This window comes from Lactuca saligna, chromosome 2, assembly GCF_052625555.1.
Source record: "Lactuca saligna cultivar CGN05327 chromosome 2, ASM5262555v1, whole genome shotgun sequence".
Taxonomy (NCBI): Eukaryota; Viridiplantae; Streptophyta; class Magnoliopsida; order Asterales; family Asteraceae; genus Lactuca; species Lactuca saligna.
In genome coordinates, this window is record NC_136418.1 from 1,228,474 (window position 1) to 1,300,562 (window position 72,089).

Consider the following 72,089-nt stretch of genomic DNA (forward strand, 5'->3'; position numbering starts at 1 on the left):
CTAACAAAGAGTGCACACTTCCTTGCCATTAGCGAAAGTTCATCAGCAGAGAAGTTGGCAGAGTTATACGTGAGAGAGATAGTATCTCGGCATGGAGTGCCGACCTCGATTGTTTCGGACCGCGATGTACGTTTCACTTCCAGGTTCTGGAAGAAATTCCATGAGGAGTTGGGTACTAAACTGCATTTTAGTACCGCATACCATCCCCAGACCGACGGTCAGAGCGAGCGGACGATTCAGACATTGGAAGACATGCTTAGAGCGTGTGTGTTAGACTTCGGGGGTAGCTGGGATGCGCATCTGCCGTTGGCTGAGTTTTCCTACAACAACAGCCATCATTCGAGCATTGGTATGCCACCTTTTGAGTTGTTGTATGGTAGGAGGTGTCGGACTCCCATTTGCTGGGGAGAAGTGGGACAGAGAGTGATGGGCAGTACAGAGATCGTACTTCAGACGACCGAACAGATTCAGCGAGTGAGGCAGAGGTTATTGACCGCCCAGAGCCGACAGAAGAGTTATGCGGACAGACGCCGGTCCGAGCTCGAATTCCAGGTCGGCGACTTCGTTCTCCTAAAGGTTTCTCCTTGGAAAGGGGTAATTCGGTTCAGGAAGAGGGGCAAATTGGGGCCCCGGTTCATAGGTCCATTTCGGGTAATTGCAAGGGTAGGTCGGGTAGCTTATCGGTTGGAGTTGCCAGTGGAGCTGAGTCAGATTCACAATACCTTCCACGTATCACAGTTGAGGAAGTGTATAGCTGATGAGGCAGCAGTGGTTCCGTTAGAAGATATTCAGGTGGATGCGAGCTTGAATTACGCCGAGAGACCAGTAGCTATCAGGGATCGGAAGATCAAGGTTCTACGGAACAAGGAGATACCTCTGGTGTTGGTTCAGTGGCAACATCGGAAGGGATCAGAGATGACTTGGGAGCCGGAAAGAGAAATGCGGGAGCAACATCCGGAGTTATTCGCAGAATAAGACTTCGAGGGCGAAGTCTAGTTCTAGTGGGGGAGAGTTGTAACAGCCCGGAATTTCAGGTATTTCTTTAAAATTATTTTTGGGGCACATTTAAGAGGGGACTCGGCGAGTTGGTGCATGACTCGCCGAGTAGGGCCATGGTCTTGGTCGCAGATACGCGACTGGACTCGACGAGTCCAAATAGGGACTCGGCGAGTCGACGCTGATTCAGCTGAACCCTAGCCGTTTCAATTCCGAATCGTATATAATGATCTTATGGCCGTCATGTCGCGTCTTTTGGCCGATTGAAGACACCTTGGGAGTTTGTGGGCATCTGGGGAAAGAGTGAGGGCTAGAGGAAGCTTGAAGAGATTGTTAGACAAGGAGGGGCAAGGTGGTGATCAAAGGAAGTCCAAGGAGTCGAGTACTGGAGGTTGGGGACACAGGGAACACGTTTCCAGGTAATCTTCGGATCATAATCTGTAGCTTTTACGTTGTATTTGAATTTAGGGTTTAGGAAACCCATTTAAGGAATTGTTAGATTATAGTGTTGTTATAAGTGTTTAAAAACCCCTGTAATAGTATATGTGAAAGTCCAGGAAGCCCCATATCTATATACTTCGAAATCATGCGAAATACAGGAGGCAGCGGATTGACTGCATGGCGAGGACTCGCCGAGTCCAATGATCAGACTCGGCGAGTAGCTTGAAGATTCACTAGGACTCGCCGAGTTGTTCTTCAGACTCGGCGAGTAGCTTGAAGATTCACTAGGACTCGCCGAGTTGTTCTTCAGACTCGGCGAGTAGCTTGAAGATTCACTAGGACTCGCCGAGTTGTTCTTCAGACTCGGCGAGTAGCTTGAAGATCTACTAGAACTCGTCGAGTCGTTCTTTAGACTCGGCGAGTGGAGTCAGGTGTCTATACTTGCCGAGTTGCCCTTTGCACTCGACGAGTTGTCTTGTTTGATAAGATCATTAATAAAGGTATGTGGTATTATAGGGAACCTGCGGATTAGCGGATCGAGTGCGAGTAGCTCGAAGGGTTTATAGCTTGCACACTACGAGGTGAGTCTTCTCACTATACTTCACCCGGAAGGGTTTGACTGCGAGACCGGAAGGTCGTATGTGTTATCCTTATGTTATGTCTAGAGAGGTAGATGCTTTATATGTGATGAACGCTTATATGTGATGTATGCTTATACGGGCCGGAAGGCGAGACTTTATGTGATAGAAAGAACGGTATGATGTATGACTTATGTGTTATGTGTGTTGTGTTACATGTGTTATGTTTTATACTACTATGGGCCGGAAGGCAATTTAATACGGGCCGGAAGGCAATATGTTATGGGCCGGAAGGCGATTATGTTACGGGCCGGAAGGCAATGTTATGTGGACCGAAAGGTCCGGGCCGGAAGGCGTATGTGGGTAAGTCGTATTTTGGGGAACTCACTAAGAATTTATGCTTACTAGTTGTGTTTATGTTTTTCAGGTACTAGTGATGACCGTGGGAAGGCGCCGGCGTGACACGTACACACTGCCATTGTTGAAGATCTTGGAGATTTATTATTTATACTTTAACAATAAACTTGGAATAAACTCTTTTGTCGAATAATGATGTTTTGTTTTAAATGAAAAATTTATTTGAAAATTTGAGCTGTTACAACTATATAAGGAAAACTTAGCCATTTTGAATTCATTTGTGACATTTCCAACTAGAGAAAACCCGATTTCTCTCTCAAGGATCTTCACCCGATCACCCCGAATTGTGAGTACTTCAACCTAGAGTGTATATAAGTGTGTTATATGCCTTAATAACATGAAAATCATATCAAAACAACAAGATTTGGGAGTTTACCGCCCAAGAACATCTTGGAGAGTAAACTCCTTTATAAGGGCCAAAGTGTGCCCAATGTCCCTCCAAGCCTTGGGAGTAAACCTAGAGACTAACATTACTTATTTTACATCCCCAAAACATTAAGAAACAAGGCTAGAAGTGAGTTCACGACCAAGGAAGTTCTTGGGCCGTGAACTCCATTTTATGGTGCGAAAGTGCCCTAAATGCCTTCCTTAAGCCAAGAGACAAGCATAGCACTTTACCATGACGTGTTTAGGACTCAAAGCAATCAAAATACCATCACCCATAGGTGACTACGGCCACAAACACAAGCCAAAATGGTCCAAGGGCCGAAAACTCAAGTTAGGGGTGTTTTGATGCCACAAACACTTCCTAAGGCTTAGGCTTGAATTTAGAATGCTTCCTTATGACCTTTAGGACCCTCATAAGCATAAATGGCCATGAGTTTACGGTAGTAAACTCCATTGGGCCGTGAACTCATGGTAGTAAACTCATGTGGGTGCCTTTATACCTTCCTATGTTGAATCACATGTGATTCTAACACTTGGTCAAGGTGTTTCCTAGTCCCGGAAGGTGTTTCCTAGTCTCGGAAGGTGTTTCCTTTCATATAGTTGTTATAAACACTATATTCATGTCAATATGTGTCCTTATATTTCATTTAGTACTTATTGTGTCTAGGGACTTCATTCGTGGAACTTCTCATCCTTACATGCATACCCGTTTGAATCACCCACATCAGGTGAGTTCATACCTCGTAATAAATCTTTTAACTATTTTAACTGTTTTAAGGGCGGAATACAGGTTGAACACAATGATAATTGTGTAAATGTTTGTTATTAAACATCTTTCAAAATGTTACTTATGTTAATTAAGTTGTAAAAACATTTCAAAACTCGTTTAAAGTTATGTTACTTGATAGTTATACAAAACTCCGTTTTTAAAGTAAAAGCAAAACTTAGTATAGAAATGAGTCTTTTCAGTAACAGTCCAAATAGAGCATTAGTAAACAATTATAGGTATAGTTTAGGAGAATGTTATCCATTACTTCTAGTACAATGAAGCACACAAAGAAACAACACCAGAACAGAATGAACAGTGAAGAGAATCAAACATTACCAAAACAAAACATAACAAATTAAGTTGCTATAGCATGAGAACAAACAGACAGGATCTAATTACACCAATGAATCACTAACGCATTAGTGATAGCTATATTGGGTATACATGATCATATAAATTTAATGTGAATTACACGGCTTAGATGGATTTGCTTGGGTCACGTTGGGTTCCCTTAATCTCCTTTAATGAGAGCGGTTAGTAGGGGTTCTAGCTTTCACATTATGACCGTAATAAGACGAATATGTTTTTAGGTTATTAGTACATCCGCATGTCATTATAAACGACATTTCTGTACTTACTTTTCCCATTACTTTCATAAAGTTACAATACCACATGAAAGTTAAATAATTTTTAAGTAAAGATAGTTATAAACTAGGGAGAATATACTTTACAATTGACAAAGGAACAGTCGGGTTTAACACATAATAGAAGACGCCTTGGTAGAAGGCTACGATTAAAGGTTAGGATCATGATGCTAACTTTGCGATTTCTTAATGTATACACTATAGGATACATATATACTAAGTAGATCCCGACAGCTAATAGGATGTGTGCTCCTTGCTTTATGTCCTGTTCCCGTTGGATGTGGGCTTGCACCGAGGTCACCCAGTCTATTATCTACCGAAATATATATATATATATATATATATATATATATATATATATATATATATATATATATATATATATATATATATATATATATACACTTAGTATACATTAAGTCAGCATAACGGTACCAGGTATGGATCAGGTCATAGGACACAGAGTCAACGCACAGTTATTCTAGTACAAACCATACTTTTCAAAGTCAGTACTTTTGGTATACAAAACTAGTGATTTCCCAGTTAAGGGCTTAATCCATTTTATTAAGCCAGCACAGTTTTAAAGACTTTAAGTGAGTTAACTCTATAACACCTTGGTTTATACACCATTTTTATATATAAGACTAATATCCAATAGATAGTTAAATGTGTGTCTTCCCCCGACGTCCTGTTCCCATTGGATGTGGGCTTTGGGAAAATTCCCCCAATTAACTAACTACCTGATAACAAATTATATATAGCAGTATAAATAAAGCTATTATAAAAGTAATCACCATAGTCAATGTTTTACTATAAGAAATATAGGTTTTCTTAAAGGAACTTTCCATTAGATATAAAGGAATAATTACAAGTAACTCCTTGAGTAACAAGTGAATACACCAAGGTTATATATGACAATGATATAACAACCAATGGAATGTGTGCTATCCGCTTTACTTGTTGTTCCCCGTTGGGTTGTGAGTTTAGGACAGATGCGCACAATCGATTGTTTATTTACCCTATGTATATATAACTTGTACCCACTTAGTACGCATAGAAAGGCTTGTGGTGTTATTTTACTTAACTTCCATTAAAGTAGGAAATATAGGATTTTCTAGAGGAACAGGCGAACTTATCAAAACAGAACTTAGAACTTACATCACTTTTACATATACATTTTCCACATTTTACAGCTTACTCACATCACTAAAATCTTATGAACTCACCAGCTTAATTGTTGATCAACTCTTTCAAATAACTTGTATTCTCAGGAGACTATTAGACAGGTGCTCGTGTTGGGATTCAGAAGATGGAGCATTTCATCTTCAAGTCTTGATTTGTTATTTGTTTATGACTTCTATGTTTTGTGAACACACACATTGTAAACACTTTCTTTCTAAATGAAATGGTTGTTCTTTACTTGCTTACCATATACATATCTCGTGATACTTGACATGACGTCCTCCACCCCCGACGTTTCCGCCATTCCGGTTTTGGGGTGTAACAAATTGGCAGGCTACTATCGGAGATTTATCAGGGATTTCTCCAAGATCGTTGTGCCACTCACCAAGTTGACTCAGAAGGGCGTTGCCTTCTCATGGGGCCCAGATCAGCAGGCCTCCTTTGAAACACTTCGTCAGAAGTTATGCGAAGCCCCGGTGCTAGCCCTTTCGGAGGGTATGGAGGACTTCGTGGTATATTGTGATGCGTCGATATCAGGTTTGGGAGCGGTGCTTATGCAGAGGGGGCACGTGATAGCATATGCATCTAGGCAGCTGAAGCCTCATGAGGCAAGGTATCTCACCCACGATTTAGAGTTAGGGGCAGTGGTGTTCGCCTTCAAGATCTGGCGTCACTACCTGTATGGGGTCTGGTGTACCATATACATGGATCATAAGAGCCTGAAGTACTTGATGGATTAGCCCTGCCTGAACATGCGGCAGAGGAGATGGTTGGATGTGGTAAAATATTATGATTGTGAGCTCATGTACCACCCGGGTAAGGCTAACATCGTAGTCGATGCCCTAAGCCGTAGGACGGAGAGCGTCCCAATGCGAGACATTTGTATGAGATTGATAGTGATGACTCCGGTGTTGGACACCATTATAGGGGCCCAGGTCGAGGCTGTGAAACCAGAAAACCAAAAGAGGGATCAAGTTTTCGGGAAGGTATCGGAGATCGTTACTAATAGTCGGGGACTTATGACATTTCAGGGTCGGATTTGGGTACCGTTTGTGGGTGGGATGCGTACCATTTTGATGGAAGAGGCACATCGATCGAAGTTCTCAATCCACCCCGGGGCCACTAAGATGTATCTGGACCTAAAGAAGGAGTATTGGTAGCCCTGTATGAAGAGGGATGTTGCATGGTTCGTTGAGAGGTGCCTAACCTGTCGTCGGGTCAAGGCCGAGCACCAGAGACCACATGGTAAGTTGCAGCCGTTAGAGGTTCCCGAGTGGAAGTGGGAACAGATTGCTATGGACTTTATCACCAAATTACCAAGGACTGTGAGGGGTGTTGATACAATTTGGGTGATTATAAACCGGTTGACAAAGAGCGCTCACTTCCTTGCCATTAGCGAGAGCTCTTCTACGGAGAAGCTGGCAGAATTGTATGTGAAGGAGGTGGTCTCACTGCATGATGTTCCGATCTCGATTGTCTCGAATCGAGATGTGCGTTTCACTTCCAGGTTCTGGAAGAAATTTCATGAGGAGTTGGGTACGCGGTTGCATTTTAGTACCGCATATCAGCCACAGACTGACGGACAGAGCAAGCGAACAATTCAGACACTCGAGGATATGCTCTGAGCATGTGTTTTGGATTTTGGCGGGAGTTGGGACACATATTTTCCCTTGGCAGAGTTTTCGTACAACAACAACCATCATTCGAGCATTGGTATGCCACCCTTTGAGTTGTTGTATGGGAGGAGGTGTCGGACCCCCATTTGCTGGGGAGAGGTGGGGCAACGTGTAATGGGTAGTACATAGATCGTACTTCAGATGACTGAGCAGATACAGCAGGTCAGGCAGAGGTTGTTGAACTTTCAGAGTCGTCAGAAGAGTTATGCGGACAGGCGTCAGTCCGAGCTCGAGTTTCAGGTCGATGACTTCGTACTCTTAAAGGTCTCTCCTTGGAAAGGAGTGATCCGATTCAGGAAGAGGGGCAAGTTGGGGCCTCAATATATTGTACCTTTCAGGGTAATCGCGAGGGTAGGCAGGGTAGCCTACCGGTTGGAGCTGCCTGCAGAGTTGGGTCAGATTCACGACACTTTTCACGTGTCGCAGTTGAGAAAGTGTATAGCCGATGAGTTGGCAGTGGTTCCATTAGAGTATATTCAGGTGGATGTAGGCCTGAACTATGTTAAGAGACCGGTGGCAATTAGGGATCGGAAGGTCAAGGTTCTGAGGAACAAGGAAGTGCCTCTGGTGCAGGTGCAGTGGCAGCATAGGAAGGGGTCAGAGCTGACTTCGGAGCCGGAATGCGAGATGCGTGAGTAGCATCCAGAGTTGTTTGCAGAATGAGACTTCGAGGGCGAAGTCTGATTCTAGTGGGGAAGAATTGTAACATCTGGAATCCCAGGTATGTTATTCTAATATTTTTATTTTTAGAAATTGTGAAGGAACTCAGCGAGTTGATGCTTATACTCGCCGAGTAGGGTCGCGGTTGAACATCCGGGTTCGCGTTGGATTCGGCAAGTACGTGAGTGGACTCGGAGAGTCCATGCTGTTTAATGAAACCCTAATCCTCTGGGTTTGGAGCCTACTTAAGGGCACTCTTAGCCTTCCATTGCGGCTACCAGTCCCTTGAGAGCACCCTAATTGAGATAGATTGTTTGGGAAGAAGGAGAAGCCATAATTGAGAGTTCAGAGACTTCAACTTGAGGTATTTATTCGGACCTTCTTCAGTTTTGGTATTGATACCTAAAGTTAGGGTTTTCTAACCTCCTTTGAGGATGTTTATGTGGAGCAATTGGTCCCTTATCGAGTTTATGCTTTGGATCTAGACTCAAAGAGGTCCAGAGACCTTAACCCTTGGAGCTTTATGAGTTATCTTGGGAGTTATGAGCTTAGGATGCCATTTTTGGGCTAAAATCTCCAAATGATACCATCTAGATGATATATGAGTGTCAAGGTCTGGACTTTACGTGATTATTATGCTTAGGAAGGACATATATACGGATTTGAGGAACAGATCTGACCTCAGGAGGTCAATAGAGTTTGTGCATGGCATGTACTCACCGAGTTTTTCTTGAGACTCGATGAGTTGACTCGGGGTAGCCCCGAGATTCTTACCTAGGGACTCGTCGAGTAAGGGGAGTGACTCGACGTGTTAAATGGGACTAAAGAGTTAAGTGGACACAGGTGGGCTCGCCGAGTTGCCTAAGTGCACTCGCCGAGTCGGGTCAAAGTTTGACTATTGACTTTTGTTGACTTTTAGGGTTTAGTCAACAACGGGGGCCTTTGAGCCAAAGGTAGGGTAAAATGGTCTTTCACCCTTCTAAGGGAGCTTAGAGAAAGAAGAGTCTAGTTCTGAGAGTTATATTTATGAGAATATTACTTTATGTGTTTAGGCGGAGGCTAGATCGTATTTCTACCGAGTCAGTGAATTACCGGGACATCTGAGGTGAGTGTTCTCACTATACAGTACCTGGTAGGGTACCTATGTGTGACCGGAAGGTCTGGTATGCTATAGGATATATGCATTGTATGTGATTAGTTACCTGTTTTGTATGTGTTATGTATGTTATGTTTGATATGGACCGGAAGGCATTATGATGTTGATAGGAAGGTCAGGGATTTATGGACCGGAAGGTCGACACGGGTAGGACCGGAAGGTTTACCGAGTTGGGACGGAAGTCCCCTGAGACACATGGACCGGAAGGTCATGGCCTGGAAGGGCATATGTGTGTAAGTGGTATATTGGGGAACTCACTAAGCTTTTATGCTTACAGTTGTTGTGTTATGTGTTTCAGGTACTAGCGAGGACCGTGGGAAGGCACCAGCGTGATTCGTACACACTAGAGAAATGATTTGATTTTTTTGTGATCTTGGGATACGATATGTTTTGATAATTATTGTTGGATGTTTCTGGAAATATTTTATGTGAAAATGGTTGTGACAAAAATAAAATTTTTGTTTTGAAAATTTCGTTGTTACATTAATACGCTTCGTAAAGCGTGGAAGGCTAAATCCAAGATAATTAGGACCTCCAAGATTCTTACCAGAATCGGTCCCGTATCTCACAAACTAGACCCACTCCATGAACTCAGTAACATACATTTTACCCTTTGCGTCTTGATCTTGAAACCGTACCATTCTGTTAGGCCTCTCGTAAGTCCACTCTACTAGATCGAGATTAACGAGATCCTAGCCTTCGTATAAGGACCGTAGTGACCCCCGACCGAGAGGTCAAATGGACGAAGCAACGCCCTCGCCCGTTAGTGAAGGTTTGTTGGGATACCAACCGAGGACCCGAATTCAGTTTGGAGCGCGAGAATCAATCGATTAGGAAGTTTCCACCTCATGACTTGATAATTCATACCTACTTCCTTACCTAAATTCTAATTTCGGGACGAAATTCCCTTTAACAAGGGGATGATGTGACAACTCGAAATTTTCATTCGGTCAAACCCTAAAAGACAATCACTTCGATTTATAAGTCAATTACATTACTACTTATTTCTCGCAAATTTAAGGTACGTTTGATTTTTTTAATATTATTCTTTAAACGAACGGGTGAAAGGAAGTGTCGTCTCGAGTATTGAAATTTCAAGGCCGCAAACACCTCGTGTCTTAGAATTTCACGGCCAAACTTTTATGTTTGGGCCGAAAAATCTTCCCAAAAACGTAAACTCATGCTTAAACATGAGTTTACTCCCCAAATTACCACACTTCTCATTTCCACCCTAAAAGAGTAAACTCCAAACTCTCTCAAGTATCATCCAAGTATTTGTTCAATATCTTTAATCTAGTAAGTGTTTCTAGCCCTTTCAAGTTAGTATATCACTTAATCTAGTGAATGAACATCCTTTAATCCATCCATTTATGTGTTTTGACTAGTTTTCCAAAACACCAAGAACGCACACTAGTGTTCTTGGACTTCAAGTTCATATCAAGCTTCCACAAAGTAAGTGCTTTTATCCTAGAGTCATTTAAAGCTTGCTATACATGTTAATATCAAAGAAAAGTTCCAAGAACACCAAGAACAAGGTGTTCACGGTTTTGGGAAGCTCCCAAAACCGTAAACACCAAGAATAGGGCCAAAGTGGTGTCTTAGGGTGCCTAGATGCTTCACAATGCCTTAGGGACTTGTCTAGATTCATCCTTGATGAGTTTATCACACAAAAAGCACCAAAACCTTAACTTTTTATGGTTTTACGTTTTGGGGACCTCCCAAAACCGTAAACACCCCAAAAGGTGTATAAAAGTCACATGGTTATTCCTTATGTCTAAATCTAACCTAGACTATTGCCATGATTGAGCTAACAACTTGAAAACCCCCAAACACCATAAACTTGAGCTTAAGGTAGTAAACTCATGAGTTTAAGGTAGTAAACTCATGAGTCTAAGGTAGTAAACTCAAAGGAAAATGATAAAGGGACCGTAAACTCCATTTTGGAGTGAAATGGTTCCCTAGATCCTTCCAAGGGCCTAACCACCAAGTAGAAATGCTTCAAAGGACTTGTAAAACCTCAAAACAACATATGGTCATAAAATGTAGAGTTTACGACCGCAAACCCTTGCGTTTTCTATCATAAACTCCTTGGGTAATGGTCATAAAAATCGTAAACTCCAAAGAAGTTTACCCTTGAACCCCAAACACACTAGCCTTTCCCTACAACTCTTAGATGCAACCCTTGAGACTTATAACACTTGTACAAGGTGTTTAGCATGTCCTAGGGGGACTTAACTTTGTTTATTAGTTGTTTAAAGACTAATTGTATACATATATGTGATATTATATGTTAACTAGGATCATAGAGTGTGTTCAAGACCTCACTTGACACCTAGCCATCCTACCTCTTTAGTTCATCCGTACCACTCACAACAGGTAAGTTCATACCATTAAATTAACCTTTTAAATGTTTTCAAATGTTTATAAATAATTTAATGGGGGGATACAAGTAAAGATACAATAGTTATTATCTCAATCACATGTGATTAATAACTATCGACAAGTGAATCTCTTACTTTCAAACTGTTTTACCAAACTGTTTTACTTCAAATTGTCTAAAAAACTCTTTTACATATCAAATTGTTTTATGAAACTTCTTTTACACTTTTATATTATCAATTTCATGTCTATGTATGTATAGTTATATAAGAAATGTTTAAAAGGCTTAGGAAGGCCTATCCGCCCTATTTCCTTTTCGCGCTTGAGATGTGGTCTGGTGGGATATCGGGTACCCGTCCGAAGGTCGTTTAAATATTAGTTATATATCATGTGTACATATATAGTTATAAAGGTTCTTCCAGTTCATTCAGTACCTTGGGTAGCAAGGGTATACATCCATGTTCATACGTACAAGTTACATTACTAGTAAGCTACCATTTGGGTAGTTTACGAAGATACTAGAACTATTATTAGAACATGATATCATACAATGAGTCAGTTCATTCATGAGTCAATACTTGCTAGATAGAGAGAAAACACACGTTACAGCTAGCACACACAGAACATTACAGTACATTACTATACATTTAAATGAGTACATTTATCTGATTACATTTACATGAGTGCATTTACATGATTACATTCACATGAGTACATTTACATGGTTACATTTACATGAGTACGTTTACATAGATAATATATGACGAGTTATCATTACATTTTATATGTATAGATTATGTTATATAATCCTCATTCTTATCTTTACCTTGTGATACAATCACATAATTGACGAGATAGATTGGATTTAATATCCTAGTACCAAAGGATACTTTGTGGGACTAACCATTCCTATAACCACTGTTAGCTACAGAGAATAATGAACATCTACGGATGCCTACAGTTGATACCACTATAGGTATACTTTAAGGGATTAACTATTCCTACACCCAGCTATTAGCAACAGAGGTAAATGTACATCTATGGATGTCTTAAGTTAACATTGTTAGTTACCCTAGTACCAAAGGGTAATACTTAGGTTATTTATATTATTACCTTTATCTTGTGACTCATTCGCATAACCGATGAGGTGAATTATATTTGGGTATCCTAGTACCAAAGGATACAATTTCTTATAATAATAATAATAGTAGCACAGTCGGGTCTTGGTAAGAGGCTACATTTAGAGCAGTTAGGTCTTGGTAGAAGGCTACATTCAGAGCAGTTAGGTCTTGGTAGAAGACTCCCTTTTATAATAGTAGGAATCATAGGGATTTCTAGCGTTTTTCAAACGTTTACAGTTGTTCTTCAAACATTTTCATACTTATACGAGTTTCATTTCAAAACAATTTCAAGTCTTTCATTACAAGTTTTACAAATTAAGACACACTAATACTTATGATCTCACTAGCTTTAAAGCTGATACTCCCTTTCAAAAATAACTTGTATCCTCAGGTCAACGATAGACACGTACCGATGCAAGGTTTAGAGAAGATGAAGCTCGATCAAGACTCATCTTTCATTTTGATTATACTTTAGTGTCTACTATAATTTGACAGAACACACTTGTTTGACAGAACACACTTGTATTAAAATTATATTATTAATGCAATGGATGATGTTGTTGCTTGTTTACTACTTTTCATTGTTTTGATACTGTACATGACGTCCACCACCACAGAACGTTTCCGCCATTCATGGTTTTGGGGTGTGACAACAGTAAAGTCCAAGAAAATGGCCCAAGGAAGCCCACTGTTGTAACGAACGCATGGGTGTTTCCTTGTGGAACACTGATTGTTCCTCACTAGTCCAGTTCCAACCCCCCCCCCCCATTAAGCACTTAATGCTTAAGCCATGCTACCTAAAACGTAGATCCAAGCCATTTAGGACCTTTAGAACTATAAAGTCACGAATTTGGTGACTTTGCATGCCCCCAAAAGCTCCAAACTCCAAAAATGGCATTCTACTTCCATGAAAATGGCCTTATATCATGCATGAACACATCAAGATCTTAATGATGGCAACTTTTTGTCTTAGAGACTCAAATAGCACCAAGGGTGGCAACCTTAAGCCTAGGAAACGGATTTGAACGATAAAGCTTAATCCTTAGGACTATAAAGTTCCATAAAACCCAACACAAGAGATCTATGCAAATAAACACCAAGTTCAAAGCTTTATACCGTATATGAGTGCCAAATGTTGATAAGGTTCTGAATCTATCAGCCTTTGCTCTTTTGATGATGTTTCAACAATGGCCACCTTCCTTCAAAACACCAAGATGCACTCCAAAATGGTCTTCTAGGCTCAAAACACACAAACGAGGGATTAGGGTTTCGTGGGATCTGCTTAAGGGTGAGAAGGTGGCTGGACTTTAGGGCATAATGATCTATATATATGGGTTAAGCCTAAATTTTAGGGTTTACAATTTACACGTGAATGCAGTGCGTACCCCAAGGGAACGCCCCGCGTTCGGGCTCCATTTCCAAAAATCCAAAATTGGCAGAAATGGTCCCTCCTTCCCTCAAGCTTGCAAACATAAGGTCCAAAAGTAATAATTCAACATATAAGGGACCAAAATATAAATAATACATGGACTGAGCGTTACATAAATCAATTGACACACCCTAAGTTTCTATGAACATGTTATACGAGGCATTTTATCGAATAGATGGAGGCCATGGCAGAAGAAAACTGAGTAGAAGTAATTAACATTTGAGGTATATGTGATTTTTTCTTACCTGGATGAATCAGATCAAGCATGCGTTGGGGATGGAGATGTATGAATGCACTTTGTTTATCTGATGACACCACACCGCCTCCCTCAATCTTTAACTTAAAGTTCCTCTATTTTACCCCAAATATGATTTGAACCCAATCAACTTGGATCCCTCTAAATAGTCCAACAACAAAAAAATATATATAATTTTATAGAGAAAATTGTTAAAACCAAAGAAGTAATACGAACCTCCAATTTACATAATAAGAACCCTACATGAAGAACATAATTGGTTCGATGAAGGACAAATGGCAGAAAAAGGGGAGCATTTTCAATGAAATTAATAGGTAGTCAGACAAGCAACAGACAACGACACCAAAAAAAGTACTACTTGGGGAAGCTATCTGTAACATCCCGAAATAGCAAGAATAGTGTTGAAGGGCTAAAAGTTTAAATCTTGAAGGGCGACTCGGCGAGTCCATGGATGGACTCGGCGAGTAGAGTCGCGACTTTGGTCGCGTGTCAAGTGACCTACTCGGCGAGTCCAAAGATGGACTCGACGAGTAGGTGCTGGGTGAAGAAAACCCTAAATCCGGGGAATGATCCCTATATAAAGATCATTATGTTTCCTCCACAGCCTCCTTGATCCCCCTTGAGTCCCAAAAACCCTAATTTCATGGAGGAACCCCATTGTTGAGCAAATTGGAGCTTAGAGAGGTGTTGTTGAAGAAATCTTGAAGGAGAAGAGGCTTGGATCAAAGGGCTTTGCTTGGATTCGAGTTTCATTGCTGTTGGGGCATTCTTTGGAGGTAATATTTCGTTCTTGGGTTGTGTTCTCTTAGATTCTCATTTTGGGTTGTGTGGGAAGCTTAGTTGTGTGGCATCTTGAGTTTGAAGGATGGATCTGAGGTTGCTACCTCAGATCTGGAGTGGAGAAGATCTTAAGAGCATTAAAGCCCCTGTTCTTGTGTTGTTAATGGAGCTATCATGTCCCAAACCTTAGTTCTAAGGTGAATAAGGCCTAGATCTCTTTGGATTCACGTAAAGTTTGCCACTTTACGTGATGGATGGATTGTAGGAGGTGGGATCTATGTTTTAGATCAATTGCATGGCCTGGAGTGCTTCTGAATTGATTCAGACCGGTGATACTCAGCGAGTCACATGGGTGGACTCGACGAGTTGCTTGAAGATGGCCTGGAACTCGGCGAGTTGGAAGAACAACTCGGCGAGTAGGTTGAAGATAGCCTTAGACTCGGCGAGTCTGTTCTTGACTCGGCGAGTCTTGTCGAAGAGTCCCAATATTTCCTGGTTGAGTCGAGAATCGGTGAGTCAAGGGATGACTCGGTGAGTTGGGTGCGAGTGGACTCAGAGTTGTTGGACTCGGCGAGTCTTGGGGTGACTCGGCGAGTTGGGTCGCTGATGGAGGGAAGTTCTGAGCATAGGGACTCGACGAGTCATCGGGTTGACTTGGCGAGTAGGGTCAGTCAGGGGTTGACTTTGACTTTGTCCAAGGTTGACCAGTTGTCTTCTAGGGGTATTTTGGTAATTAAGGGTATTTATTGAATTGAATGTTTTGGTGTTCAGTGGAGGAGTTCGTGTCAGGGTTGGAGCAGCGGGATCTTATCCTTTCAGCCGGCAGTTTCGAGGTGAGTTATCCTCACTATATCAACAGGGTCTAAGGCACCAAGGCCGGCCCTTATCGGATTGAGATCCGGGTAGTTGTTATTATTTTGTTGTTGTAATATGCTTGCATCCTGAGAGTTAGGATGGTATATGTTAGAGACCTGATTGAGATCGGTATCCTGAGAGATAGGGAGATGTTATGCTAATGACCGGTTAGGTCGGTATCCTGCCTAGAGTATGTTATGCTATGTGATCTGCTAGATCGGCTTGTTTGAATGTGAACTGTTATATGATTATATGTTTATGTGTACATGGTTGTTTGGACTGGAGATGGGTTGAGGCGGTCCTGCTTTGTGTTGTAGGCCAAGATACTCAGGGCGGACTGGTTGTTCCGAAGGCCCAGTGAGCGGTCCGGATATGCTGTAAGCCCCACGCGGGCGGACCAAACGTGCCGAGGCTCGGAGAGTGGACCAGGCCGACTGAAGGCCCGATGCAGGCGGACCAGTCATACTATAGACTCAGAGAGTGGACCAGGTGAGTTGAAGGCCCAGTGCGGGCGGACCAACCACACCGTAGACTCGAAGGACATGACTAGACTCGAAGGATGGATCCGGTGGACTGAAGGCCCGATACGGCGGACCAGTCACACAGTAGACCCGATATGCATGGTTGTTCTATGTTCTGTTATGTATGTTTTATATGTTATGGGCCGGAAGGCAATATGTTTTGGACCGGAAGGTCGTAGCCTAGAAGGGCGTATATGTGGTTGGTATTTTGGGGGTATCTCACTAAGCTTTCGGGCTTACAGTTGTGGTTTAATGTTTTTCAGGTTCTTCAGGAGACTGTGGCGAGGCGAAGGCGTGATCGTACCGCTCCTCATGATTTTGTAGCAATGTGATTCTGGGAACACTCTAAATGATTGTATTGAAAACCTTTTGTAAACAATTTAATGAAATCGGGTTGTTTTTGAAAAATTTAAATTGGTTGTATTTTTCGGTCGTTACACTGTCCGTGGATGAAGCAAGATGAAAAACTAAAAATTACAACTGAATTTGTAAATTTAAATAAAAAAACTATTTCATTACCAGGATACGTGAAAGCCAAAATAAATAACGAGTGAAGAGTGGGAGCAAAGAAATTAGAAGCTCTAAGTTATTATATAAGTTTTATGAACCCTAATCGTATCATGGAAATTGTGAAGATGATGGAAAATGTCGTATGATTATTAATGGCATATGTTTCATAGAACAAATTAATAAATATTTTCCTAATATAAATGGATAAGATCAAATTAATTAAATAAAAAAATATTAATCAAAACATAAGATTACATAATTATCCTTTTGAAATGAATTGCTAATAAAGATTCCTACATCCACATAATAATTAATTAATTAAACATAATTTATAGTTATAAGATATGAACCTAACTTGCTAATAAAGATTCCTACAGTAAAGCCCCGATATTTTCATCCAATTGACACGAAAGTCCCAAACTAATTTTTTTGACACAAAAGCCCGAATTACCGGCATTTATTGACCCGATTGACCTTTTCTGCCGGTGCATCCGGTTTACTTGGTGAAGTGGCACCAAATGCTTACATGGATAACTGATTTATTAAATGAGAGGCTTATGTGGAGTTGTCGACCTTACTTAAGCACCATACCGTCAATCCCCATGAACCCTAGCTTCGTATTTTTCAAAGGAAAAGACGAGAATGTCGTCTTCTTCATCTATTGGAAGCAAGGTTATGCGAAGGTTCAATCCCCCTCAAAGGACACATTGCGATTGCGGTGACTTAGTTGGAAGGTGGACTTCATGGAAGACAAGAAATCCTGGAAGAAGATTCATTGGATGCCCAAATTATAGGGTTAGTTGTTAATGTTGAAATTCTTCATCTTTTAGTTTTTTTTTTCTTTCTTTAATCTTGGATTATCCAGGATTCGAGTAAAGATTGCAAATTCTTTGATTGGGTGGATCCTCCACTCCCTAATCAGTGGTACAAGGACTTGCTCTTACAATTGCACAATGGGTGGAATGGAGATGTTGTACAACAAATGGAAGAAGCAGTAGTAGAAGTTGTTCCAGCTCAAGTGCAAGGTGCAGGTGGTGTTGTTCCAAGGTGGTCAATGTTCTGGTTTATTTTGGGTTTATGTTTTGGTTTGTATTTTAAGATAATGTATTGGGATATGTAGTCACTATGTACGATGTTGTTTCTTTTGCAATGTAATGAACATTTTACTTATGTTGTATTGAATTATGGTGAAATCAAAGTACCACAACTATGAACCACATATGAATAATAAAACTGTCAATAACCAAGGCTAACCTGCACAACCAAACTTGAAATAAAATATGACATTGATCAATTGTGACCATTGGTTAATGCCCTTGCTTAATTACCAGTAATTGTTTACAAAATATGAACCAATATAAGTGGATATGTACCACCATTTGCAAAATATGAACCACAAAGTGGTATGCAAAATATGAACCAAAAGATGGTATGCATCAGTTTACATAGTACCACCTTTTACAAAATATGAACCAAAAGATGATAACCCCTATCACTAATCTATAACTAATGTCTTATCTTCACACATTCCTATACCAAGAGGGTCAACCACCTTCTTTTTCAGCTTCTGAAGAATGATCCTCTCTGAGGGTCTCCTTGTTCTTTGTTTCATATTATTCCCAAAATGCCCTTGTTGTACTGGATCATTCACTGGAACACCTTCTTCATCTTCTTCTTGTCCATCTCCTTCATCTCCTTCTCAATCTTCTTTTTCTCCATCTCCTTCTCCTTCTTGTCCATCTCCACCTCCTTCCACTCCATCTCCTTGTCCATGTCCTCCTTCTTCTTTATTACCCTGTCCATCTCCTTCTTGTCCACCTTCAACATTGGCAGCCTAAAACAGAAAAAAAAAATAGTAAAAAACACTTAATCATATACATAAACACTAAATGAAACCTTACCACATATCCAAATTCTTCTAAATGAGCTTTTGTAATTCCAAGGCATCTCATAATGTCTACATCAGTGTAACCTGATTTCCTCAACTCTGTAATTTGTTGTGTAATGTAGTCCATATCTGCCATATCCAGCCCATCTCCATCACTCATCACATCTACATCCACCATCTCTTCAGAATTATATTCTTCATTGACCCTTTTTTGGGGTGGTACTGTATTTGAGGTTTCACCTCTTTCAAACCAGCTATGAAAGCCACCCCCACCTCTAGGTACCCTACCACCTCCTCTATTTCCCCTTGTCCCCCCTCTACCACGTCTTATCCATTGGGTTAGACTAGGGTCCAATCTTGGCCTGCCTATTTTCTTATTGGGTTTAGGATCTGGTTCAACATGTGGATTTTTACAGGTTTTCTTGTTGTGCCCCTTTTGTTGACAGTTTTGACATTGGACAGTTCTGCCCTTTGAGGATACTTGAGAGAACTTGTCATCCCTCTCTGATACATGCCTTTTCCTTTTCACAGTAGGCCTGCCTGGCATCCTCCTCTCTAAGGGGGGTAAGGGCTTAATATAAGGAGCTTCTGTCCATAAATTGTTGCCATTAACAAGTAGAATGTTATAACTATAACTTGAAATGTACATTGCCTTACCAAACCACTTGCTGATAAATGTCTTTGGATCCTGATGAGTTAACATGATAGATGCTTGGGCATGGACACATGGTATCCCTGATACATCCCAAAGTCTACATGCACAACTCCTTTTCTCTATGTTGACTCCATATGATTCAAGACCATTTCTAACTTCAAATTCATTTTGTCCACTAGGGTGTACCCTCCAAAACCTGCAAATAAAAGTTGTTACTAAATTAGCATAAAAGTTATTAATAACTTAGCATAAATGTATACAAAACAAGGAGAACTTACTTGAAGTCCTCACCAAATTCTTCCATTTTCTTAATTGCAGATGGACACACATCTCCTTCCCATTTTTCAGCTAACTCCCTGAGGTTGTAAAACCTATCCATCATATATAGCCTTATCTCTTCAAGCATGGTCAGTAGTGGCTTCTTCCTAGCATCAAGTATAACTGCATTGAAGCATTCTGCCATACCATTTTCTACAGCCTCACAGGCCAATCCAGTGGAAAAGAAAGCCATGCACCATGTATTTGGCTCCCTTGCCATTAGATGTTCATAAGCACCTGGGCTAATCTGTCTTATCTCATCTATGTGATTCTTGAATTCACCCTCTACAGTTGATTTGGCAGCCTTCCAGAATAGGTTCCTTAACTGAATTCCACTATATACTTTTCTGAAGTTGGCATAGATATGTCGTGCACACTGTCTATGCTCAACATATGGTAACACCTCCTTTGTTGCCTCAAGAAGACCCTTATGTTGGTCTGAAATTACACACATGCCCTTCCTGCATCCATTCCAAGGTCAACCTCTAACAACTGAAGGAACCACTTCCAGTTAAACTTATTCTCAATTTCAACTACAGCCCAAGCTATGGGAAAAACATGATTGTTTGGGTCCCTACCTATGGCTGTTAATAATTGTCCTTTACACTGCCCTTTCAGAAAAGATCCATCGATCCCTACTACCCTTCTACAACCCATCTTCCACCCTTCTTTGATTGATTTGAAACATATGTACATCCTTTTGAAAATAGTTGTACCATCATTGTTGTCTTCGACACAAATTTTAATGGTGCTGTCTGGATTGGATCTTAGCAATTCACCACCATAATCCCACACCCTTGCATAGTGATCACCTAATTTTCCCTCAATCATGGACATTGCCCTACATCTAGCCCTATAACTCCTTACCCATGAAATCTTAGTGTGAAATTTGTGTTGAACTTTTTCTTGGATTTCCTTAGCTTTCAAATTAGGTGTCCTAATAAGTTCTTTAAGGAATTGTCTAGCTAACCATGTTGGTCCCATAAGTTTTCCATTGTTAAAATTCTTGACACATGTATGATGTGGATACATTTTCTTTATTTGGAATGACTTTTCAGTGCTCATCCAAGAGGCTTTAACATAATAAGGGCAACCGAATTTCTCATGATCACTAGCACACACACAGTGTAGTCTAACACTATCACATTTATTAAACCTAATCTGATAACCTTTAGATATGGCTTGATTTGTTAAACAGAGTTTAAGTTGCTGTGGAGATTCATACCTTTCTCCCTCTTGAGGTTTCATTCTATTCCATTTCACATTTGGATCATGTGTGGAATATTTAAACTGAGCTTTACTATCATTTTCCTCTTCATCTACATTTTCTTCCTCATCCTGTTCGTCATCCAAAGGTTTTTCTTCCACGGGTGCTTCATCATCTTCAACATTCTCGAATAATGGGATAATGAAGTCTTCATCTTCATCGTCAAGAGACAGTGAGTTCAAGAACTCATCTCTACATCTCCTACTCTGTTTCTTTAGAAGGTCTTCATCTAGTTCCACGTCGATCGTGTCAAATTCCAACACACCTTCCATCTTCAAGGCTCTAACTCGTATCTCCCTTGCACTCGAATTCGTATCTCCTTCACAGTAAAAACCCTAGAATTGTTGCAGTAGAAAGAGAGGTTTTTCCAGCTCGATTAACCCTTCTTCATTTAATGATGTCCTCGTCATCTTCCAAGTAAGCGTTAGTAGCCACATCATCTCGATTACCGGCTATTAAATGAGTTACCGGCAAAAAATGTCAATCGGGTCAATAAATGCCGGTAATTCGGGCTTTTGTGTCATAAAAAATTAGTTTGGGACTTTCGTGTCAATTGGATGAAAATATCAGGGCTTTACTATATATACCCCATATATATATATATATATATATATATATATATATATATATATATATATATATATATATATATATATATATATATATATATATATATATATATATGGAGTGGTTCAAATGAGAACCAAAAAAGGTTAAGAACCGTAAGAACCTCTAACTTTAGATGTTTATAAAGGGTTTAGGGTAACCCTAAACCCTAAACCCTAAACCTTAAACCTTAAACCCTAAACTCTAACCCCTAACCCCTAAACCCTAAACCCTAAACCCTTTATAAACCCCCTAAACCCTAAACCCTAAACCCTAACCCCTAAACCCTAAACCCTAAACCCTTAACCCTAACCCCTAAACACTAAACCTCAAACACTAAACCCTTTATAAACACACTAAACCCTAAACCCTTTATAAACGTCTAAAATTAGAGGTTCTTACGGTTCTTAACCTTTTTCGGTTCTCATTTGAATATTTACCTATATATATATATATATATATATATATATATATATATATATATATATATATATATATATATATATATATATATATATATATATATATATATATATATATATATATATATATATATATAGGGGATACTGAATATACATTACAGCCCTACCTAAGCTTAGATACTAAACCTTTAAAATATGTCATTTTAACAAGCTAAATATGCTCGGTTTGGTTTCACTTGGTAAATATATCATCCTCCATAACATTTCTTTCTTTCATTATTGTTTACCATCTCTATTTTCTTTCCTCAATTATCGTTTATTACTTCACCCAAGTGAACATTACTAAACCCTAAACCCTAAACCCTAAATTTAAACCCTAAACCCTAAATCTAAACCCTAAACCCTAAACCTGAAACCCTAAACCTTAAACTTAAACCCTAAACCCTAAATCTAAACCCTAAACCCTAAAACCTAAACCCTATTGTGTCGATCTTGAATTTACATTTTGAAGTATTAACCGTGAATTCATTAACCCTAAACCCTAAACCCTAAACCCTAAACCCTAAACCCTAAATCTAAACCCTAAACCCTAAACCCTAAACCCTAAATCTAAACCCTAAACCCTAAACCCTAAACCATATTGTATCGATCTTGAATTTACATTTTGAAGTATTAACCGTGAATCCATTAACCGTAATCTTTATATAGTAAAACAATGTATTTTTAAGAGGTTTAGTACCTAAGCTTAGGTGAGGCTGTAATGTATATTCCTTTTTCCCATATATATATATATATATATATATATATATATATATATATATATATATATATATATATATATATATATATATATATATATATATATATATATATATATATATATATATATATGTTCAGGTTCATTTGAGACCATTCTAATTTTGTGAGACCGTGAGACCAAATCTAAAAATAATTTTAAAATGCAAAATAAATGGAAAAATCCAAAAATTCTTTTTTTAAATATTATTTTCGGAACTTGAATTAACTAAAAAAAATATAAAAATAAATAAAAAAAAATCCGTTTTTTTTTTTTTTTTTGAAAAATACGTGAAATATTCTAAATAGAATATTACACTGACATATTCTAAGAAATAATTTTAAAATGCAAAATAAATGGAAAAATCTAAAAATTCTTTTTTTAAATATTATTTTCGGAATTTGAATTAACTAAAAAAAATTAAAAATAAATAAATAAAAATTCTTTTTTTTTTGAAAAATACGTGAAATATTTTAAATAGAATATTACACTGTACATATTCTAAAAATAATTTTAAAATGCAAAATAAATGGAAAAATCAAAAAATTCTTTTTTTAAATATTATATTCGGAACATTAATTAACTAAAAAAAATAAATAAAAAATAAATAAAAATAAAAAAATGCGTCTCACGGTCTCACAAAATATAGGTGGTCTCAAATGAACCTAACCATATATATATATATATATATATATATATATATATATATATATATATATATATATATATATATATATATTAGACTTTAAATAAACATATATGAAATCTGATTTCCTTATGTATTCGTAACATTGGTATCATTGTATTTATTCCGAATTCATATGTGGCTAGTCTGTGTTTGCGGTGCTCTAATCAAAAAAGAAAAAACATATGTTGTCATTAAGTCACGAACGAAGAACACATTCACTATGTATGAATGTTTTGAATTTTTAAATTTTATTTGGATATTAATGATTTTATGAATTTATGTTGATAACCTTTTATTATGTTAATTACTTTAATCAATTTAAGACTTCATGTTGAAAAAACCTCATTTATAAAAATGGGTTGCTTATTTCTTAAACGGATTATATGGGTTGCATTCGACTTACTAACTTGTAAACCCACAAACTTATATACTTAAACGTGTTACATGAGTTGGGTTGGGTTCAGGTTTCCAACCCGCCAACCTATATGGTATATCGATTGCCAAGGTTTTGCCGGATCTACTTCACATCTTCCAAATCCGTATCAAAACGTAGAAATTTAAGCAAAGTAACACCCCAACTTTCACAAATATTCCCTGATGTTTATGTCTATATATACATACATCAAATATATATACTCTTGTACAAATTTCCCTTTAATTTTAATCAAAACATCTCAGTAAAATAAATAAAAGAAAACCAAGTATGTATCACATCATCATCCACTTTTCGCCCATTTATCTTCTTTTCTATCTATATTTACCTCTTACTCTAGCAGTCACGGTGGTCATCAGAACGGCGCCCGATGCGGTACCCCTTTCCTCCTGCTTGAATTCCGGTGATTAAATATCGGTGGTGTCCCCGGAGACATATTGTTGGTTCCTTCCTCATCACCAGAGCTGACACAACCTCTCAACAGTTCACCATGAAATTCATACCCATGGATCATGTGGTTCATCTTCAACGTGAAGCTCAGCTTGCTATCCCCACGTTTGATGCCACCAAGCTAAAAAGAAATAACAAAATCAAACCAACATGGAACCAAATCAAGGTGGAATGAAATGAAACCACAAGTCAAGAATCATACCTTACAACCAAGAGAACAGAATCGGAAAGCATCAACAAGGCTCCGCCCACAAATCTCACAGTGGTGGGTGACGCCTTTTCCTGGCCTAGCCTGAGGACGCTCGTTCAAGAACACGATCTTGGCGCTGTTGATAATGTATGTTTGAACGCATGATATGTCTAAATATCTTTGAATCTCATTCACCCTCACCACGTTATGATAAGAGGAACGCCGTATCTATTCAAAATTTTAACATCCTAGAATTTGTTACACTATGTTCAGAGTATGCCATGGATTTAAATTTTTAAATGATGTTTGAAAGTTGATTAGTTACCTGAACAGTATGATGATTTTTATGATGAATCAAACAGTAGGGACAGATGGCATTCCCACAGCAATCCAAACAGAACAGATTGCATTCGCTTTTATTAGAATCTCCATGGAAACGACAGGTTGCAAAGTAGTCAGCTCTTAGCATTGGCATCAACCATGAAGGTCCAAATTCTTTAATCTCCATTCTTTCCACCTAATCACCCCAATAATTTATCATATCAGATCTCATAACAAAGGGGGAGTCACAAAGTAGAACGAAAGTAAAAAAAATAAAAACTAATAATGAATGTGCTTGTACTAGCATCAAAGAAAAAGAAAGAAAGGGACCACTAGTTTTTGGAAGCTGGGGTTTCAATCTATAGACTGCCTTTCTTCAAAAACCCAAATCAAAAAGAAAAAAGGAAAAACAGAACAAAAAGAAAAAAAAATCGACATACCCAATTAATTCCTAGGATAAAGAAAACCCGACATTCGATGAATCTAAATTCGGAACAACATATATACATATATCTTATTAACAGCAAAAACAGAGGCGGTTGAAGGATATGAGTAAGAAAAAGACAATGAAAGCCAAGAATCGATAACCTTAGCATGTGTAAGAAAGAAAAGAAAGGCAAATACCTTTGAGACTGAGGAATGACGAGACAAATGAGAAGAGGCTTCTGGAGTGTATGAATTGAAAGGGAGACAACGAATAGTAGAGAGAAGGAAGAAACGCTGGAAAGGTATTGAAAAGTACTAAAAGGAGGCGGTCATCATATCAGAAGGAGCAATACCATTTTAATTTTGATAGTCAAAAGTTTCATTTACCACCCCTCGACTCTTGGTCAACCCTAGTGGTCTCATATCGTACACGAGACTTTCGTACCTCCAAATCTTTTTTAACATATTTTCCATCACATTATCTTTTTGTCGGTTTTTACCTAAAATTATATTGAACTTTTTAACATGTGTCTTGAAAATACATCTAAAAAGCATTTAATTGTAAAAAATATTATTATAATTAATTAAATACGATAAACATCAATTATGTGTAATATTATTAAAATTAAATGTAAAAATACATTAATTATAAAGAATATTATTTACAATCAACATTTATCAAATTTAATTATGGTAATATTTTTTATAATTAATATTTCAATTAGTGTTTCTTATAAGTATCCTTAAGGTACATATTAGAAAATCTCAATTATATTTTATGTTTATTTATGCTTTAAATCTATATTTTTTTGGGTTTATTAAAGTCTTTATATTTAGTAGAAATTAGAGAAGTGTCCCCGCTTTGCGGGGGTTGGAAGTCTTTCAATGAAAAATGTAGGGAAGTGAAATTGTTTATCATATGAATGTATAACAGCTTTAGATTTTGGGAATACTAACGAAATGGAAGGAATGGTTAATTCAATTCCATCCAGCAAAAACAATTTTTTTTTCATTCCAATGGAGTCAATGATTCCATTCCATACCTTCAGCTTCTTCTCGGCTTCGTAGTCACCAACTTCTTTCACTTCCGGTTTTTTCTCCACCCTAAAAACATCACCCTCCTCTTCTTTTTGTTCCAGTTTTCCCTTTTTACCTTCACGACACCATTCGCATTCACCTCTTTCTAGGCTTTATCTAAATAATACATTAACTTAACAAATTACTTAAGTATGTCACATAAGGTTATTGAATTTGAGCTTTCTAAGTAATGCAACAGGGGAGATGCAAGGGAATATGAAAAAAGGAGGAAATTGTGGATTAAACTCAAAAAACCGTGATTAATAATAGTATATCTGGCTGAGAATGATATAAATATGATGTCTTTCTTCAGGTAACAAAAATTTTAGTAATGTGATGGTAAGAAGTGAACAGATTTGCCCCTGAAGATGCACACTCTATTCTCTAAAATAAACATATTACAAATGTATTGTTGTTCTTGTTTTAATTAATTAACACTCAATACAAAATTTTTACAAATTTGCCCCCAATTCATTCTCCTCTTTAATTTCCGTCACATTTTTAAATATCTTTTAAGCATTTTTTATTCAAACACTGAACAACACCTTAAGCAGATAAATAGTTAAATAAATTACACCATAATAATAATGGGCAAGTCACATTTGATAGGAATAAGACATATTGATGGACTTTTGAACATGTGTGAATTGTTTATCAGTAAATTGGTGGATAGAAGAGAAAAACCTACTTGCTTAAAATACATTAGAAAACATATGATGAAAGGTTTTGCAAATATATAGAGAAGGTATTTGACAAATCCAAAGGGTGTTTTACCAAAAATTATAATGACAAAACTAAAATATATTCTGATACAAAGGCATAAAAACCAACCATTTGAGACTTGATGGTCAATAAATAGATAAAAAAATATCATTTCCAAATTTTCATATATACACGATCATTTTTGTTCCGTTCTATTTTGGATTTTTCTATACAACTCACAGAACAACAAAGAAGCAAGGGTATATTCATCCAAAGCACCGACCGATGAACATAACGATCTAATACAATTTCAGTTAGACCCTACGATTGTGTAAATGCAGGCTATCGATCCATCGGGACCATTTTTGTACAATAGGATGCCATGTAAAAAGTAAAATATACAAAAAATTCAAAACACTACCTGATGTGATATTGATGCAGGGAAAATGCGGATGTTGTGTTCTTTTTTACCTCTAACAAGAAAAACAAAAGGAAAAAAAATACTCATATAAACAACTAACAATATATGAAATATTCAAAACAACAAAAATCTGAATATAGTGTTTACAATGTAATAAACTTATTTGAATGTCCAATCCAATGCTCCTTACAAATTGTATGTATATCCAAAGTTTTTTTACTACTTCCATTTGCCTTCAATAATTCAACAATATCCACTACTCCTCCCCCTGTAGTCGTATTCGCGGTCCTTTTCCAAGTCCGTATCTTCACAATCCCTATGATTGTAAAACTTGGGATTCAAGTTTCATTAAAATTCAACATATTTAGTAAATTAGTTGTTATAATATACAAGTTCTACCGTTTGGTATCAGATTGTATATTCCCTACACAAGATAGTAACAGATATTCATCTCAAGACACAATTAAAACAGTATCTGATTATGATGGTTAACATTCAACAATATTACCAACTTCATATGGTTTCAAAATATTGACCTAACTTCAGGGCGTAAGAGCAGGATTGTCGTCTGTTACGGATGAAAGGAACTGTGACAACCCAAAAATTTCTTTTATCATACAACCACTCACTTCGATTGAAGTCAAAACTGTGTCTGCTAACTTTCAAAACTTTTTGGAATAAGTTTGAGTGTTTTTAAGTTAGCGCTTCAGAAGATATCACGAGAGAGGATACCCTAGGGTTTATTATGTAGCAATAAGTGCCCAAAACTTCAAGAGTTTGGAGTTTACGGTCCAAAATGGTATTGGGACCGTAAACCCTAAAGACTGTATAAGTGAGACTTAGATATTTTATTCACTTTTTCACATTTCCAAGACTAGAGCTATTTCTCTCTCAAATATCATCCCATTTTTCTTCAAGATCTTCAATTTGTAAGTGTTTCTAGCCCTAATATGTTTAGATCAAGTGTTAAACATCAAAAAATCATCCAAATACCCCAAGGAAAAGGTGTTCACGGCCCAAGATCCTCTTGGACCGTGAACACTAAAAATGAGGCCAAAGTGAGGCCAAAGTGTACCTTATGCCCCTATAGGCCTTGGAACCAAACATAGAAACTACCCTTGACATGTTTAGACCTTGGGAGCAACAAGAAATGTGACAACCCGGAAATTTCTAGCTCACATTTTTCATTCTTATCAAAGTTAAACTCGTATTTAGCACTGTTTGGAGTCAAATAAAGTGTTTAAAGCCTAGTATAAGCAGGGTAGGAGTTGTGGGATAAACATTGTGGGTGTATCGCCTTGCATTTGAGCCAATCACACCAACACAAGGTGTGTGCGACCATACACCCATCCCAACCGCACTCTCCCTCCTATATATATTCAACACTTAGCCATTTGGAACACTTTTCTACACTTCTTCAAAGCTAGGACCCGAAATCCTCTCAAATATCATCCAAATCTCCTTGAGGATCTTCATAAAAGGTAGCATCTTTAGCCAAGAACACCAAGAACACTATGTATGTATGGCCTCACACACATGCTGGCCGCACATACTGGCCGCACACGTCTCCTGGCCGCACACACACTTATAGTGTGTGTATTGACCGTACACTCCATTGTGTAGCCAAATACCCCTTATATGAAATCATTTATGGTTGTAACACTTCAATATAAGTGTTTACTAGTCCCTAAGGTGGTCCTAATTCAATAATTAGTTATTTTAAACACTAATTGTATTCATATATGTGTCATATATGTTAAATAGGATCCGTGTGTGTGTTCAAGCCTTCACTTGACACCTATCATCCTGTACAATCTGTTCATTCAAACCACTCACTACAGGTGAGTTCATACCACTTAATCAATGGTTTAAATGCTTTTATGGGGGGGGGGGGGGGGGGGAATACAAGTTGAACAATTATAGTTATTATCTCAATCACATGTGATTAATAACTACCAAACAAGTGGTATTATTACTTATTAAACTGTTTACCAAACTGTTTTACTTCAAAAAGTTTTACAAACTCTTTTACTTGTCAAACACTTTTACTTAAACTCTTTTATACATATATATTGTCAAATGCATGCCTATATATGTATAGTTATATAAGAAATGTTTAAAGGACTTAGGAAGGCTAGCTCGTTTTAATTCTTTTTCCTTGTTTGGATGTGGCTTTAAGGCATCGGTGATCCGTCTGAAGGTGGTTTAAGTATTAATTGTATATCCTGTATACATATATAGTCATAAAACTTCTTTCATTCAGATCCATACCTTTGGGTAGCAAAGGTATTCAATCATGATCATACATTGCTAGTAAACTACTATAGGAGTAGTTTAGGAAGATACTAATACTAGTACTAGAACAATGAAACATAAAATGAGTCAGTTCATACATGAGTCAAGAGATACAATGCCCTTGGGTAGCAAGGGTATACAAACATGTTAACACTATGATGAGAAACAAACAATAGACATTATGATGAGAAACAAACATACAAGCTAGACAGAGAAAGAACACACAATACAGCTAGAGCACATATACATTACTAGATGCCTTGGTAAATGAGCATCGTAAATGCGCGTCGTCTCTCTTTATGACAGGGCCTTCCTTGACGCGCATTTGCACGTCGTCTGAGCCCTTTACAATGCGTAATGAGCATCGTAAAAGGTTGTTTTTCTAGTAGTGCTTGGAAGTTGTTTCTGCTTGCCCCGGGTGGCGTGCCCTTGCCTTGTCTCTGATTGTTCCCATAAGCACACTTGCAACAGGCATTGTATTTAGCTTGAATTAGTGCCCTATACTTACCAACAGCAGGATTATCAGAAGTAACTAAGTTAGAAGCAACAGATTCAGAGTTCAAGGAGACATTGGTTTGACAATCATCAGAATTTGTAGACCAACAATTAGTTCTATTCTCCTTGTCCTCATCCTCTACTACTTTACATGCATATGATGTAGAAGCATCAGAAACGTTCGCCTAAAAACCCGCAGTATGCCTAGATGGTTCAGTCTTAACTGGAGTTGGGATAGGGGTTTGGCCATACTGAGCAGACATTTCTTCCTCATTGGTCTCAAGGGGTGGGTTATAGTTGTCATTAAATGGAGGTGGAACACTATCATACCGTAGACCCTTATTTTGATTATCTTCAAATTTTAGTTGTTTTTCAATCATTGATGCAACTACCTCACTTGACACGTCAAATTTCTTAAGGTTAAATTCGACATCATTATATTTAGCTTTCAATGCATCAACTTCAACTAGTTAATTTGGCCATTTCCCTTTTAACATAGTTGTAAATTTCACATTTATTACTATATTCTTCTTGAAGGGGTTTTGACATTTCCTAAGTGTATATCCTTCATATTTAAGGTACTCATTTTCTATTTTTAATAAATCATTTCATTTACGAAGAAATTTAATCGTAGCTTCACAACATTGAGAACACGAAACTTCATTGACCGGGATGTTAGTGGAACTCATTGTTTACCAAAAATGCCCTTTCACTAAAAACTCAAAAGTCAAACTTAAAAGTCAAATTTAAAAAATCAAACTTAAAAGTCAAACTTGAAAAGGAAAAATTAAAACTCAAACCAAAAGGCTAAATTTGAAAATATGAAAGTTAAATGAGAAACTCAAAGTTTAAAGTCGAAGGTCAAACTTGGAAGTCAAAGTCAATTTTTAAGGCCAAAAGTCAAAAATCAAAAACCAAAATTTTTGGGTAGAAAATGGAATTTTAAAATTTGAAAATTTTGAATTTTTGGGCTAAAAGTGTTAAAATGCGAAACTAGAACCGAAACAGGGAGCCGTTTTAAATTAAATTGAGAAGGAGAGTAACACGAGGCAACCTAGCCCAACTGGTAAGGCGGTGGACTTAGAGGCAGATGACCCGGGTTCGATACGTGGTCACGCAAAAAAAAGTTAATAAATGCTGAAGGCGAGGACTATGCGTGCGAGGACCAATCACGTGTTGGAGCCTGCTTGCCGAGAACTATCCGAGAACCGAACACGTGTGAGGTGTGCGGCCGAGAACGTCCGAAGCCGGAAACGCTACTGGGTCGCGAACGCTTCTTCGATTCGGCCGAGAACCCTTCTTCTGTCCGGCCGAGAACCCTTTTTTCTAATCGGCCATGAACCCTTCGGAAATTTCGAAAAAACAATGTTTTTCACCTATTTTTGCTTCAAAGCTCGATCAAAAACTCGTTTTTATGAAAAATCTCAAAGAACAAACCCCAATATTTTTCAAAAATCTGTCCAAAAACAAAAAAACTCCTCAAGAAAAAGTGAAAAAATGCTACAGATCTTGCGAATATGATTGATACAATCCAAGCTCTAATATCAATTATAAGTCCCAAATTTGCTTAAGGTATCAATCAGATTCAATTGTTGATGCGGAATCCTAATCAATTGGATGATGCAAGTGTTGGATAAAATATCTAAGTCTATAATTATATTGGGTATGTACTTGACATGGTTTAGCAATGTCCATTTGAGTTGCATGACATCAGAACAATTAGATAGACAAATGAGAAAAAGAATACTTATGGTTTGTTAATATATTAAAAGTTCTAATATATTAATATGATTATTTAATTATTATTGATAAAGAATTAATTTGTAATTAATTTTGTGATCAATTAGAGACTAATTAAATATATGAGGATAGATTATGTAAATCTTTTATTCTTATGTAATGGGCTAAATGTCCATGATTCACTAGATTGGACTAGGACCCATTGGGTGCTCCATGGATGGTCCATGGAGGTTATGAACCCATGGATCATGGAATATGAAAAGCCATGCACATTAGGGTTTACAAGGAGTAACCGTACATGTGGAACACTATATAAAGACCTCATTACCTAGCAAAATTGGTACTATGACTATTGGGTGAGGGCTAGCCGATTTTGTGATCAAAGTACTCTCCTCTCAAGTTATTCTAAGGGTTTCTGGTGTTGTGTGAAACATTTGAGGCACACACCTGGGGTGCTAGGCTCAAAAGGTCTTAAGGAATCATAGACACACAAAGGTATGTCATTCTACTAGTTTTTATATTACAAGTTCTCCATTGTATGCTAGCTAGGATGTAAACATTGGAAAAATCGAATTTTCATAAATATTAGAGAAAATATAGATCCAGGGTTTCTAGGGTTGCGTGTACACCATAGGAGTGTTAAAATACTCAAAACCCATTAGTGGTATCAGAGTCTAGGCTTGCTTTCTTGATATTTGATGGAAAATGCTTGCAAAAAAGTTGATTTTCTTCCATTTTCATAGTGAACACGCCGAGTCCATGGGGGAACTCAACGAGTCCATGTGTTTCTTCAACCTACTCATCGAGTAGGTTACTGCACTCGATGAGTAGATGTCCCTGTGTGTAGATTTTCGAGTTTTGCTGCTGGAAATGGACTAGAAACATTACCCTAAATTGTTTTGGTCTTATAAAACTTGTTTTTGATGGTGTAATGGTTATTCTAGTCCATTTTCAATGGCTATTATCAAAATTTCAAGTTTTATAGGTATGATTCTTGAAATTGTTGATATGTATATTCATGCTTATGCGTTTATTAAGATCATAGGAATTATGTGCATTTTGTTTGATGATATGATTCTTAATTAAAATGTTATTGATGGAGTCCATAATTTGTCCTCAAGTTATGGATTACCAAATGTCACTTCTTTAAAAGTTATTAAAGAACCTTAGGTTACATAAAGATTAAGAGTCTTCTTTTTAATTAACCATTAAACTCATAAGTTATGAATATGAAAGGTTTTGAATAGTTTCAAAACATGCCCTCAAGTTTTGGAATTTGTAAAGTCACTTTAGAAAACTTTAATTGTATACCGTAGAGTTTTAAAAGTTAAAATTCAACCCTTGTAATATATAGTATTATAAGTTAATAGTGTATATATATATATATATATATATATATATATATATATATATATATATATATATATAAAAGAGCAAGTCAATTTTATCGTTCGTAAGCCTCATTCAGGAAGTCGGTCTATAAGGGGGGTATAAGGTTGTTTCCTATAAAATGACAGCTTAATGGGTGTCCACACTCACCCACCGCTTCCTAGACTGGTGGAGGATGGTTAGCCGATGGGTAGGAGAAGGACTATAATTCTCATTAAAAGTATAATGAAAAATATAACATAAGTAAACTTTTTTTTAAATTCCCAATCTTAGTTACTTTAGGAAAATGTTAAACTAGTGCTATCCCATGAAATTACACTTGGTACCTTACCAAGTCGTTAATGGAGTGTGTGTGGGTAATCGGCACACTAACATGGACTAGTTAGAGTGGAAAAGGGTGACTTAATGTTTATCATAGATCGGTGCAACGCATGTGGGTAACCGGCATATCGATTAGGTGATAAAGATTAAGGGTACCAAGTTAATTTGCATGGTTATTCACACCGTGTTTGTGATCCTCGGCATCCCAGTCACAAACTTGAGAGGTCACAATAGAGATTGAAACATGCTAATGAAAAGTTCAATGAATCTCGAAAGAATCTAGGAGTTTCAAAACAAATTAAAACCTAATAATTTATTTCGTTTTTCATGGTGGAAATTAGTTAATCGTCATTCGCCTACCTTCAAATATTTTATAGCTTAGATTACGACATCCCTCTTCCAAGTTATAAAGTATTGTGTTGCATCTTAGACTTAATATTACGTTTGGGTGTCTTATTAAGGATCCTATATCTAATCTATACTTGTCTTTCTTCTTTTTCAGATGTCTTCCAATAATGTTGCTTTTGGATCAAATCCCACCGGCTCCTTCTCTCTCATGAAAAAGTGTAGGAGAGTCATCTTCAATGGTTCCAACTTTATGGATTGGATCCAGAATATCAGGATGGTCGCTCGTTACGAGGACAAGGAAATTGATGAGTCCACTGCTACTCCAGAGGAGATCGGTGAGTTTAGGGTACATAAGAGAGATGCTACCATAGTCGCATGTATCATGTTGGCCATAATGACCATGGAACTCCAGAAGTCCTATGAGGACTTTTACCCTTTTGAGATGCACATGGATTTGATGGACCGCTACCATCAAAGTACTCGTCAAGAGGGGTATGATATCATCTCTTCCATGATAACAAGCCGAATGAAGGATGGTGAATCCATAATGGGCCACTTACAGAAAATGCAAAGCTATGTGGACCATTTGCTGAAATTGAATGTGAAATTCCCCGAGGAGTTGGCTATTTACATCATACTACATTCTTTACCTACTTTTTATGATCAATTCCGAATGACATATCACATGAACAAGGACGATGTTACAATCAGCAAACTTCAAGGACTTTTGAAGACCACCGAAAGTGGTCTCAAGGGTAAATCGGTTGTTACCACTCCTACTCCTAATTTCGTCCCTGTCTTGGCAATCGTGCAAAGTAGAGGGAAGAAGAGGAGAACCCCTTCGAAGGCTACCAAGGGAAAGTCCCTTGATGGCTCCTCTTCAAGTGGAACCAAAGGTGGTTACATCACTCCTTCTTCAAACCCTAAGGAAGCTCAATGCTTCTATTGTCTAGACCTACCCATGGAGGTATTTACACTATATTGTCTAATAACTCATCACATACTACTTCTTGGTTTCTTTATATAGGTTGCGATATTCATATTTGTTCTGATTTGCAGGGCCTAAGAAGAAGTGAGGATGTGGAGCACGGAAAGATAAACTTGATCATGGAGAATAGGAATGCTTCACTTGTCACCAAGATTGGAGTTTATTCTTTGTTGCTAAGTACTGGGTTAGTGTTAGATTTGAATAAGTTTTGTTACTCGTCTGAAATGGCAAGAAATATTATTTCATTTCATGGTTTGTACAAACAAGGATGTACTTTTTCATTTGATAATGAAGTTGGTGGTATTAATGCCTTTTATAATAATGTTCTTTACTTTAAAGCATTACCTTGTGATAGTGTATATGAAACTGTGTCGGTTGTAGACAACTTAGTAAATAATGTATTACATATCAATTCTTTCACTAGTTTGGAAAAAGCATCCTTGTGGCATTGTCGTCTTGAACATGTTAACAAGAAGCATATATGACAACTCTAGAAGGCTGGAGTCCTTGAGTCATTTGACTTAAGTTCAGATGATAGTTGCAAGTCTTGTTTACTTGGTAAAATGACAAGTCACCCTTTACTGGTACTTGTGTTAGGGGTGAAGTTTTGTTGGACCTCATACATAGGTGTGTGTGGACCCTTGAGAACCACCACAAGGGATGCTAGCCACTTCTATGTGACCTTTACTGATGATTATAGTATATATGGTTATGTCTACTTAATCAAGAATAAGTCGGAAACCTTTGAAAACTTCAAAGAGTTTAAACAGGAAGTGGAGAATCAGTTTGGCTGGAACAATAAGATGCTCCAATCTGATTGAGGAGGAGAGTATCTTAGTACAGATTTCCTTGGCTATCTTAAGGAATGTGGAATTGTTTCACAATTGACACCTCCCATAACACCATAGCTTAACGATGTGTCTGAGAGGCACAATCGAACCTTGTTAGACATGGTCCATTCCATGATGAGTCGAGCTTCATTCTGGTGGTATGCCTTAGAGACTGTCGCCCATATCCTTAACCTAGTCCCTGCCAAGAAGGTTGCCAAAACACCTCACGAGATGTGGACTGGGAGAGTTCCGAATTTGGACCACATCAAGATTTGGGGTTGCGAGGCTTTTGTGAGGCGTGAGACTCAGAATAAGCTCGAACCTCGTAGTAAGCGGTGTATTTTCATCGGCTACCACAACATTCTTTTGGTTACCTCTTCTACAGACCCAGTGAGAATGTGGTCTTTGTGGCAATGAGAGGGGTCTTTTATGAGAGAGAGTTTATAAGCCAAGGAAATAGTGGGAGGGAAATTGACCTTGAAGAACTTCAAGATTCAAGCGGTGAAGGAACCTCAAACACTAGCAATTAACCTGAGGATGAAACTCCTGTTGAGCGGATATATGAGTCTGTGCCTCTGAGGCGTTCCACAAGAGTTAGGAACCCACTTGAGCATTACTATGGTTTTCATATTACTAAAAAAGGTAATGCATTTATCAGTGATAGCACACTGGTAAATTTGGATGAGCCTAACAGCTTTAAGGAAACCATGGTAGGCCCCGAGTCCGCCAAATGGAAAGAGGCTATGGGTAACGAGATTCAGTCCATGTATGAAAATCATGTTTGGAACTTCTTTGACAATGTACCGGGTCGTAAGACGGTCGAGTGGAAATGGATCTTCAAGAAGAAGACCAACATGGATGGGAATGTACACACTTAAAAAGTGTGACTGGTTGCGAAGGGCTTTACTCAAACTCTGAGAGTTGACTATGATGAGACCTTCTCACCAGCAACAAATATTAAGTCTATTAGGGTTTTGCTAGCCATAGTTGCATTTCATGTTTATGAAATATGGTAAATGGATGTCAAAACCGCTTTCCTTAATGGAAGGTTGGTTAAGGATGTTTACATGAGTCAGCCAGAGGGTTTTGTCGATACAAAGCACCCTAGTAGAGTGTGTAAGCTAGAGAAATCTATCTATGGGCTAAAACAAGAATCTTGCTGGTGGAATCTTTGTTTCGATGAGAAATTCAAAGAGTTTTTCTTTTCGAGGAGTGAATATGAGTCTTACGTGTATGTTAAGGTTAGTGGGAGTATAGTTAGCCTTTTTGTATTGTATGTGGATGACATACTTCTCATAGGAAATGACATCCCAACCTTGCAGGAGGTTAAATCCTAGCTTGGGAAGTGTTTCGCTATGAAGGACCTTGGAGAAGCTGCAAATATCCTAGGGATAAGTATATTGAGAGATATGAGTAATGGACTAATTGAACTTAGTCAAAGTACCTACTTGGATATGCTGCTGAAAAGGTTCAACATGCAGGATTCCAAGAAATGTAACTTACCAATCTTGAGTAACGCCAAACTAAGTAAGATTCAATGCCCGAGTACAGAGGCTGAGATAACTGAGACGAGCCGAGTTCCATTTTCTTCCGATGTAGGCTCAATCACGTATGTTATGACTTGTACTTGACCTGATATGACCTTTGCTTTGAGCATGGTCAACAGATATCAAGGGAATCCGGGCAAGGCTTACTGGACTACGGTGAAGAATATTTTCAAGTACCTACAAAATACTAGGTACTGGGTCCTTACCCTTGGTGGGAGTGATGACTTGAGAGTAGTGGGGTATAATGATGCTGGCTTCTAGACTGATAGGGATAATTTCTGCTCTCAGTCGAGATGGGTCTTTACCCTAAATGGAGGAGCAATTACTTGGAAAAGTTTCAAGCAAGAAACAATAGCTGATTCAACTTGCGAGTCAGAGTACATAGCAAAAAGCGAGGCGGAAAATGAGGCTATATGGCTAAAGAACTTCATTAGAGACCTTGGAGTTGTACCTGCTATTAAAGAGATTATGGAGATTTTCTGTGATAATGAGGGTGCAGTTGCCTTAGCTAAGGAACCAATGGATCACGGCAGATCCAGGCATATCAACAGAAAATGCCACTTCATTAGGCATTGGATAGAAGAAGGACTCCTCATGGTTAAGAGGGTGCCATCGGATGAGAACCCAACAGATCCCCTCACGAAGGGACTGTGTAGGGTTAAGCATTTGCAGCATGCGAGGTGCACCAGTCTGAAGGATGATATTAGTTTTACAAATTAGATAGTTATTTCTGAAACTTATAAAATTTAAATTGACATTTGATGATTAAATAAAAGTTGTTGTTTATTTATAAGTAAAGTGTCGCTATCTTGTGTCAAATATTTACTATTGTTTCAATTTTGCATGTTTTGACTTCCTAAATAATTTCTTTATTCAAATTCTCCATAGTCAGTCATATGTTGGAAGTAGATATGGATCAAGACTGCCATGAATTTGGCTTTTAGATGTCTAAGATGTTGTACATAGTAAAAGTTACTACAACATTCATGAGTACTCATAAGTTTTGAGTATTAGATTCAACCCACGCTCACTTGCATCACTTCATGGAATTTATCTCGAGTGGTCGTGAGACGGTAATATCATATAAGTCTTCAAAGCAAAAGATATGTGTTATTGATTGAGAGTTGGTTATGCATTGATTGTACGAAAACGCATCGGTAACTCGATGTTATAAAACATGCTTTTGTGCATAATTTAACAAGTAGTAGAACAAGCATATTAGTCAAAGTTTATTTGTTCCTTCTAGACCTTGGAGGATTAGAAGCGATATCTGGGACTCTCAATGATTTTGTTTTGACCTATGTATCGGGCCCGGTCAGAACCAAATTGATGTGTTCGATTAAGTTCTATGTCAAATAAATCAGAAATCAGGAAACAAACTGTTGGACAATAAGTACGAAATTGTTCCATGTATTTGTCTGGTTGATATCTAGAATAGAGGATTATATGATCCCTTTATCTTAAATGGCGTATCATCATCATCTCAGTTCCGTGAGACATTAAAAAATCTACGATTGTTGATCGGTTCCTGAAGTCATACCAGTAACTATAGTTATTAGACTTATCCAAGTGGGAGACTGTTGGATAAAGTGTCTAAGTCCATAACTATATTGGGTATTTACTAGGCCCGGTTTAACATGGTCCATTTGGGTTACATGGCATAGGAACAATTGGATAGACAAATGAGAAAAAGAATACTTATGGTTTGTTAGTATATTATAAGTTCTAATATATTAATATGATTATTTAACTAGTATTGATCAAGAATTAATTTGGAATTAATTTTGTGATCAAATAGAGACTAATTAAATATATAAGGATAGATTATGCAAATCTTTTATTCTTATGTAGTGGGCTAAAAGTCCATGATTCACTAGATTGGGCTAGGACCCATTGGGTGCTCCATGGATGGTCCATGGAGGTTATGAACCCATGGATCATGGAATATGAAAAAGCCATGCACATTAGGGTTTACATGGAGTAACGCTACATGTGGCACTCTATATAAAGACCTCATTAGCTAGAAAAAATGGAAACTAAGACTATTGGGTGAGGGCTAGCCGATTTTGTGATCAAAGTATTCTCCTCTCAAGTTATTCCAAGTGTTTTTGGTGTTGTGTGAAACATTTGAGGCATCACACTTGGGGTGCTAGGCTCACAAGTTCTTAAGGAATCATCAACACACAAAAGTAAGTCATTCTACTAGTTTTTATATTACAAGTTTCCCATTGTATGCTAGTTAGGATGTAAACCTTGGAAAAATCAAATTTACATGAATATTAGAGAAAACATAGATCCAAGGTTTCTAGGGTTGCATATACAGCATAGGAGTCTTAGAATGCTTAAAACCCATCAACAAGATCAAAATAAGAAGAAGGAAAAGAAGAATAAGATGAATCTTTAATGTTTATATGATTAGAATGATGTTACAACATACAAGATTCACACACACTTAGTCGCTTTTTGACCATTCTCTCCCTCTACCATCTAACATCTATTTATATGGAACATGGGTCGTGAACAGGTTCATGGCCGTAAACACCCACCTGGGTCGTAAAGTCTCCTAACTGCACACACCACATGGACGGATAACTATTAAAGCTTAGAAAAGTAAAGTATAAACAATATTTTTGACCCAACAGTCATTCCTTGACTGAGTTGGCTAGGTTGAGTCGTGATGAGTTGGAATCAGACCTAGTGAGCTCTCACAACGTGACCAAGGGCTGGTCACAACATGAGTTGACATTATGGGTTGTTTACTTTGGCTTTGGCTATTGACTTTTGGTTTGGGTTAACTTTTGGTCAAATTCTATTTTTAGAAGGTAGACTTAGGGTTTACCTTATATGGATTGATAGGAGGTGTTAAGCACCTATCATTTGGTAGGAGAGTTGTTAGATGTCGCTGACAGTTTGTTAGCTGAGTGTTAGTTCACCTTATGATTCTTATGAGTCTCCTCACTCTACTAGGGGATCGAAGGCACCGATGTCGGCCTATTGGCTTATGTCATATAGGAAGACTAGCAGGTGGCCCTTGGCATTTGTATGAAAGACCTAAATATGGCTCCCGACAAATTATATGCAATACCAGGGACTGAACCCTAGCAGATATATGTAGTATGCTCGTTGTCTCTAGGATAGTTGCATTGAAGACTAGGAGGTGGCTCTTGGAACTTATCTGTAAAACCCACAGTTTGGCCCCCGGCCTGGCAAGGAAAGCCCATGATACGACTCATGCCATAATGGTGAGACTATGGTTGGCACATAGCGATATATATTGTATGTATAATATATGGTATTTTAGGGAACTCACTAAGCTTTGTGCTTAAGGTTTTATGTTTATGGTTTCAGGCACCTCAGTTACAAAAGGGGAGGGCCCAACATGATTGCACAACATATCCTAGAGGTTTCCACGTAGACAAACTATGATTTTTTTACTTTGATGTTTAAATAGTATATTCACCATAATTGGTTTTCGAACAACCTGTTTGTATGATTTATTGTTTTGAAAATAAATTTTGGAACGTTACAAGCAACATTGAGCTATCAACAACCCACATACAATGTACTATAAAAGTAACACGGTAGCAAAAGTCACGTTACAGACAAGCATAAACCTCTATATGTTACAACATAAAAAGTTAAGTACAACGTCAACCTAAACACAAATTCTAAGGTCAATTATCAGCTTATGATGTAAAACCCTAAATTTTGACCTAAAGTTAACTTAGGTAAAAGTCAACGATTAGTAGTCAACTTAGAAGACCACCACACTACTGCAAGACCCTAGCCTTGTCGTGGTCTAAAATAGATCAGTTGCAATCCTCGTGTCCGCCACATCGTGGCCAACTACTTATTTACTCCTTATTCCTTTAAGACAATTGCGTAAACTTTTTAGGAGGCTTAATCGTGCTAATAGTAGCTATAAAAATCCTAAGTTTATGAATTTAGATATTACATGCAAGTTCCACTCCATTTTTGGTCAAAAAGGGCAAAAATGCGATCTTGTTTCATTGAATGGCCTTAAAACACACTTTTTCTTTAGATCCGAAGATGAAACACTCTAGGGATACATGAGATTATAAAGTTGCAACCTTTATTTTAAGTCATTTTCTCCACTTCCACCAAAACCATAAAAAATGGATTAAATTGCCTAAAATATGCTAGTTCTATGAAGTTAAACCATCAAGTTAGAGATTTAAACACTTAGAAAGATCCATGAAATACACAATATGTTGGACCTTCTGAAGAATCACTTCTCAAGCTTTAGTGGATAATACTTCTTCCTTCAAGAATGCTACCAAACAAACCAAAAGGCTTAGCGAAGAAAAGGGAGACTAGGGTTTTGAAGAACACTTTCCTGACGGATGGAGGTTGGGGTTGAAGGAACGCTAGTCCCATCATTCCTTAACTAAGGCTCAAAGTCAGAGCCTTATGGGTTTGAGCCCATGGTTGCACCACGTCGTGGCGCAAGTGGACACCAAACTATGGTGACAAGGCAATCACCACGCCGTGGTAAGCTTATCAGCACGTCGTGATATGGGCCAATTGACCGAACCCTACTCTCATTCTTAATACACGGACATAAACTTATACCAAACTTATACCAGGAATTCAGGTGTTATAATACCCCCTCAAACAAATGCTTGTGATTATCCTAATCAACCGTATTAATAAATTCCTATAACATGTTTTCTCTATTACATATTTTCTAGTACTATTGTTATTCTGGATCCAATAATCACTTGTTTTTTTTAGTTGCTTATTGAACACGTCCCAAATTCAAGTGGGGAACTTATTGAACACGTCCCAAATTTAAGTGGGGAACTTACATTTATTCCTTATTTGACTTTTGTTGTATATTAACATGCAAGCATGCATACTTTATATGATTGTTTCCACAAAGAAATGTATAAGCATCAAATAATCAGAAAAGAAAGATGCAATCTTTGTGTCACATCCGTGCCTAACTTAAAATTTTTACTTTTTGTTTTAAACTCTCCAAAACTATCAAATACCTCTATGATTAGTCTTTCTAAACTCACACATATAAGTTAATCCTTAAGATGCTAAATCAAATGAATGCCGAATTAACAATGTGTACAGTATTTAAAAATGAATAAATATTTGAAACCAAATATTATAAGTTTAAACGATAGATAATTAGGGTGGTTCAGATTCTCCATGAACCAAGTATGTAGACAAATAGTTAATAATTTTGGTCGAATTTTTTCTAGTATATGTTTCTTTATAGCATTAAACAATGATTTGAACCACCTTAATTACGTATTGTTTAAAATTACAATATTTGGTTTCAAATATTAATTCATTTGTAAGTACTGCAAACATTATTAATTTGGCATTATTGAGGGAGGTTTTACAATCATTTACCCATTTAATCACAACTTAATAGAGAAGTAAGCTTTTTTGATACTTTACGTGGTGGGTCAAACAAATCAAACCCAAAGGCATGCATGTAGCTCCGCCCCCACCAATCAGTTCATTAAAGCATCTTTGCATGATTTTTACTTGCAAACAATACATTAATCAACTTTTTAGCACCCATAAATATTCTTCTCTAATCCAACACTGAAACACACATGCATCTTTTAGTACATTGAGAAAAACATGAACAAAAGAAGCTCCTTCGGAAGATCCCAAACATTTCAACCAACGAACTCTGCTCCTTTAATGGCTATGGCTATGAATTCACCACCCCAAACAAAGTCTCTTTCCATTAACTTTCCTACTTCTCCTGATCAGTCTCTTTTTGGAGAACAGATGCATCACTTCACTCACTCCCACCATCCAATCTCTCTCGTTAACCTCTCGGAGCTCTTCACCTGTTCTGGCTGCAAAGAACGTGGCGCCGGCAAGAGGTTTTCCTGTCAGGAATGTGATTTCCAGCTTCATGATTTCTGTGCTTTATCTCCTCCTCTTCTGAAAGCTCACCCCCTCCACGTCCAACATCAACTTGTATTTCATTCCAAGCCAAAAACGGGTATGAGAGAAACGATCTCACTTGCACTCTAGCTTTTCTTCGCTAACAATTTTGTTTGAATTTTGATGTTTGATAATTGATGAAGGTGGGATTCGATGGCCGACTTGTAACGTTTGTGGAAAAGCCACGAGAGGCTTTACTTTCCGATGCAACTTCTGCCATTTCCAAATGCACCCATGTTGTGCTATGCTTTCTGACCAAATTAACTACCCATCTCTTCACAACCACCCCCTGAACCTGTTGCCGCTCTTAGCCTCCGATGATCAGCTGAACTCATTCTGCAGAGAGTGCAAAAGAAAGAGATCCGGCCGTCTTTATGGATGCAGGGTCTGTAACTACCTTCTTCATGCAGTTTGTGCTAAGGATATGATCAACGGGCTTAGAGTGAATGGCATCAAGAACTCCGAGAAGCCTAGCGTGCTAGGACCTGCCGTGCGGTTTGCATCACAAGCCGTTGCTGAGTTCATTGGCGGACTGATTGACGGTATAGGAGAAGGTGTGGGAGAGGCTCTGGTTCAGAACGTCACAAGGAGTGGTCGCCGTAATAGAACCAGAGGAATATAACTCGGAATTTGAACGTGATGCATAACCTACTTTCCTATTCAATTATATTAATTATTCATACATGGATTTGGGTGTTGGGCATTATTTACTTTGGAAAAGGTTGTAACATTTTCATTATAAATTTATAAATCCAAAGATGTGACTAAGTAAAGTAGAAAGTAAATGTATTTTAATATACGGAATCTTATTATTATGGATCATGATTCATGTATATTACCTTACTATACACATTAAAGCCTTCTATTTATAACAAGATAGGATATGTAAATAAGTTGTTAAAATGTACATGATTCATGTATATTACCTTATTGTACACATTAAAGCCTTCTATTTATAATAAGATAGGATATGTAAATAAGTTGTTAAAATGTACATAGGGATGTAGCTGATTCCAGAATCAGTCCAAACCGAAAACCGAAAAGCTATAAAACTTAGTGAATAACTACTAAAATAAACTAAATAACAATGTAGTGCATAGATGTTAAAATATTTTATCACCAACAAATAAACACTACATCAAATATATTAATTTTAACATATCTAGCGGGTATTATTTGATGACTCTTTATATGACAAGTATCATTTCCTCTAATTATTTCCTTATAACACCTTTAAGCTTAACCAAGAATCATCACTACAACTGTAAACCTCTGGATATACTTTATCCAAAGTCAGCACCGTTATTTATTACATGTTATTCATTTCATCATATTACAACAGAACATCCTTCTTTTTCTTCTTATTATTATTATTATTATTAAAACTATAGTACTCTTACTCCACAAATTATATAACAACGCATATCAACAACACAAGGTGTTTACTTGGCTAAATAGTAAAATAATTTTTTCTTCTATCTCTAGTCTCTGTTGCCTCTCTACTTGCTACAAACTAACACCTATTCAACAAATAACCTGTTCCTCGGAACTTGCCAATACTCACCATAGACTAAGTTCTATAACCAATTGTCACCAAATTAATTAAACTCCATAATACAACTTCCTGACTTAACCCCGCAAGTAGTTAGCTAAATCTTACACATCCAGTGACTATTGTAAATTAGGGTTCAGAACCCTTATCTTTCAGACTAAGTATTTCACTGTAAGATTTATCTACAAATTTTACAATCAAATTCGCAATAGAACCATATCATGAATTCTTGTAACATACTAGGGTCTAGCAACCCATCATAATTTATGCTAGAAATATAAGAACATAACAGAACAAGAGGATACCTCAGCCCGATCAACAGCTCATACCCCCGCGTTGTAGGACCAACTCCAGACCAACGATCCCATTAATCATCTCTCCAACTCTCCCTCTTTGATCCCTATGTGATCAAAACCTCTCAAACAAAAGAAAATTAAATATGTTTATAATTTTGTCCACTGTGCCGCAAAATCTCACACATCCGATGATGTGCGGGGTTCTTGCCGTATCACGTGTCCACCATTCTTCATGTGTTGCTCTCTGACTCATATGCATCTGTGTGACTCACTTCATCTCCTCACCATGGTGAGGACTTGGCCACACCATGAAGGGTTGTCATTGACCATTTAATTATGACTTTCGTTGGCTTTCTTGAAATACCAACACCCTTTTATCTCAACTTTGAACGGTCATAAATTTCTTCTATGAACTCTGTTTTTGAGAAAATTTATGTCCACGAAATCGTCATCATATCATATGACCTACAACATTCTTCAATTATATTTTTTTAAACACTAAAATCAACTCCATACTTTACTTTTCTTACTAATCTTGTAAATAAGTTGTACTCCTATTTACAATACATGTTATGAAAACTGGTATTACCAATGACACAAAAGCAAGGGAAGATGAGTGGAAGGAGAGTAAATTTTGTGATTGGTGTAATGAATTTGATTTTTTGTAGTTTTGTAATCCATGAATCGCCTTGTCAAATCAAACTAAATTTAGCCGCAACTAAACCACGTTGTGTCCTTTTTTTTGTTGATTCAAGGTCGACTCCTTCACTTTGTGCCCAATTTAGTGAGTTTTGTTGGAAAACTTGGTGTAGAGAAAAAAATAAAAATAAAGCACGGGTGGAGAAAAGCAAAAATGGAGAGAGAGAGAGAGGGGGGGGGGGGGGGGGGGGGGGGGGGGGGGGGCATAGGGTGGGTTTATTTGGAAGTTACTTTATTTTTTTATTATTAAGAAAAAGGCATACGATTATTGTTTTTAAAAACAGGTTTGTCATGGTTTTGGTTAATAGTTTTACTAAAAGTTATTATTCAAATTTCAATTACATTTTAGTCACATATTATTTAAAAACTATCACACTACAAACTGTTTTAACATGTTTTGTTATTGTTTCGCATAAAAAAAGTATGATAAATACTAGCTAATAATCACCGTAGATCATTGTGATTGTAAGTGTTTTATTATGAATTTTTTATAAAAAAAAAAAATATGATTATAAGTGTTTTATAATAACAAATTAATTTTATATGCATGTCTAAAATTGACGATTTTGAATATAAAAGAATAATATATGACTGTAAGTATTTTATTATGTCATTTTAAAAAATAATGTAACTAAATGTATTTTATATTCACATTTTAATTTTTATATGTATCTAAAAATAAAATATAGTAAAAAAAAAAAATGTGATTATAAGTGTTTTATGATGACAATGATAAAAGTGAAATATTTTATGGTGATAGAGTTAAAAGTGAAACCAATATTTGGAGGAAATTCAATTTTTTGGTCATCTAAAAAGTTTCATTTTTTTTATCTATATTGAAATTTCAATTTTTTTTTTCTTCTTCACCAAAAATTAATTTATTTTATTTTCATTTCTAAAAAAAATTACTAATACACTCGTTCTCTCTCTTTTTCTCTATTGTAGTCGATGCCTCCAAAAAACATTGGAGCACCCATTTTTTTCTCATACACGATTACATTCATCACTGCCCCCACTGGAACTGTTAGACCATCGACGTCACCATCCTACCCTGACTCCATTTTCCTACCCTAAAGTGATCTAACTTGAAGCGATCATCAATTCAAAGTTCTATTATGTAACGATGTAAATTTCAAACCAATTTTTTCATTTTTTTAAAACACAAACTTTTATACCCACCAATGTCTCAAATGTCAACATAAATCCACAATAAAAGTCAAATCCCATATTCTTCAATATAGTTTCGGGCAGGTGTATACAATCATGCAGGGTGCCTTCTCGCAGTCCTAAGAGGTACCTGAAACACATAACAATAGCCACTCGAGGTTAACTCAATATGACCCTCCGGTCAATGTGTCCCAATGGAGACCCTCCGGTCCCATAGCTCGGGTGGACCCGCTGGTCCTAACTCAATAAGCTCATATTAAAAATACTCAATATAAATCACAAAGACATATTACATGATATCACAATACTCAAGTAAGCACGTAAGACTCCCCGGTCACACGAAAATACCACTCATGGTAAGTATAGTTAGAAGACTCACCTCGTAACAAGCAAGTAATAATCTCGTACACGCATCTCGAACTAGCCTCTATCTAACACATACGATAATAATTTCTAATTAACACTTAAATCACGACTCAAAATAAATTAGGTTATTTTCCCTCTCTAACTCTTAGATTGGAAAAAAGACCATTTTACCCCTCCATGGTCACCATGACTCATGATTGACCAAACCCTAAAGTCAACAGAAGTCAAACTCAAGTCAACAGTCCATGTTGACCCAACTCGCCGAGTGCACCTATGTGACTCGCCGACTCCCCATTGTTCCTTAGAATGTCGCAAAAATCCAACTTAACTCGTCGAGTCACCCTTGTCTAGATTCATCGGGGAAAACCCTAGGCAACTTGTCAAGTCAACTCATTGACTCGCCGAGTCCCTTAAGTAAAAGTCTCATTCAGACGTTTTAAGGCAGATCTACCACTCCAAACTCTAGATATAGCCTCCAAAGGTTCAAAAGTCACATAAAGCTTCAATCTTTACGTTCATGCATGGCATATTTTCCTCATAATGCCACTACAAGCTCTAACTAAGGTGTTTAAGCAAACTAACTCTTTTATGGCTGAATAAAGTTGGGACCTTTGGACTCTATGGACCTCACAAGGTCCAGATCTGATGTCTCAATGCTTGGCAAGCACAAGTCACACCAAATTATCAAGGAAATATGGACCCCCCCCCCCCCCAATCCAAAAAAAGTTCCTCTTAAACAAGATCTAAACAACATAATGAGCAATGTGATGACTTTTACCTTCCAACAGAAGCCCCAAGTGAATAAATTCTGGATCTCACAGCCTTTCCTCATTTATTGCTTGAATCTAACTTCTTCTTCTTCCAATGATTCACCAAAACACTCAAAGTTTAGCTCAAACACACACATACACACACACACACACACACACTCTCTCTCTCTCTCTCTCTCTCTCTCTTAGCACAATGACCGATTAGGTTTTCACACAGGGGATTTGGGTAGCTAGTGAGGCGAAAATGAGGACATAAGTTCCTTTAAATAGGTCTCAAACCCGGGGATTTAGGGTTTCCTTACACAACGTCAACTCAACGAGTCAGCTCTCTGACTCGTTGAGTGGATCATTAAACCCATGTGATCAAATCGAACTCTAATCGACTAGTTAAACTCACAAATCGTTGAGTCACTCATGAAATCCCAATAATAAATAAGAAAATGAAATACCTGGGAGTCAGGATGTTACATATTACCTTCTTGTGTCGTCACCGCTTCAAAACAAAAACAAGATCCTATTGTGTGTTTAATCACAGACGCACTTTGGTAGTTCACTCAATCAGTGGCAGATAGTCTAAAGCTTCTGAGGATGGTTTTGAGGACAAGTAGCTTGTTTTGTTTTAATTTTTATGCCTCCATCCATGTTCTTGAAACCATGTTTACTTTAACCAAGTAAACATTGGTACATTATCTATCTCATATGCTAAATATAGTTAATATTATGATTTGATGATCATTCTGGAATATTCTTTCTCTACAGTTTTTTTATGAAGAGAACATAGATATAGGCTTGAGGAATATTATATCGACAAATAAGGAAAGAAATTTCAAGAAACCTTATGGCAACGAGTTAGTTTTTAGTAAGAAAACTAATTCGTGATCTTTACATTTTTAATTGAAACAAAAAAGGCATCTTCAGGAATATCGAACTCTTTTTAATGAACTTGAAGAAATCGAATTCCAAAAAATCTATAAAATACCCTCCTTGACCGAATCAAAGATCACATGAGTCTGGTCTAGAATACTGCGTGTAACCTCAGCTGATATCAACTCTGTAACACCGTAATTTTTCAAACAATCTTTTTTTTGAAAATTAAAATAGTTTATCTCTTTGATGCGTTTCATAAAAATCCCATTTGTTTAATTTACAATACATAACTCTTTTGTTCAATCAATTAATAAACCAGGATCCTCAAACAAACGCTTCCCCCGGTGTGTAGAATCGAGCTGGTGCCATCCCATGAACTTAAGAAACCTGAAACACATAACACAAAACAACATAAGCACGAAGCTTAATGAGTTCCCCAAAATACCACTCTAACACATATTAGCCACTCAAGGCTATAACTCTATTGACCCTCTGTTCTGTGTATCTCAGTGGGACCCTCCAGTCCCAACTCTCTATGGACCCTCTGGTCCTAACTCTATGGACCCAAAGGTCCTAACTCTGATAACTCAAAATCATGCATATCACATATCACAATAAATGTCATAAAATAAATAGCATACAATTACACTGGCACATAACTGTAAACCTAACTCTGTAGATCCTCTGGTCCTAGCTCTGTGGACCTTCCGGTCCTAACTCTGATATACACACAACATAAATCACATAGAAATAATGGAGTGCCACACATAGCATAGATAACATACAATAACTCGATCACATAACTCTATTACCACTCTAGGTAAAGTATAGTGAGAAGACTCACCTGCTACTGCCGACTGAAGAACAAGATCACGCTGCTCCAACCACCGTCACGAACTCCACCACTGAATCACCGAAACCAATAAATACTAACAACAACCAAAATACCCCTGGAAGTCAACTGGTCAACTGTTGCTCAAAGTCAAAGTCCTCAGTCAAAGCCAACCCTCCTGACTGACTCTACTCGCCGAGTCAACCCGCTGACTCGTCGAGTCCCCATGCTCTGAAACTCCCATAACACGACTCAACTCGCCGAGTCGCCCCAAGACTCGCCAAGTCCCACAACTCTGAGTCAAACCGTACTCAACTCACTGAGTCATCCCTTGACACACTAATTCTCAGCTTAACCAGAAAAGGTTAGGACCTCAAGACCAGACTCGCCGAGTCCAAGAACAGACTCATCGAGTCCAAGGCTATCTTCAACCAACTCGCCGAGTTGTTCTTCCAATTCGTCGAGTTTCTTCCTATCTTCATGTAACTTGCCGAGTACACCCATGTGACTCGCCGAGTACCACTAGCTCTTAACCCACACAGAGCCTTTCCAAGCCATGCAGGGTCTCCAATCCATATATCTACTCTTATACAAGCCATCCATCACGTAAAGTGGCAAACTTTACGTGAATCCAAGGAGATCTAAGCATAATACTGTCACACCCCGAAAACCGAAGGCGGAATACATTTCCGGGGTTGACTACCGTGTTGAGTATCAAATCCAATGTACATAGTAAATAAAGTAAAACAAGCATTACATTACATAATAATAGTTTTACAGTTGTTTCAAAAGTAAAGTTTGTACAGTTGTGATACATAGTATATATAGACAAAATGTAACGGGTCTTCATGTACACCGTCTTCATGCAAAAGGATCTTCGGGTACCTGTTCTAACGCTGACCTGAGAACACAAGCGGTTTGAAAATCAGCATAAAGCTGGTGAGTTCATAAGCGGTTTTGTTTTACGAAAATGTATCGGTTTCCTTTCTGTTTCTGAAATGTTATGTACCCCAAGAAAATCCCGTATTTTCTTAAAAGTTGGTTATTGTTTCACAATTTTAAAGTATAGTAAGTTTGTACACTGAAAACATGTTTACTCATGTGAAAATGTATAGTTGGTTATCTGACTGGTTAAACTGTTCTGTTTACTTATCATGTGTTACCAGGAAAGTCCCATACTTTCCTTATTGTATGTTACAAATTGTAAAAGATGTAATGTTATCCATTCTATGACTCCTTCTAGTTATGTAAGTGTTACCCAGGAAAGCCCCATGCTTTCCTGCATGTATGTATTTTATGTAAACGATGTGAAAGATGTAAAAGATGTAATCGTGATTAGATTCCATGTTTTCCCCAGGAAGGTCCCGTACCTTCCTGAATGTTAGTTACAGTAAGTAAAAGATGTAAACGATGTAAACGATGTATAAAGTAATCCATTATTACTGTAAGTAAATCTCTGTTATCCTAATTGCGAGTTCCATAACCATACAATAGACTGAAACCTGTGGCAATAAGTAGTCCACATGTGGCAATACGTCGTCCACATACTTATGACTTTCGTCACCCTTGAACCATTTCGGTTCGGCTGTAGCTAGCAGCCAGGTGTGGGGTAGTCAGCCCCGTATAGATTTATACACTCAAGTCACGCTCTCTAAATACCAGAGATTCTGGTTATGGGTGTAGTCCTCCACTCGCGTAATCCAGGTGGAGTGTTCTCTGAGGACGTGTCTCCAATCGTACCGGAATAACAAATTTACTAGTAATAATATGAAAGTCCTCCACTCGCGTATGTGCGTGGAGTGTTACCGAGGACAAAACAGTGTATAGGTATTATATTCAAATGTTTTAATGTCATGCTTTTAACTGATAAAATGTGGAAAACCATTTGTGAAATACATGTAAAACATACTAGTTTAAAGACTTATTTCACAAATATATGTTATGTGATCTGTATATTCGATCTGTTATCAGTTGTAGTTATCAGTTTTAAAAGCATAAGAATATGAAACACATATTTGAAAACATGTTATGAGTACAAGAATTCCCTTGTACTTTGCTTGTGTTCCCCCCTGAAAACAGTGAAAACAGTGAAAAAGGGTAGGGGTATGAACTCACCGGACTCGGAAACGTGTCGGTTTTGAATGCTAGACGTCGGTTCGGGGTTTGATTACTCGCGATGACCCTATGTAAAATGATATAATGTCCATATATATATAAAATTAGAGATACATTCACTAATCATATGGAACATTACACTCCAATGAGGTTAAACACCTCAAAACGAGCGTTTGGAGTGACCCGGGTGACATCTTCGGACTTGTAATGGCACTAGGGACTTGGGACATGAGTTTACTCTCCATAAGTAAACATTTAAATGAGTTTACAACCATGAAACACACTCACACATGAGTTTACGGCCGTAAACTCATGTTGGTGTGGTTTTGAGGGTTTAAGGGCTCAAATGGACCTAGAGGTTGCTAGAATGGATTTTCTAAATTGTCTTGGAACACTTGGACTGAATTTAAATCATCAAAATGCTTATTTTATGGGAGTTTACGGCCCAGTATAGGCTCCTGGCCGTAAACTCCTTAATCTTCATGAAATGGGTGTCAAATGTTGTTAAAACAAATCACATGTGATTCATAAGATTATTCTAAGACCTAGTATGATTTTTATGTGACCTTTGAGGGGTGTTATGGAGTTTACGGCCCATGAGACCCTCCTCATGGCCGTAAACTCTAATGTAGGGTCATACAAAGTGTTTCGAGGTCTAAAACTTGTATAGAAGGGCTTCTAAAATTCATCTAAAGGCTTTAGGGGTGTTTAGTTTGCATTCTAACACCAAAAGTTTTGGAGTTTACGGCCTAAGAACAAGCCTTGGCCGTAAACCCTTATAAGTCCCACAAATGATGTGTTTTAGACCCTTAAAGCATTTTTGGTTGGTCCCTTGATTTATTCCAAGTCTTTTGGTGGTGTTGGATGGCTTTCTAACACTTTAGAATTGGGTTTATGTCACATTTTGGGGAGTTTACGGCCCAAGCACTATCCTTGGCCGTAAACTCACATAAGTCCCACAAAATTCATGTTTCAGGTGTCCAAATGCTAAAACCAAGGTCCTACAATTCATATCTAAGCCATAGGAGTGATTTGGAAGGGTTTTAGGGCATGAAAAACCCCTTTTACTTGAGTTTACGGCCTAAGATTATGCCTTGGCCGTAAACTCCTTTAAATGGCTCAAAATCATAGTTTTAAATGTTCTAAGTCCATATCTTGAAGTCCCATAGCCATATCTAAAGTCCAATTGAGTTTAGGAGGGAGTTTAAGGGCTTAAAACCCCATTAAATGGAGTTTACGGCCCAAGCTTGTTCCTTGGCCGTAAAATCATGTTCTTGGCCCTAAAACTCAATTAATTCATCAATTTGAAGGCTAAAGGTGTTGAATAACATGTTAGGGAGGTTACCTTAAAGATTTGAAGCCTTAAACTTGTGATTTGGACCTTAATTCTAGCTTGAGGAGAGAGGTTGTAAGAGTTTAGTGAGAAATTGGCCAAAGGCTTCAAATGAAGTCTTAAACACGTTTATATAGCGTTTAAGTTTTGGACACGGTGGGAATTTTACCCGATACCGGCGTTAGACGGGGTTTTTGGTCGTACCCGATTGAGTTACCGTAACCCGATACGGTAAATTTTAGAATTATTCCGATCACTAAAGTTGAGTGTTAAAATGATTTCTAAATATATTAAGACACCCATTAAATCATTTTTAAATGTGTACTAATTAATGACTTAATTAAACGGAGAAATCGGAAATTGGAAATCGGAACGACGATCGGTTGCGCGAGTTGATTTATGAAAAAGTTACATTGAAATGAAGCGAAAATTTCGGGTTGTTACATTATCCCCCCGTTAAAGGGAATTTCGTCCCGAAATTCAAGTTTAGAACATAAGACAAGATACAAATCATGGATAAGAAAAGAGTTGTGGATACTTCTGTTTCATTGAGTCTTCCCGTTCCCAAGTGAATTCCGGTCCCCGCTTGGCATTCCAGCGAACCTTCACTAACGGGATGCGACTTTGTTTTGTACGTTTGACTTCTCGATCCATGATTTCGATCGGTTCTTCCACAAAGTTGAGTTTTTCATTGATCTCGATCTCGTCTAAGGGAATTGTTAGGGTTTCATCGGATAGGCACTTTTTAAGATTTGAAACATGAACGACAAGATGAATGTTACTAAGTTCGTGAGGTAAATGAAGTTTATAGGCAACTGGACCAATCCTGGAGAGGATCTCAAAGGGTCCAATATACCTTGGATTAAGTTTCCCATGCTTGCCAAAGCGTACAGTGCCTTTCCAGGGCGAGACTTTTAACAGGACACGGTCTCCAACCTGGAATTCTAATGGTTTCCGACGATTATCAGCGTAACTCTTTTGACGATCACGTGAGGCTTTCAGTCGGTTACGGATTTGAATGATCTTTTCGGTGGTTTCGCGGATGATTTCAGGACCAGTGAGAGCACTGTCGGAGACTCGACTCCTGGCTAACTGTGTATCCCCCACCTCGGCCCAGCACAGAGGGTATCTGCACTTACGACCGTATAGGGCTTCGAACGGAGCAGCCCTAATGCTGGTGTGGTAACTGTTGTTGTATGAGAACTCGATCAAGGATAGGTGTGTATCCCACGACTTTCCAAAGTCAATGACACATGCCCGAAGCATGTCCTCCAGGGTTTGGATTGTTCTCTCACTCTGTCCATCGGTCTGAGGATGATACGCCGTGCTCATATCTAGTTTGGTTCCAAGGGCTTTCTGAAGAGATTGCCAGAATCTGGAGGTAAACCTACTATCTCGATCAGAGATAATGGATACAGGTACACCATGAAAACGTACTACTTCCTGATTGTAGATTCGCGCGAGTCTCTCCATCTTGTATGATTCTTTAATCGGGATGAAGTGAGCGGATTTTGTCAAACGATCGACAATTACCCAAATGCTGTCGTACCCACTAGAACACTTGGGTAGTTTGGTGATGAAGTCCATGGTAATCATTTCCCATTTCCACTCGGGGATCTCGGGTTGTTGGAGTAGACCTGAAGGTTTCTGATGTTCGACTTTGACTTTGGCGCAAGTCAGACACTTGCCCACGAATGTAGCTATCTCAGCTTTCATGTTTGGCCACCAGTATTGTTTCTTGAGATCCAGATACATCTTGTCCGAACCTGGGTGAACGGAGTATTTGGTTCTATGTGCTTCCTCCATGACTATTTCCCTGAATCCACCGGATTTGGGAATCCAGATTCGATTCATGAAACAGTGAACTCCGTCACCTCTGATCTCAAGTTTCTTTTCCATTCCTCTCAAGGTTTCATCTGACACGTTCTTGGATTTGAGGGCTGCATACTGAGCTTCTTGGATTTGCGTAGGTAAGTTGGAATGGATGGTCATTGTACTATCCTTTCGACTAAGGGCATCTGCTACCACATTGGCCTTGCCGGGGTGGTAACGGATTTCACACTCATAGTCACTAAGTAATTCTACCCATCGCCGTTGCCTCATGTTTAAGTCTTTTTGATTAAAGATGTGCTGCAGACTCTTGTGTTCAGTGAAGATTGTGCACTTGGTTCCGTAGAGATAATGTCTCCAAATCTTCAATGCGAAGACTACTGCTCCTAGTTCCAAGTCGTGTGTGGTATAGTTGACTTCGTGTGCTTTCAGCTATCTAGAGGCATAGGCAATCACCTTTCCTCTTTGCATAAGCACACAGCCTAAACCTTGAGTAGACGCATCGCAATAGACAATGAAGTCCTCTGTCCCTTCTGGCAGAGACAGAACAGGCGCGCTGCATAAGACTCTCTTCAACGTTTGGAATGCAGTTTCTTGCTTATCACTCCAACAAAAGGGTACACCTTTCTGTGTTAGAGTGGTTAACGGTTTGGCGATTTTAGAAAAGTTCTGAATGAATCGTCGATAGTAGCCGGCAAGACCTAAGAATTGACGAATTTCCGTGGGTGTTTTCGGTGCCGACCAACTCTCTATCGCTTTAATCTTGGAAGGATCTACATGAATACCCTCCTTGCTTACTACGTGACCGAGGAAAGTTACCTTCCGTAACCAGAATTCACATTTGGAAAATTTTGCGTAAAGCTTTTCGGATCTAAGGGTTTCCAACACTAGCCTCAAGTGTTGTTTATGGTCTTCTTCACTTCGGGAGTAGACGAGGATGTCATCAATAAACACGATAACGGATTTGTCTAGGAAGGGACGGCACACCCGGTTCATCAGGTCCATGAACACAGCCGGTGCATTGGTTAGACCGAAGGGCATCACTACAAACTCGTAGTGTCCATACCGAGTCCTAAATGCTGTCTTGGGAACATCATTCTCCTGGACTCGTAACTGATGGTACCCCGACCGAAGGTCTATCTTAGAGAAGTAACTGGCTCCCTGGAGTTGATCGAAGAGGTCATCTATTCTTGGAAGAGGATATCGGTTCTTAACGGTTAACTTGTTCAGTTCACGATAGTCGATACACATTCGAAAGGATCCATCCTTCTTTTTGACAAACAGAATCGGAGCTCCCCAGGGTGAGGAACTCGGTCTAATGAATCCTTTACTGAGCAACTCATTGAGTTGATTGGATAACTCCTGCATTTCTGCGGGAGCTAAGCGATACGGGGATTTTGCTACAGGAGTAGCTCCAGGAATTAGGTCAATACGGAACTCGACCTGACGTTCGGGAGGAATCCCTGGAAGTTCTTCGGGAAACACATCGGGAAAGTTACAGACTTCGGGAATGCTCGCGAGGTCTCTAACTTCTTGTTTCTCGTTGATCACATGAGCTAAGAATGCAACACACTCCTTTCGAAGGAGTTTTCGAGCTTTGATGCAAGAAATGATATGAAGGTTGGAACTGGGTTTATCGCCATAGATTACGAGAGTTTGATCCGAAGGAAGATTGAGACGGATAGCTTTTTCGTAACAAAGAATGTCAGCATGATTGGGACTCAACCAATCCATGCCAACGATAACATCAAAGCTCTTAATGGAAACGGGCATGAGGTCTATAGGAAATGAGTGATCATTTAGGGTAAGCGTACAACCTATGAATACGTCGTTAGCGCTTTCCTTCTCACCATTAGCCATCTCGACGGTAAACGTTTCAGTTAGTGGTTGAGGATTTGGTTTTAGATTATATTTGAATGCATGACTAATAAAACTCCTTTCAGCACCCGAATCGAAAAGAATACTAGCATATGAGTTGTCGAGAAGGAACGTACCCGAAACAACAGTGGGATCGGCAACTGCTTCCTCCCTTCCCATGGTCAGAACCCTTCCAGTGTTACCAGCAGTTGACTTCTTGGTACAATCCTTTTTAAAGTGCCCGACTTCACCACAGTTATAGCAGGCTTGACTAACACCTGCTCCCGATGATTGATTAGCTGATTGGGTAGGAGTTCTGCAGTATCGAACTGTGTGCCCTTTCTTACCACAGTTGGTGCAAGACAATTCTCGACAAGGACCAGGATGATGATGGTATTTACACTTGTCACACAGAGGGAGGTTACCAGCATATTTACTGGTAGGAGTTGAGGCTGTGGATCCCATAGCAGAAACAACAACAACAGGAGTAGCAGTAGCAGCATGGACTGCTACCGTTTGTTGTTTCTTAGATGATCCTTGAGAAGATTGACCTTTCTTCTTTTTCCAGAATTTCCTCTTTTCACCACTCCTTTGAGTCGGCTCAGAAGTGGTAGTGATTTCCTTGACATCGTCGTTGTGATCAATCAGAATTTGTGCTAAGGTCTTGGCACTATCATAGGTATCCGGACGAGCAGCCAAAACATGACTCTTTATTGGTTGAGATAATCCCCAAACGAACCTTTCGATCTTTTTGTTTTCAGGAGTGACTAACCCTGGGCAGAGAAGTGCGAGATCATCAAATCGGGAAGTATATGCAGCAATGTCGGAACCTTTCATCTTCAGGTTCCAGAGCTCGTGCTCTAATTTCTGCATTTCACCACGGGGGCAATACTCAGCAATGAGAAGTTCCTTCATGGCTTCCCAGCCCATGGCATTGGCTACGGGTAAGGTCAGAGATTTGACTCGGCCATTCCACCAAGTCAAAGCTTTATCCGCGAAGGTACAGGCTGCAAATTTGACTTTATCGGATTCCGCACAAGCACAGATTTCAAAGATTGACTCGATTTTCTCGAACCATCAAGATAAAGAAATGACACCTCCAGTTCCATTAAAGGATGTTGGTTTCGCATTCATGAAATCCTTGTAGGAACCCCCTCTTTGGTGTCCCTGGTTACCCTCAGGGTTTTGAGATTGAGTACCACCACCCGAACCACTAGGGTTCATTTGTGACATAGCTACTACCATTGCAGTTGTCATCATTGTCTGAACTGATGCTAGGTCAAACTGGGGAGGAGGTGGCGGCGAGGAAGGATTGTTGTTGTTCTTTGAGCTAGGTCTCTTTCGGGGAGGCATATTGATCTAATAAGATCAAGGAAAAGAGGATGGTAAGTCCTCTACATTGAATCGATAGATATGACAGTTATATGATTCGAGTAAGCGATAAAGCAGGAAAGAGTTATCGAACAGATAATTTATCGCTAAGAGTAATCACAGAAAACTACTCGAATGAGGATTACTACAGATGATTGGAATTTGAGAAATACTCCCATAGTACTTCATGAATTGTTTACGATAATGATTCGATGTTGGGATATTAGGGTAAGTTTTAGGCATGCCACATAACACAGCCACTCCCAAACACATGTTGGCCGTGTCTCGAATGAATATAGTTGGCCAGGCCATATTGACCCTAGACACGACTACATAACTGCCCAGGTTTAACCGTAGTACACAACACCCATTTACTTATGTTTTGTTCTACTTGCGGTTACGGATGGCGACGGTTTGGTATACTTGTATACTTTTGAAAATACTTGTAGTTTGAAGATACTTTTAATTCAGAACACTTAGGCCCTTTAGTGTTTATAGTTTTATACCATGTAAGGTTTGGTATACTTTATTCACTATAAACAAGGGCTCTGATACCAATCTGTCACACCCCGAAAACCGAAGGCGGAATACATTTCCGGGGTTGACTACCGTGTTGAGTATCAAATCCAATGTACATAGTAAGTAAAGTAAAACAAGCATTACATTACATAATAATAGTTTTACAGTTGTTTCAAAAGTAAAGTTTGTACAGTTGTGATACATAGTATATATAGACAAAATGTAACGGGTCTTCATGTACACCGTCTTCATGCAAAAGGATCTTCGGGTACCTGTTCTAACGCTGACCTGAGAACACAAGCGGTTTGAAAATCAGCATAAAGCTGGTGAGTTCATAAGCGGTTTTGTTTTACGAAAATGTATCGGTTTCCTTTCTGTTTCTGAAATGTTATGTACACCAAGAAAATCCCGTATTTTCTTAAAAGTTGGTTATTGTTTCACAATTTTAAAGTATAGTAAGTTTGTACACTGAAAACATGTTTACTCATGTGAAAATGTATAGTTGGTTATCTGACTGGTTAAACTGTTCTGTTTACTTATCATGTGTTACCAGGAAAGTCCCATACTTTCCTTATTATATGTTACAAATTGTAAAAGATGTAATGTTATCCATTCTATGACTCCTTCTAGTTATGTAAGTGTTACCCAGGAAAGCCCCATGCTTTCCTGCATGTATGTATTTTATGTAAACGATGTGAAAGATGTAAAAGATGTAATCGTGATTAGATTCCATGTTTTCCCCAGGAAGGTCCCGTACCTTCCTGAATGTTAGTTACAGTAAGTAAAAGATGTAAAAGATGGAAACGATGTATAAAGTAATCCATTATTACTGTAAGTAAATCTCTGTTATCCTAATTGCGAGTTCCATAACCATACAATAGACTGAAACCTGTGGCAATAAGTAGTCCACATGTGGCAATAAGTCGTCCACATACTTATGACTTTCGTCACCCTTGAACCATTTCGGTTCGGCTGTAGCTAGCAGCCAGGTGTGGGGTAGTCAGCCCCGTATAGATCTATACACTCAAGTCACGCTCTCTAAATACCAGAGATTCTGGTTATGGGTGTAGTCCTCCACTCGCGTAATCCAGGTGGAGTGTTCTCCGAGGATGTGTCTCCAATCGTACCGGAATAACAAATTTACTAGTAATAATATGAAAGTCCTCCACTCGCGTATGTGCGTGGAGTGTTACCGAGGACAAAACAGTGTATAGGTATTATATTCAAATGTTTTAATGTCATGCTTTTAACTGATAAAATGTGGAAAACCATTTGTGAAATACATGTAAAACATACTAGTTTAAAGACTTATTTCACAAATATATGTTACGTGATCTGTATATTCGATCTGTTATCAGTTGTAGTTATCAGTTTTAAAAGCATAAGAATATGAAACACATATTTGAAAACATGTTATGAGTACAAGAATTCCCTTGTACTTTGCTTGTGTTCCCCCCCTGAAAACAGTGAAAACAGTGAAAAAGGGTAGGGGTATGAACTCACCGGACTCGGAAACGTGTCGGTTTTGAATGCTAGACGTCGGTTCGGGGTTTGATTACTCGCGATGACCCTATGTAAAATGATATAATGTCCATATATATATATATATACAATTAGAGATACATTCACTAATCATATGGAACATTACACTCCAATGAGGTTAAACACCTCAAAACGAGCGTTTGGAGTGACCCGGGTGACATCTTCGGACTTGTAATGGCACTAGGGACTTGGGACATGAGTTTACTCTCCATAAGTAAACATTTAAATGAGTTTACAACCATGAAACACACTCACACATGAGTTTACGGCCGTAAACTCATGTTGGTGTGGTTTTGAGGGTTTAAGGGCTCAAATGGACCTAGAGGTTGCTAGAATGGATTTTCTAAATTGTCTTGGAACACTTGGACTGAATTTAAATCATCAAAATGCTTATTTTATGGGAGTTTATGGCCCAGTTGAGGCTCCTGGCCGTAAACTCCTTAATCTTCATGAAATGGGTGTCAAATGTTGTTAAAACAAATCACATGTGATTCATAAGATTATTCCAAGACCTAGTATGATTTTTATGTGACATTTGAGGGGTGTTATGGAGTTTACGGCCCATGAGACCCTCCTCATGGCCGTAAACTCTAATGTAGGGTCATACAAAGTGTTTCAAGGTCTAAAACTTGTATAGAAGGGCTTCTAAAATTCATCTAAAGGCTTTAGGGGTGTTTAGTTTGCATTCTAACACCAAAAGTTTTGGAGTTTACGGCCTAAGAACAAGCCTTGGCCGTAAACCCTTATAAGTCCCACAAATGATGTGTTTTAGACCCTTAAAGCATTTTTGGTTGGTCCCTTGATTTATTCCAAGTCTTTTGGTGGTGTTGGATGGCTTTCTAACACTTTAGAATTGGGTTTATGTCACATTTTGGGGAGTTTACGGCCCAAGCACTATCCTTGGCCGTAAACTCACATAAGTCCCACAAAATTCATGTTTCAGGTGTCCAAATGCTAAAACCAAGGTCCTACAATTCATATCTAAGCCATAGGAGTGATTTGGAAGGGTTTTAGGGCATGAAAAACCCCTTTTACTTGAGTTTACGGCCTAAGCTTATGCCTTGGCCGTAAACTCCTTTAAATGGCTCAAAATCATAGTTTTAAATGTTCTAAGTCCATATCTTGAAGTCCCATAGCCATATCTAAAGTCCAATTGAGTTTAGGAGGGAGTTTAAGGGCTTAAAACCCCATTAAATGGAGTTTACGGCCCAAGCTTGTTCCTTGGCCGTAAACTCATGTTCTTGGCCCTAAAACTCAATTAATTCATCAATTTGAAGGCTAAAGGTGTTGAATAACATGTTAGGGAGGTTACCTTAAAGATTTGAAGCCTTAAACTTGTGATTTGGACCTTAATTCTAGCTTGAGGAGAGAGGTTGTAAGAGTTTAGTGAGAAATTGGCCAAAGGCTTCAAATGAAGTCTTAAACACGTTTATATAGCATTTAAGTTTTGGACACGGTGGGAATTTTACCCGATACCGGCGTTAGACGGGGTTTTTGGTCGTACCCGATTGAGTTACCGTAACCCGATACGGTAAATTTTAGAATTATTCCGATCACTAAAGTTGAGTGTTAAAATGATTTCTAAATATATTAAGACACCCATTAAATCATTTTTAAATGTGTACTAATTAATGACTTAATTAAACGGAGAAATCGGAAATCGGAAATCGGAACGACGATCGGTTGCGCGAGTTGATTTATGAAAAAGTTACATTGAAATGAAGAGAAAATTTCGGGTTGTTACATTATCCCCCTGTTAAAGGGAATTTCGTCCCGAAATTCAAGTTTAGAACATAAGACAAGATACAAATCATGGATAAGAAAAGAGTTGTGGATACTTCTGTTTCATTGAGTCTTCCCGTTCCCAAGTGAATTCCGGTCCCCGCTTGGCATTCCAGCGAACCTTCACTAACGGGATGCGACTTTGTTTTGTACGTTTGACTTCTCGATCCATGATTTCGATCGGTTCTTCCACAAAGTTGAGTTTTTCATTGATCTCGATCTCGTCTAAGGGAATTGTTAGGGTTTCATCGGATAGGCACTTTTTAAGATTTGAAACATGAACGACAAGATGAATGTTACTAAGTTCGTGAGGTAAATGAAGTTTATAGGCAACTGGACCAATCCTGGAGAGGATCTCAAAGGGTCCAATATACCTTGGATTAAGTTTCCCACGCTTGCCAAAGCGTACAGTGCCTTTCCAGGGCGAGACTTTTAACAGGACACGGTCTCCAACTTGGAATTCTAATGGTTTCCGACGATTATCAGCGTAACTCTTTTGACGATCACGTGAGGCTTTCAGTCGGTTACGGATTTGAACGATCGGTTGCGCGAGTTGATTTATGAAAAAGTTACATTGAAATGAAGCGAAAATTTCGGGTTGTTACAAATACACTCTTGGGCTAAGGTTTGGGGCTAAAAGACTTCATCAACAACTCTTGAATAGGGACTTTATGCTCTTTTGGATCATAACTATTATAAATTTAAGGTAGCAACCTCAGATCTAACCTCCAAACTCAAGATAGCACTAGATATACACCCAAAAATCCCACAAATGATAGATCTAGATGGATAACAGCTCAAGCAACGAATCATTACCTCAAAAGAAGTCTCCAACAGAAGAATAAGTCAAAACCTTGAAAAGCCCCTTGCTCCAAGCCTCTTAATCTTCAAAGATCTCTTCAACAAACACTCCTTCAAGATCCAAATGTTCTCTAATTCTGTCACAACGAATATTAGGGTATCTGGACTTCAAGGGAGAGAAAAGAGGCTATGGAGAGGGTATTATGTTCTTTATATAGGGCCAAATCCCTGGGATTAGGGTTTTCTCCACACAACACCAACTCGCCGAGTCTAGCCACCGACTCGCCGAGTTGGCCACTAGACACGCGACCAGAATCGCGACCCTACTCGTCGAGTCTACCCATGGACTCGCCGAGTTGATCATTCACATTTTCACTTTAGACCTTAAACTTTGCACCCCTGAACTCGGGATGTTACAATTCTCCCCCACTTAAATTTGGCTTCATCCTCGAAGCCTGCGGCAACACAACTCCAGAAACTACTCTCGCAATGCACCACCTGACATTAACCAAACCAGGTTCCCCAAAACACTACCACGGAAACCCACAACCTAACTCTTCCCCTGCGGTGTCCTGACCACCACCTCATCCTCTGATACTCACACTTGTCAACCGAGTACCACTCCATGATACTCCATTCGCTTCAAATCACAAAGATCGCTTGACCCTTACACAACTAGACATCACCCCGGACCACCGGTACCTGACCCGGTACCAAAATGCTATCCCTTTCCTTGATTAGCATAACCTTTATTGAATTCACTCGCGGGACTCATCTCGCTTTCAACCCGAATCTAACTCTTTTCTTTCTGTGCTGACAGGATGACCCATCCTTCAGCTCCTGAACAACTCTCTCCTGAGCTCTCCTCTGTAATCGCATTGTAACGACCCGTTCCCGGTATGTTGATTTATTGGTAATTATAGTGAGTTTTCTAGAGGGACTCGGCGAGTTCTAGCCTGAATCGCCGAGTCGGGTCGCGTCTGAGGGCACGCGTGAGCCGACGACTCGACGAGTCCATAATATGGACTCGGCGAGTCCATCCGTCTGGGTGAAACCCTAAATTCCCGGGTTGCCCACTATTTATACCACCTTATAGCCCCCATTCTCGCCTCCCTCACCCTGAGAACACAGTGTTAGAGCCCCAAACCTCCATTGAAGAGCTTATTTGTGTTTGGTGCCCTCTTTGTGAAGGTGTGAAGAAGGAGAAGAAGGAAGAAGCAAGGAGAAGGGTTGGAGTGCAAAGATCCAAGGCCAAATCAGAGTTTATTGAGGTATTTTCGGAGTTCCATCTTATTTTATGCTTTAAACTTCCATTAGGGCTCTCCTAAGAGCTAGTTGGTGCTTGTTTCAAGCCTTACACTTGCATGAGCATCTTATTAAGTCAAAATATCTATGGATCTGAATGTTGGGGTGTTGTAGAGCCCAGATCTACTGTCTTTTTGCGGTTATATTGCATGTTAGCCATAGATCTACCCATTTTATGCATCTTTTAGCCTTATTTCCCTTATTCATGAGGTTGTGCACGTAAAGTTGGAAACTTTACGTGGTAAAACAGCTTATTGGACTCAGATCTATCAATTGTATGCATTGGATTCAAACAAAATCAAGTAAAAATTTGTTGCATGGCGGCGACTCGGCGAGTCGGAAGAACGACTCGACGAGTCGGGTCGCGAGTCCCGAGTCCTTCAGTTTTATCAGTGTCGAGTGGACGAGGTGAGTCAGGAAGTGGACTCAGCGAGCTGAGAGTGGACTCAGTGATGGAGGGACTCGACGAGTTTGTTCATACAACTCGGCGAGTCCAAGGCAATCTTCTTGGGATCAAGAACAACTCGTCGAGTCTGTTCATGCGACTCGGCGAGTCGGATGAAGATTGTCTGAGTTCTTGGATCAAGAGGGTACTCGTCGAGTCGATGCCAGACTCGACGAGTAGCAGTGAGTAGAAGTGAAAAGTGAGAGTAGGACTCGGCGAGTTGGGTGGCCAACTCGGCGAGTCAGCCCAAAAGAGAATTGACTTTGACCAAGGGTAAAAGAGTCATTTTACCCCAATCGCAGTGTTAGTATTTGATTAAGTGTGTTTATGGACTTGTAGCCGAGGAGATTCAGGAGCAGCCGCCGTTAGCTTTCCGAGCCACACACTCAGCAGCCAGCTTACAAGGTGAGTTTCCTTCCAGTAGGAACGGGTCTAAGGCCACAATGCCGGCCCGTTCAGTTAGCAGTAGTCTCCGGATTGAGGTCCGATGCAGCAGTTAGTATGTTCGATGCCTTCGTGGTTCGAACAGGTTTTGTGTGCTATGTTTTATGTGTTAAGTATTATGTGTTCCGGGCCACGGCCCGATGTACCATGTCGTATATATGTTATGCTAGTTGATGTGTTATACCATGCCATGATCAGTCAGACAGTTCCGAACTTCGGTCCGATGCAGTCAGTTCCGGACTTCGGTCCGATGCAGTCAGTTCCGGACTTCGGTCCGATGCAGTTTCCGGGTTTCGGCCCGATGCAGTGGGCAAGGCCCAATATGTGTTTATATGTTATTGTATGGTATGTGGTAGTTTGGGGGAGCTCACTAAGCTTCGTGCTTACAGTTTCAGTTTTGGTTTCAGGTACTTCCGCAAGCAAGGGAAGAGCTCGGGGTGACGGCATCGCACACACCGCAGCATGATTTTATCCTGGGATGTCTCTTGATGTTTTGAGTTGATGTAGTACAATACAGTCTTCCGCACAATATTTTATTATGTTTTGGGGATACATCGCATGTGTTTATGTTATGATACTTATATTCTGGTTTTGATTATATGGAAAAACGAAAATTTTTGGGTCGTGTTTTTGGGTCGTTTCAAGTTGGTATCAGAGCCCTGGTTTGAGGGATTCGGATACACTTCCGGGTGTATCTGAACTCAAACTAAGGGGAAACAAAAGATTTTAGTAAGATAAAAACGTTTTACAAAAAGAATTTTGAAAGCACTTAGAAAGAAAGAATTGTTTTTAAACAAGATAGAGGTGTGTGCATGCGGTCAGCCGAGCTCAAGTAAGTACTCCCAAATTACCCATACAAGTTATTTGTTCAGTTTCAGTTTCAGTAGAACAGCATGCTAGTATAGGACTAAGGATCTAGGAGAATGCCTTATGTGCCTGTTTATGTGTTACAGCTTTATGAGTATTACATGCTAGAATTGAATAGACAGCAGTAGGATAGCCTGTTTAGGTTATGCCTGATAGTACGAGCTTAGCATTCTATTCTAGTATAGTTTCTTGTTATAAGAATAGTTTTGCCTGAGTCTGTTTCCCGTGTCCGAATGCTGCTTGCTTCGTGCTTAGTGGGATTCTGAGTAGTGGGAGTTAGCCATTAGGTGAACACGTCACACCACATGTGATCAGGTTTGAATAATCCTAGAGTGCTGGAACTGGCTCTACTGCGCAGCTCTTGTTTGAGTCCAACCGTTGTAGGGACGGATCCTTTACTTGAAGGATTATCTGATCCTCACCACATGTGATGGTGTTTAGGTGGTGGCTAACTGGAATTATGAGGAGACCTACAGCAGCTGAGGACCAGTCGCGTTGAGCTTGAAGTTTCCCTAGGGCAAGCCTAGGATGAGAGTAGCAGAGAATAGCAGCGGTAGAAGTGACTTGGTGGAGTTAAGGTAGTTCTTGAGGAAAGTACGGATAGATGTGGAAGGTAGTAGGGGCCCATACTACTGAAAGCAGAGGATCCGTACTCGAATCAAGGAAGGCCAAGACAAGACCAGGAAGCTAGTAGTCGTATCATGATCCCTTGAGATATTTCAGTGTTCTGATGTTGTTATGATATGTTTCAGAATGGTAGTTTTGCGTCCGAGGCCAGCAGCCGGCAGTTCAGATGCCGGAAGGGGATCCGGATCGGGATCAGGCCCGGAGGCCGGGCAGATGGATGAGCAGACCAGGGAGTTCCTTTCTTCTGAGGTTACCCGCATCATACTAGAGCAGACTCCTGTGATCTTCGGTTCGATCAAGGAGGGTATTTTAGAGCTGATGGATGAGAGATTGAGTACTTTCCGTACTGAGATGGCGGCCGTGATGGGGTCGCGCACACTTACGTTCAGAGAGTTCAGGGCATGCGGGGCTCCCGACTATCATGGGGCGCGGGACCCCATAGCGAGTACCAGATGGTTGGCGGATGTGGCCAACGCATTCCGCACTAGCAGATGTCCCGAGGGGGACAAGGTTAGATTGGCGTCCTGTCTTCTGAAGGACAGGGCACGAGACTGGTGGGAGGAGGTCGGACATGCCATCGGGGATGATGCGGCACTGGATGCCATGACCTGGGCTGATTTCTCTACCAGGTTCAGAGCGGAGTTTGCACCGGTCATCGAGGTGCAACAGTTAGCTAGGGAGTTCCAGGATCTTACCCAGACTACCGAGACAGTGGCGGAGATCACCGCCAAGTTCAGGGAGAGGGCCCTTCTTGTTCCTCAGTATGCAGCCGATGAGGAGATGAAGAAGGCCCGGTATCATGAGATGCTGCGGAGTGACATTCGCATGTTTGTGAGCCGGTCCAGTTGTAAAACACTGGACGACATGATTGCTAGAGCCAGAGAGAGGGAGATTGATCTCGAGATGGAGAAGAAGAGGAAACCGGAGGCGGTTTCGGGTTTAGGCAGTGTGGGCAAAAAGACCAAGGTTTCAGATCACAGGTCCAGGGGTCAGCAGAGCCACGGTCGGTGTGGCAAGTGTGGGAGGTTGCACGAGGGGGCGTGCAAGGCAGGGAGTTCCGGCTGCTATAAGTGCGGTCGGACCGGGCATATGAGTAGGGATTGTACGGCCCCTGCCACTACGGTTACAGCATCGGATCTGATTTGCTTTCAGTGCAATCAGAGGGGACACAAAAGGTCCCAGTGTCCTAGTTTAGCTGCAGCAGGGAAGGTGCTTGCACCCGCCCCTGCCACCTTGAGGATCACGGATGGCCGGCAGGGCCGAGCTGATGCGCCAGTGGCGAAGAGCAGGGCATTTCAGATGACAGCAGAGGAGGCGCGAGAGACTCCTGATGTGGTGACGGGTATGTATATTTCTTTCATCTTTTAATTACTAGTATATCGTTTGAATATTATTTGATGGTACGTTCTATTTAGGGTTTTTCTCGGTGAACGGCATCCCTGCTTTGGTATTGTTCGATTCGGGGGCCACCCGATCATTTGTATCGCTTGCGCTTAGCAAGAGACTTAGCAGAGCTCCCGAGGAGCTGGATTGCCCACTAGAGGTTGAGATAGCAGATGATAGGACCGTGAGGGTCGGCAGAGTACATAGAGGGTGTTCCCTTCAGATATTTGATGAGCAGTTTTCAGTGGACCTGGTTCCTATTCCCCTGCGTGGGAATAAAGTTATTGTGGGCATGGATTGGCTGAGCCCCAATGGGGCGGTGATTGATTATGAGTTACAGCTAGTGAGGGTTCGCACTCCCAGTGGGGGAGAGATAGTGATTCAGGGCGAGAGGCCCCAGCGAGGACCGATATTTTGTTCCGCCGCGAGGGCGAGGCGCTATGTTCAGCAGGGTTGCGCCGGTTTTGTAGCTTACGTCTTGGATGCCCGGGAGAAGGACAAGACGACGATTGATGATGTTCCTATCGTTCGTGACTACCCGGATGTGTTTCCCGAGGATTTGCCGGGGATACCTCCAGAGAGGCAGGTTGAGTTCAGGATCGACCTAGTTCCTGGTGCGGCTCCGATAGCCAAAGCACCGTATCGACTTGCTCCCCCTGAGATGCAGGAGTTGTCTACACAGCTTCAGGAGCTGTTAGACAGGGGTTTCATTCGGCCGAGCAGTTCGCCTTGGGGAGCGCCAATCTTATTTGTGAGGAAGAAGGATGGGTCGCATCGTATGTGCATTGATTATCGGGAGTTGAACAAAGTAACGGTGAAGAACCGTTACCCACTTCCGAGGATAGATGACTTGTTTGATCAGCTTCAGGGAGCGTCTTGGTTCTCCAAGATCGATCTACGCTCCGGTTATCATCAGATGAGGGTTAGAGATGAGGATGTACAGAAGACTGCTTTCAGGACCCGGTATGGTCATTATGAGTTCGTGGTGATGCCATTTGGGCTCACCAATGCCCCAGCCGCGTTCATGGATCTCATGAACCGCATGTGCAGACCGATGCTGGATCGGTCGGTGATAGTGTTTATAGATGACATCTTGGTGTATTCCAAGACACAGGGGCAACACGAGGAGCACCTGCGGGAGGTGTTGGAGACTTTGAGAAGGGAGAGACTTTTTGCAAAGTTCTCCAAGTGTGAGTTCTGGTTGCGCGAGGTGCAGTTTCTTGGTCACCTCGTCAACCAGAAGGGTATCTTGGTAGATCCGGCCAAGATTGAGGCCGTGATGCAGTGGGAGGTCCCGAGGTCTCCATCTGAGATTCGGAGCTTCCTGGGGTTGGCAGGGTATTATCGGAGATTTATTCAGGACTTCTCCAAGATAGCAGTGCCGCTCACCCGACTAACCAAGAAGTCGGTGGTTTTTCGCTGGGGGCCTGAGCAGCAGGCGGCGTTCGAGACTCTCAGGCAGAGATTGTGCGAGGCTCCGATCCTTACCTTGCCAGAGGGTGTAGAGGATTTCGTGGTCTATTGTGATGCTTCGATCACAGGTATGGGAGCAGTATTGATGCAGCGAGGCCATGTAGTAGCTTATGCCTCGAGACAGTTGAAGCCTCACGAGGCTAATTATCCTACCCACGATTTGGAGCTGGGGGCAGTTGTGTTTGCCCTCAAGATTTGGAGACATTACCTTTATGGGGTCCGCTGTACTATATACACGGATCACAAGAGTTTGCGATATCTTATGGATCAGCCGAGTTTGAACATGAGACAGAGGAGATGGTTAGACGTGCTGAAGGACTATGACTGTGAGATCCTTTATCATCCAGGGAAGGCCAGTGTGGTGGCCGACGCCCTGAGCTGCAAGGTGTCGACGGCCCCTATCAGAGATCTGTGTATGAGGATGACAGTGATCACTCCGTTGTTGGAGCGGATCAAGGAGACTCAGATGGAGGGCCTCAAGGAGGAGAGGCAGAAGTGTGAGAGGATAGTGGGCCGAGTAGCTTCATTTGATTACGACAGTCGGGGTTTGTTGACGCTTCATGGTAGGATATGGGTACCGTACTGGGGTGGGGTATGGCAAGTATTGATGGACGAGGCTCATAAGTCTCGATTTTCTATCCACCCAGGAGCGACAAAGATGTATCGAGATCTTCGATCTGATTATTGGTGGCCCTGCTTGAAGCGAGATGTCGCTTGGTACGTGGAGAGATGTTTGACCTGTCGGAAGGTCAAGGCGGAGCACCAGAGACCTCACGGCAAGATGCAGCCGTTAGACATTCCCGTGTGGAAATGGGAGGACATCACCATGGATTTTGTCACCAAACTCCCCAGGACCGCACGCGGGGTGGACTCGATATGGGTAGTAGTGGATCGGTTGACGAAGAGTGCCCATTTTATTCCGATTCAGGAGAGTATATCGGCGGAAAGGTTAGCTGATATCTATGTGCGAGAGATTGTGGCACGTCATGGAGTGCCGGTATCGGTGGTGTCGGACCGAGATGTTCGTTTCACGTCCAGATTCTGGAAGCGATTCCACGACGAGATGGGTACTCGTCTCCATTTCAGTACCGCTTTTCATCCTCAGACTGACGGGCAGAGCGAGAGGACGATTCAGACTCTCGAGGACATGCTTAGGGCATGTGTTTTAGATTTTGGGGGCAGTTGGGATACGTATCTTCCGTTAACGGAATTCTCGTATAACAACAGTTATCATGCGAGCATTGATTGACCTCCTTTTGAGATGTTATATGGCAGGAAGTGCAGGACCCCGATTTGTTGGGGCGAGGTCGGTCAGCGAGTCATAGGGAGCACCGAAGTGGTGCTCAAGACGACGGAATTGATCCAGCAGGTCCGTAGTAGGCTGCAGACTGCGCAGAGTCGGCAGAAGAGCTACGCCGATAGGAGGCGTTCAGACTTGGAGTTTCAGGTGGGAGATATGGTCCTTCTGAAAGTCTCACCTTGGAAAGGTGTCATCAGGTTCCGGAAGAGGGGCAAATTGGGCCCCAGATTCATTGGTCCTTTCAGGGTTTTGGCCCGGGTGGGTCGGGTTGCTTACCGGTTAGATCTTCCTGAGGAGCTTAGTTTGATACACAACACCTTCCACGTGTCGCAGTTGAGGAAGTGTTTGGTGGACGAGACAGCAGTCGTTCCCTTAGAGGACATCCAGGTTGATAGCGGCCTGAATTATATCGAGAAGCCGGTTGCAATTCTGGAACGGAAGACCAAGACCTTGAGGAACAAGGTAATTCAGCTAGTAAAGGTGCAGTGGCAGCACCGGAAGGGGTCTGAATGGACGTGGGAGGCTGAGGAGGAGATGAGAGCGCATTACCCGGAATTATTTGCAGAACCAGCCGCAGCAGACTTCGAGGACGAAGTCTGAGACAAGTGGGGGAGAATTGTAACGACCCGTTCCCGGTATGTTGATTTATTGGTAATTATAGTGAATTTTCTAGAGGGACTCAGCAAGTTCTAGCCTGACTCGCCGAGTCGGGTCACGTCTGAGGGCACGCGTGAGCCGGCGACTCGACGAGTCCATAATATGGACTCAACGAGTCCATCCGTCTAGGTGAAACCCTAAATCCCCGGGTTGCCCACTATTTATACCACCTTATAGCCCCCATTCTCGCCTCCCTCACCCTTAGAACACAGTCTTAGAGCCCCAAACCTCCATTGAAGAGCTTATTTGTGTTTGGTGCCCTCTTTGTGAAGGTGTGAAGAAGGAGAAGAAGGAAGAAGCAAGGAGAAGGGTTGGAGTGCAAAGATCCAAGGCCAAATCAGAGTTTATTAAGGTATTTTCGGAGTTCCATCTTATTTTATGCTTTAAACTTCCATTAGGGCTCTCCTAAGAGCTAGTTGGTGCTTGTTTCAAGCCTTACACTTGCATGAGCGTCTTATTAAGTCAAAATATCTATGGATCTGAATGTTGGGGTGTTGTAGAGCCCAGATCTACTGTCTTTTTGGGTTTATATTGCATGTTAGCCATAGATCTACCCATTTTATGCATCTTTTAGCCTTA

The 72,089-nt window shown here is 39.6% G+C and overlaps 3 protein-coding genes across 5 annotated transcripts; 1 reads left to right on the plus strand and 2 right to left on the minus strand.

Moving 5' to 3' along the window:
- Positions 1 to 20,062: 20,062 nt before the first annotated feature.
- LOC145028711 (uncharacterized) lies at positions 20,063 to 21,157 on the minus strand. The gene has a single exon (XM_078977472.1). It carries the CDS (start codon positions 21,155 to 21,157, stop codon positions 20,063 to 20,065), a length of 1,095 nt encoding a protein of 364 aa, XP_078833598.1.
- A 2,796-nt stretch (positions 21,158 to 23,953) lies between these two features.
- LOC145030567 (protein RGF1 INDUCIBLE TRANSCRIPTION FACTOR 1-like) lies at positions 23,954 to 45,526 on the minus strand. Of its 3 annotated transcripts, none has more exons than XM_078978934.1 (4): positions 45,168 to 45,526; positions 24,796 to 24,987; positions 24,483 to 24,698; positions 23,954 to 24,401 (listed from the first exon to the last, which is right to left on the minus strand). In XM_078978934.1, the coding sequence occupies exons 2-4, from the start codon at positions 24,976 to 24,978 to the stop codon at positions 24,186 to 24,188; spliced, it is 615 nt and encodes a 204-aa protein (XP_078835060.1). In that variant the 5' UTR covers positions 24,979 to 24,987; positions 45,168 to 45,526; the 3' UTR covers positions 23,954 to 24,185. The 3 variants fall into 3 exon arrangements, with proteins under 3 accessions (XP_078835060.1, XP_078835059.1, XP_078835058.1); XM_078978933.1 differs by lacking the exon at positions 45,168 to 45,526 and adding an exon at positions 25,416 to 25,553; XM_078978932.1 differs by lacking the exon at positions 45,168 to 45,526 and adding an exon at positions 25,232 to 25,408.
- On the plus strand, positions 42,941 to 44,083 carry LOC145030566 (Cysteine/Histidine-rich C1 domain family protein). The gene is made up of 2 exons (XM_078978930.1): positions 42,941 to 43,368; positions 43,454 to 44,083. Exons 1-2 carry the CDS (start codon positions 42,996 to 42,998, stop codon positions 43,930 to 43,932), a joined length of 852 nt encoding a protein of 283 aa, XP_078835056.1. The 5' UTR covers positions 42,941 to 42,995; the 3' UTR covers positions 43,933 to 44,083.
- Positions 45,527 to 72,089: the final 26,563 nt, after the last annotated feature.

What these genes read in the sequence shown, in the direction of transcription:
- LOC145030566 (XM_078978930.1), top strand. Translation starts at nt 42,996, where the DNA reads ATGAACAAAAGAAGCTCCTTCGGAAGATCCCAAACATTTCAACCAACG. An exon ending in TCATTCCAAGCCAAAAACGG is followed by an intron (nt 43,369 to 43,453) that starts GTATGAGAGAAA and finishes TAATTGATGAAG; the next exon opens with GTGGGATTCGATGGCCGACT.
- LOC145030567 (XM_078978932.1), bottom strand. Translation starts at nt 25,387, where the DNA reads ATGCTAAGGTTATCGATTCTTGGCTTTCATTGTCTTTTTCTTACTCAT. An exon ending in TTATCCTAGGAATTAATTGG is followed by an intron (nt 24,988 to 25,231) that starts GTATGTCGATTT and finishes TGGGGTGATTAG; the next exon opens with GTGGAAAGAATGGAGATTAA. An exon ending in AAAATCATCATACTGTTCAG is followed by an intron (nt 24,699 to 24,795) that starts GTAACTAATCAA and finishes AATTTTGAATAG; the next exon opens with ATACGGCGTTCCTCTTATCA.
- LOC145028711 (XM_078977472.1), bottom strand. Translation starts at nt 21,157, where the DNA reads ATGGAAGGTGTGTTGGAATTTGACACGATCGACGTGGAACTAGATGAA.